Below are 72,089 nucleotides of genomic sequence, written 5' to 3'. Positions count from 1 at the left end.
CCGGTATATCTGCACTGTCTCAGATAACGCTGGTGACTTGTTACAAAACGAGAACATCAAATCAATATTTATTTGTGTCCCCTAAACATGACACTGGAGGAGCTCCGTAATAATGGAAGCGCCAAGTGTCTGAATATTGCATCGACCCCTCACCGCTGTACTCCACCTACCGCTGTACTCCACCTACTGCTGTACTCCACCTGGAAAAGACTCATTCCCAGTCTTGGGAAACTGTCCTTTAGCTCAGACCCCTTCCATGCCACATATTTATTCCACAGATGTCTTTATTGTTTATTTGTGTTACACTTATACATTTCAATAAACGTTATTCCAGCTACAACCTGAGACTTCTACTGCTCGGCCCCAAATGATTGCCAAAATGTGGGCTATTCAGTGCATGGAGGGTGAAAATAATGATAAGAGGGATCAGATTTTGAAGAAAATGTTAAAGGCAAAACAGGAATATTTAGATAAGAGAGGTGAGGCGATAGGCCAGTCTAAAGAAATGCGGTTTTAGGGCACGCTTATAACTAGGGGTATTGTGAATTAAGCAAATTGTCCTGGGTACTGCGTTACAGAGAACTGGCGCAGCTCGAGAGAAGTCTTGGAGATGGGATTGGGAGGATCAAATTGTTGAGGATGACAGTCTTAAGTCAGTAGCGGAACGGAGGACACAGATTGGTGATAGGCAGAGATGAGGGAGGAGATGTAGGGCGGTGCAGAACTGTGGAGAGGATGGGTAGGTGATAAACAGAGATGTTTGACGAGATGTAGGGTGGTGCAGAACTGTGGAGAGGATGGGTAAGTGATAGGCAGAGATGAGGGAGGAGATGAAGGGTGGTGCAGAACTGTGGAGAGGATGGGTAGGTGATAGGCAGAGATGAGGGAGGAGATGAAGGGTGGTGCAGAACCGTGGAGAGGACGGGTAGCTGATAGACAAAGATGAGGGAGGAGATGTAGGGTGGTCCAGAACTGTTGGCAGGATGGGTAGGTGATAGACAGAGATGAGGGAAGAGATGTAGGGCGGTATGGAACTGTGGGGAGGATGGGTAAGTGATAGACAAATGAGGGAAGAGATGTAGGGTGGTGCAGAACTGTGGGAGGACGGGTAGGTAATATTGATGAGGGGAGAGATGGAGGGTGGTGCAGAACTGTGGAGAGGACAGGTAGGTAATAGACAGAGGTGAGGGAAGAGATGTAGAGCAGTGCAGAACTGTGGGCAGGATGGGTATAGTTATAGACATATGAGGGAAGACATCTAGGGTGGTGCAGAATTATGGGGAGGATGGGTAGGTGATAGACAGAAATGAGGAGATGTAGGGTATTGCAGAACTGTGGGTAGGACAGTTAGGATGACAGACAGAGATGAGAAGGAGATGTAGGGTAGTGCAGAACTGTGGAGAGGACAGGTAGGTGATAGACAACAGAGATGAGGGAAGAGATGTAGGGTAGTTCGGAACTGTGGAGAGGATGGGTAGGTGATAGACAGAGATGAGGAGATATAGGGCGGTGCGGAACTCTGGGGAGGATGAGTAAGGTGATAGACAGATGAGGGAAGAGATGTAGGGTGGTGCATAACTGTGGAGAGGATGGGTAAGTGATAGACAGATGAGGGAAGGATCTAGGGTGGTGCAGAACTGTGGGGAGGATGGGCAGGTGATAGACAGATGAGGGAAGAGATGTAGGGTGGTGCAGAACTGTGGAGAGGATGGGTAAGTGACAGACAGATGAGGGAAGAGATGTAGGGTGGTGCAGAACTGTGGAGAGGATGGGTAAGTGATAGACAGAGATGAGGGAGGACATGTAGGAATTGTGGAGCGCTTTGTGGATGAGAGTGATAAGCTTATATTGTACTCTGTAGCGGCTGGGTAACCAGTGCAATGACTGGCACAGGGTGGAGGCATCGGTGTAGTTGTTGGAGAAGAAAATCAACCTGGCTGCTGGATGGATTGGAGAGAGGAAGAGTTTAGAAAGAGGGAGACTGATTAGGAGAGAGTTGTAATAATCCAGGCGAGAACAAATAAGAGTGACAGTAAGAGATTTTGCAGAGTCAACAATAAGAAAAGGTCAAATTCTAGAGATGCTTTTGAAATGCAGATGACATGAGCGAGCGAATGAAGGCGGAATCCGAGTCAAATATAACCACAAGACAGCGGGCGTGCTGCTGGGGAGTAATGGTGGAACCACACACACAAATGGTAATATTGGGTTTGGGAAGGTTAGGAGAGGGAGGAAACAGGAGAAGTTCAGTTTTTGACAGGTTCAGTTATAGACACAGGGAAGACATGATGTATCTACGCAGTTTGCTTTCCAGGATCTTCAGCTGCATTCACTTGTTTGGGAGTTTTTGCCGCTCATCAGTGCAAAGGCTTTGATTGGGAATCTGAGCTTAAGAAGGAGACCTGTGGCTCAAGAACCTGCAATCTCCTGTGTAGAAAGGGAGATGCTACCTTGGCTTTGTATCCTAAGTCATGTGGCAAAGTTGATTAACAGGTCAACATTGACTTGGAGGATCGTTACTTGTAACAGCAGCATGAGAGACTTTATTCTCCTCCTCTCTTTAGAGGATATTTGCATATTTTATTTCCCATCAAGCATTGCATGCACTTATAAGTCTCACTATATCAGCCTGGTGGTCTCATTTAGCAAAAACCATACCCCCTAGACCTTCCATTGGGGTCACATATGTCGGGCACCAATCTAATGTACAGCTGACACCCACTGGTGCACTACCATATAAATTCTTAAAGAAATGGCACCTCTCTTGAGTATAGGCTGCGTATAATACTGCACCCCACATACTGGATATGTCTTCCATGTTGCAATACCTCAGGCAGCCTGTAGTCTGGAGTGGCGCTGTTTCTGTAGAAAGCGTCCATCTTTTCCTAATCACATACAAGCCCTGTAATTTCATCTGGTCTCCATCCTCTGGATAATGCAGCTCTGTAGGTCGCACAGAGCACAGTAGTCACAATCGCCGGCTTTCCTCTTAAAGGTCACATTTTCAGCCGTCCCAATATTTTATCCTATTGAAATTTCAGTTGACTTTGTTCCAAACTTCGCAGATTAATCTTTGCCCCATCCCCGGAGGCCGCGCTCGCCACGAAATGCAGATCCCTCTGTCTCTGGGCATTTAGCAGACACTAAAAATGGCAAAAAAAATACTATTAGGGATGCAAAAAGAATATACAAATGCCACGTAATAGGATATAAACCGCTGCTGTCAACCAGATTTATGGGGATTTTCTAAGCACAAATGGGGATGATGAATGAGATTTACATTGATTTCCCGCAAATCCCTAAAATGGTGCATTTAAAGGGAAAGTCCACTAAAATAGTATTGATTATTAGTTCACGAAACTGTAAATTGCCCTCCGGAGCATAAAACAGGATGTAACTCAGGATCAGTAATGTAATGTACGTACACAGTGACTGCACCAGCAGAATAGTGAGTGCAGCTCTGGAGTATAATACAGGAGGTAACTCAGGATCAGTAATGTAATGTATATACACAGTGACTGCACCAGCAGAATAGTGAGTGCAGCTCTGAATATAATACAGGAGGTAACTTAGGATCAGTAATGTAATGTATGTACACAGTGACTGCACCAGCAGAATAGTGAGTGCAGCTCTGGAGTATAATACAGGAGGTAACTCAGGATCAGTAATGTAATGTATGTACACAGTGACTGCACCAGCAGAATAGTGAGTGCAGCTCTGAAGTATAAAACAGGAGGTAACTCAGGATCAGTAATGTAATGTATGTACATAGTGACTGCACCAGCAGAATAGTGAGTGCAGCTCTGGAGTATAATACAGGAGGTAACTCAGGATCAGTAATGTAATGTATGTACACAGTGACTGCACCAGCAGAATAGTGAGTGCAGCTCTGGAGTATAATACAGGAGGTAACTCAGGATCAGTAATGTATATACACAGTGACTGCACCAGCAGAATAGTGAGTGCAGCTCTGGAGTATAATACAGGAGGTAACTCAGGATCAGTAATGTAATGTATGTACACAGTGACTGCACCAGCAGAATAGTGAGTAGAGCTCTGGAGTATAATACAGGAGGTAACTCAGGATCAGTAATGTAATGTATGTACACAGTGACTGCACCAGCAGAATAGTGAGTGCAGCTCTGGAGTATAATACAGGAGGTAACTCAGGATCAGTAATGTAATGTATGTACACAGTGACTGCACCAGCAGAATAGTGAGTAGAGCTCTGGAGTATAATACAGGAGGTAACTCAGGATCAGTAATGTAATGTATGTACACAGTGACTGCACCAGCAGAATAGTGAGTGCAGCTCTGGAGTATAATACAGGAGGTAACTCAGGATCAGTAATGTAATGTATATACACAGTGACTGCACCAGCAGAATAGTGAGTGCAGCTCTGAATATAATACAGGAGGTAACTCAGGATCAGTAATGTAATGTATATACACAGTGACTGCACCAGCAGAATAGTGAGTGCAGCTCTGGAGTATAATACAGGAGGTAACTCAGGATCAGTAATGTAATGTATATACACAGTGACTGCACCAGCAGAATAGTGAGTGCAGCTCTGAATATAATACAGGAGGTAACTCAGGATCAGTAATGTAATGTATGTACACAGTGACTGCACCAGCAGAATAGTGAGTGCAGCTCTGGAGTATAATACAGGAGGTAGCTCAGGATCAGTAATGTAATGTATGTACACAGTGACTGCACCAGCAGAATAGTGAGTGCAGCTCTGAATATAATACAGGAGGTAACTCAGGATCAGTAATGTAATGTATGTACACAGTGACTGCACCAGCAGAATAGTGAGTAGAGCTCTGGAGTATAATACAGGAGGTAACTCAGGATCAGTAATGTAATGTATGTACACAGTGACTGCACCAGCAGAATAGTGAGTGCAGCTCTGGAGTATAATACAGGAGGTAACTCACGATCAGTAATGTAATGTACACAGTGACTGCACCAGCAGAATAGTGAGTGCAGCTCTGGAGTATAATACAGGAGGTAACTCAGGATCAGTAATGTAATATATGTACACAGTGACTGCACCAGCAGAATAGTGAGTGCAGCTCTGGAGTATAATACAGGAGGTAACTCAGGATCAGTAATGTAATGTATGTACACAGTGACTGCAGCAGCAGAATAGTGAGTGCAGCGCTGGAGTATAATACAGGAGGTAACTCAGGATCAGTAATGTAATGTATGTACACAGTGACTGCACCAGCAGAATAGTGAGTGCAGCTCTGGAGTATAATACAGGAGGTAACTCACGATCAGTAATGTAATGTACACAGTGACTGCACCAGCAGAATAGTGAGTGCAGCTCTGGAGTATAATACAGGAGGTAACTCAGGATCAGTAATGTAATGTATGTACACAGTGACTGCACCAGCAGAATAGTGAGTGCAGCTCTGAAGTATAAAACAGGAGGTAACTCAGGATCAGTAATGTAATGTATGTACATAGTGACTGCACCAGCAGAATAGTGAGTGCAGCTCTGGAGTATAATACAGGAGGTAACTCAGGATCAGTAATGTATGTACACAGTGACTGCACCAGCAGAATAGTGAGCGCAGCTCTGAAGTATAATACAGGAGGTAACTCAGGATCAGTAATGTAATGTATGTACACAGTGACTGCACCAACAGAATAGTGAGTGCAGCTCTGGAGTATAATACAGGAGGTAACTCAGGATCAGTAATGTAATGTATATACACAGTGACTGCACCAGCAGAATAGTGAGTGCAGCTCTGGAGTATAATACAGGAGGTAACTCAGGATCAGTAATGTAATGTATATACACAGTGACTGCACCAGCAGAATAGTGAGTGCAGCTGTGAATATAATACAGGAGGTAATTCAGGATCAGTAATGTAATGTATATACACAGTGACTGCACCAGCAGAATAGTGAGTGCAGCTGTGAATATAATACAGGAGGTAACTCAGGATCAGTAATGTAATGTATGTACACAGTGACTGCACCAGCAGAATAGTGAGTAGAGCTCTGGAGTATAATACAGGAGGTAACTCAGGATCAGTAATGTAATGTATGTACACAGTGACTGCACCAGCAGAATAGTGAGTGCAGCTCTGGAGTATAATACAGGAGGTAACTCAGGATCAGTAATGTAATGTATGTACACAGTGACTGCTCCAGCAGAATAGTGAGTGCAGCTCTGGAGTATAATACAGCAGGTAACTCAGGATCAGTAATGTAATGTATGTACACAGTGACTGCACCAGCAGAATAGTGAGTGCAGCTCTGGAGTATAATACAGGAGGTAACTCACGATCAGTAATGTAATGTACACAGTGACTGCACCAGCAGAATAGTGAATGCTGCTCTGGAGTATAATACAGGATGGAAACTGCAATAATTGGCACTTGGAATAAATACAAATTATTTCAATCTCTCACTGGGAGAAATGTTAACAAATGTGATGATATTCTTCCTAAATAGATGCGCTTTTATTGTTTGTCGCTCTTTTCAACATAAAATACAGTATGTAGCAGATCTAAATTGGTGCGTTGTTGTGACAGCTGTATACAAAATGCAATAGTTTCACTTGCAGTCCTATGTAAGAGCACAGACTGTTCCATGTCACCATGAGCTGCATGTGATGTGTGTTACATTTCTCTAATCTCTCGCCCCCTACTGTCTAATCTGTGTCTGTAGTAATATTAATGTACACCCAATATACTATACATCACAGCGCCGCACTCCAGTAAAGTCAATGCAATAAAGCGCTTGCGGTCCTAATAAACTCCTGTCTTCTCCTGTTTACCTGCTTCTAATTGAGCTATCAAAATAAAGCTGCTCCCTCTGTATAGCGGAGATTTCCATATAACACCATGGAAACAGCGAGGCGTTGGCAGGATTCCACCGCAGAGGTGGCTGAGAGCCTCCGAAGTGTAATTGTAAGAGATTTACCCGGTGAAAAGCACAGGATGAATGCGGGATTGTGCCACAATGGTTTAGGAAACAAATCTCAGCATCATAGTATCCAGGGCGGGCGTGTGGAGCGGACACATAACGGCTGCAAATCGGATGATGATGGCGAAGTGATTCCAAATATGCTGCTAAGTAGCGACATTACTGTATACATTGTATACATTGCATCCCCACTGATAAAATCAGCAAGCAGCCCGCTGAGAGGGGACACAACGCCACAGCTCGGAATACAGAGAGAAACAACACAATAAAATGTATTACACCATATAAATACATTAATCCGCAAATTCACATGACCAGAGATGATCGAATCATTTGTATACAAATTTGCAAATACAGTGGAACCTTGGATTAAGAGTAACTTGGTTTGAGAGCGTTTTGCAAAGCTCTTTACAAATATGTAACTTGGTTTAAGAGCAATGCTTTGCATAAGAGCAAATAATCACCGCACACGCTTCCGGTTCTGTCCTTTCACCATGCTCGACCCACTCTGGAGGTAACTTCCTATATATATGAACTGTATACTGTATACAGTATACCATTGTATAGTACAGTATATACTATATAGCATGTCTTTGTGGATACAGTATTGTACTTTCTCTCTTCTAAACAGTGCAGCACATTGCTTGTACTGTAATCTGCCTGTGCAGTATTAATACCCCACATTTGGCTTAGTTCTGCCCTTATTTTGGGGTGAATATATTTGGGGGTCTGTTTTTACATACTAGAATAAAGGTTGTCATAGTCATACATCCTTTTTTCTCTGCATAGTATCTCCTGCACACTAACAATTCTATTGTAAGCTAACGTGCATTTTGTTTTTTGTTTTTTTACTGTACAGTATCTTGTATTAGTGTGCTGTAATAATTTTATATGAATACAGTGCATTATTTTGCATTACTGTAATAAGTTTGTATAAATACAGTAAATATTTTTGGGTTGTGGAATGAATTGTCTGTTTTTCAATTATTTCCAATGGGAAAATTTGCTTTGATATAAGAGTAACTTAGTTTAAGAGCAGACTCCCGCAACCAATTATGCTCATAATCCAAGGTTCCATTGCATATAAAATTGATTTGAACATTAAAATTGCAAGAACACCAATTGCCCTGAAAACATGTATTATATTTAACACTTTGAGGTCTGATTGGACTGTATCCAACCCCTTCTAATAGATCTGGTGCAGTCATTTTAAAGTGACCTCACTTTAAATAACTTTAAAAATATTAATAATAACTAGAGTTGAGTGGATCGTTCATAATCCGGGTCCGGCGGATCCGGATCGGGTTACCGCCGATGTCCGGATCCGATCCGGAATCCGCGGCCATGTAAATCAATGGGGAGCGGGATCCGGGACGAGAGAGAGAGAGAGACAGAGAGAGAGAGAAGGGTCCCTATACGTTTTTTTGCCCATGGGCCCTTTTCTGTCTGTGTCCTCCAGTAGACAAGCCATACAGTGGCATGCAAAAAAAAAAATTAAAAAAAAATAAAATGTTTGGGCACCCCTGGATATTTGTGTGCTCAGATAACTTGAAGACAGTTTCAGACCTTAATTATCCTGTTAGGGTTACGGCTTGTTCATCATCATCAGGTGATGCAAATAAAACCCGGCCTCCTATAACCTTGTGCCAAAAAACAGCAGCCATGGGTTTTTCTAAGCAGCTGCCTAGCACTCTGAAAATGAAAATGTTGGAGGCCCACAAAGCAGGAAAAGGCTATAAGAAGATCAGCAAAGTGTTTTCAAGCTGTCTCTTCCTCAGTATGAAATGTAATTAAGAAATGGAAGTTAACCCCTTTGCAATCTTTGACATTCCCAGTACATCATGGTCGGATAGGTGTTCCTGTGGCGCCCCTGACCTGGTCAGGCACCACTGAGTACTGCATCCATGCTGGGGACAGTACAATACAGGTAATCCAGAAGGCTGACCGGGGTGTGGAACACAGGCGCATAGTGATCAGGTCTCACACATGTACCCATGAGAGGACCCCTGGGGGTCCCAGGAGGGGGCAAAGCCTATACCTCCACTGGAATAGTGGCAGGGGGTCAAAAGCCTCCATCTCCTCTCAAGGGGTGTGGTGGAGAGTCTGGTTGCTAGGTGGCGTAGGCAAGAACAGGAGAGGAGGAGCAGTGAGTCAGTTAGAGCAGAACTCCAGAGGGCTCAGTGAGGAGCAGACCTGTGGGGCTGTTGCTGTCTAACAGCGTCCGCGCAGTGGCTACTGACGGGGGAGAACGATCAACTAGGAGTGCTACCTGAAAGCCAGCTTCAGCTAGAGAGAAAGCACGGAGTGGGAAGTAAGGAGACTGCTAGAGAGCACCAGGCCCAACCGGGCGGCAGATCCCGAAGCGAAGATAGATCCAGCTTTCTTCTGCTAAACCTGCCGGTGTGGGGCTCTCAAAGCCCACACCACAACACCACAAAAGCCGCAGCCACGTAACCGCAGTGAGGGCCCATAGGTCACAGGAGGCAAGCAGCTGGAGTGGCCTGGTCCGGGGAACAAGCAAACGGCAAACAAAAGGGGGAGAGAGGCTGCAGCATCTTCCCTGGGTGACCCCCATAGGGACTCAAAGTCGGGGTCACCCCAAACCACCAAGGGCTAAGGAAGGCGAGTCAGTAGTCACCCTCATAAAGTCAGCCTGAAGGATACCTGGTTCCCATCTGGTTCATCCCAGCTACGCCCGGGCTACTCACCCTGCCATCAAATGTGAGTAAAGCCCTTGAAAGACAGTTCTGCCTGTGTGAGTCATTCTGCGACTTGTGGTACTACAAACCTACACCGGGCCCTGGGGCTTGCCTCACTCTCAGGAGGCTATTCCAACTAACTGCACACACCATCAGCCCCAGGCGACCCTCAACCTGCAGTGGCGGTCCCTACTGACCGCAATACTGAGAGTGGCGTCACGATCAAAACCGAAGATTCCCTACCTGTGACCAGCACCAGCTACGTGGAGTCCCTGAAGGTATGCACCGATACAACACCTGTGGGGCTGCACATCTGGCGTCACGAACAGGATAAGGACTAGACCTGTCCAGACAGGTGACCATGTGCCTGGGCGGTCCGCTTGAAAAATTGGAAGCGCCGCCATATTGCCACCATGAAAAGCGCGCTGAAAAACAACAGCAGCCCGCGCTGGAAGAAGTTACCGCCCACGAAGAGGTGTGGCTACCCAGAGATCCCCTGCAGAGTTCTGAGCTTGCCAGCGAAGAGAGCGGAAGCGTCCGGAGACGGCGGAGCAGGAGAGAAGCCAGCAGCTTGCTAGAGAAAATGGCGTCTGAGTGCAGAGACCCAGAGCCAGGCTCCGCTGCCTGGTGGTGTCGGGAGCTTGCCGAGTTCTGCGATCAACTAGAAGCCAGGGTCGGAAGGCTGATCAGAGAGGGACGCGAGGAGTTCCTATGGATGACCGCGGCGGTTCGGGCCTACGAGGAGAGAGCCGCGCACCGAGTGCCAGATCGGGCGGTGACAACTCAGACCCCGATGCTGCCAACGATGGGTGAGTCGAGTGATGCCCCGGCTAGCGCAAGTGCCCCGACCCCTACTGCCACGCCCGCGGTCCCTGAAGAGGCGCCCGGTGCGGCGACGCTGAACCAGGCCGCAGCCACGCCAGGTGCGGCCCGCCAAGCCCCGGCCGCCGCAACGATGCCCTGCTCGGCCCGCCAAGCCCAGGCCGCCGCAGCGATGCCCTGCTCGGCCCGCCAAGCCCCGGCCGCCGCAGCGATGCCCTGCTCGGCCCACCAAGACCCGGTCCCTGCAGCGACGCCCAGCCCAGCCTGCACGGATCCCATCGCAGCTGCGACGCCGATCCAGGCCGCCGCCATACAGGGCGCGGCCCGCCAAGACCAGGCCGCCGCCATGCCAGGCGCGGCCCGCCAAGACCAGGCCGCCGCCATGCCAGGCGCGGCCCGCCAAGACAAGGCTGACGTACCATTTACCCCGGCCCGCAAGGCCAGAGCAGACAAGGCTCCCCAGGTTCAGGAAGTCCCTGCTAGGCAATCCCTGGTAGGTGAGGACTCCGCATACTGGCAGCTAAAAGCCGACCTGGAAGCTAAGTTCCCACGGGAGATGGTGGAGCGGTACATGCTCCCTCCGCACACCCCAAAGAGTATCCCGACAGCTCCCGCAGCAACCACGGCAAAGAGTTCCCCACCTGGGCCGGCAGAAAGAAGTCCATCCCCAGCACTGCTACCCAAGGAGTGCCAGGAAGAACTAAGGGGGGGAGGAGGCCAGGAGGTTGAGGGGCTGACTCCAGAGCCATACCCAGAGCCAGAGATGCTGCCTTATTCCCGCTGGGATGAGGAAGACCTGACACCATCTGCAGAAGAAGAACTGCCCAAAAGCCTTACCTGGGAGTTTGTGAGCTGCACCCTACAGAATCCAGCCCGTAAGACACACCGCAACAGAATGCAACTATCCTCTGCACCGTCATCTCCAGAGCAGAGAGAAGTCACCGCCAGAGACCTGCAAGAAAAACGAGCCCTGAGAAGGTCCAAAGCCCAGGCCAGAGGACCCCTTTTCAGAGGAGTAGTGGAGGATTTTAATCTGAGAAGTGGATATGGATTCATCGTAGCACCTGGTATCAAAGAAGGGATATTTGTCAACAGAAGAGATGTGAGAGCTCATCTGCCTAGAGGACACCCTGGCAGAAATCTAAAGATGGGAGATTCAGTCCAGTTTACTATGCATCAAGGCGAAAGAGGATTGTATGCCCTGGACGTAACACAAAGTCCTAAAGAAAGAGAAGGAAGACAAAGCAGAGAAAAAGAACCTACGGATGAGACGACCACAGACGACGACAGAGAGCAGGAAAGCAGCAGGTGCCACCGCCATACAGGCTCAAGCCCTGGTAAAGAGGAGTAAAGTAAAGTAAAGAAAGAAGTTACCAGTTGAAGTTTGAAAAGTTTTGTTTTGCAACGTTCACGTTTAAGCATGTGCCCACAAAAACTATTGTGAGAAAACCATAAACCTTAAGGCTATGAACTGGCTATAGCCACAAACTCTCGCAGTGTAAATAGTTACACCAGAGGGCACCACCACCACCAGAGTCAGCCTGTTTAGGGGCTTGGCTCGTCTGCAACCAGGAGGAGCCCGTCCGTATATAGGGCCTTGGCTCACCTGCGACCAGAGAGCATGCCTGTTTATGGGGCCTGGCTCTCCACCACAAAGAGGGTACCTGGTCAGCACCAACTGTGGAGGCCGCCTCTACATCCTGCCAGAAGAGGCTGAAGGCGCGGATCCACCAGGCCAGGTATACCCTGAAACCCCCAGCCCATGAAAGCCGCCTCTACATCCTGCCAGAAGTGGCTGAAGCCGCGGCCAACGTGAAAGGGTTTTGGGTGGGTTAACGGACTTGTGGGTGGAGGGTGGTGATGTATGGTACCTGGTGCTTTTAAAAATGTTTTACATGTTTTAATGTTTTATGCATTTTAAAATGTTGTCTTGCAGCCCGAGGACGTGCTGGTGATAACTAAGGGGGAATGTGGCGCCCCTGACCTGGTCAGGCACCACTGAGTACTGCACCCATGCTGGGGACAGTACAATACAGGTAATCCAGAAGGCTGACCGGGGTGTGGAACACAGGCGCATAGTGATCAGGTCTCACACATGTACCCATGAGAGGACCCCTGGGGGTCCCAGGAGGGGGCAAAGCCTATACCTCCACTGGAATAGTGGCAGGGGGTCAAAAGCCTCCATCTCCTCTCAAGGGGTGTGGTGGAGAGTCTGGTTGCTAGGTGGCGTAGGCAAGAACAGGAGAGGAGGAGCAGTGAGTCAGTTAGAGCAGAACTCCAGAGGGCTCAGTGAGGAGCAGACCTGTGGGGCTGTTGCTGTCTAACAGCGCCCGCGCAGTGGCTACTGACGGGGGAGAACGGTCAACTAGGAGTGCTACCTGAAAGCCAGCTTCAGCTAGAGAGAAAGCACGGAGTGGGAAGTAAGGAGACTGCTAGAGAGCACCAGGCCCAACCGGGCGGCAGATCCCGAAGCGAAGATAGATCCAGCTTTCTTCTGCTAAACCTGCCGGTGTGGGGCTCTCAAAGCCCACACCACAACACCACAAAAGCCGCAGCCACGTAACCGCAGTGAGGGCCCATAGGTCACAGGAGGCAAGCAGCTGGAGTGGCCTGGTCCGGGGAACAAGCAAACGGCAAACAAAAGGGGGAGAGAGGCTGCAGCATCTTCCCTGGGTGACCCCCATAGGGACTCAAAGTCGGGGTCACCCCAAACCACCAAGGGCTAAGGAAGGCGAGTCAGTAGTCACCCTCATAAAGTCAGCCTGAAGGATACCTGGTTCCCATCTGGTTCATCCCAGCTACGCCCGGGCTACTCACCCTGCCATCAAATGTGAGTAAAGCCCTTGAAAGACAGTTCTGCCTGTGTGAGTCATTCTGCGACTTGTGGTACTACAAACCTACACCGGGCCCTGGGGCTTGCCTCACTCTCAGGAGGCTATTCCAACTAACTGCACACACCATCAGCCCCAGGCGACCCTCAACCTGCAGTGGCGGTCCCTACTGACCGCAATACTGAGAGTGGCGTCACGATCAAAACCGAAGATTCCCTACCTGTGACCAGCACCAGCTACGTGGAGTCCCTGAAGGTATGCACCGATACAACACCTGTGGGGCTGCACATCTGGCGTCACGAACAGGATAAGGACTAGACCTGTCCAGACAGGTGACCATGTGCCTGGGCGGTCCGCTTGAAAAATTGGAAGCGCCGCCATATTGCCACCATGAAAAGCGCGCTGAAAAACAACAGCAGCCCGCGCTGGAAGAAGTTACCGCCCACGAAGAGGTGTGGCTACCCAGAGATCCCCTGCAGAGTTCTGAGCTTGCCAGCGAAGAGAGCGGAAGCGTCCGGAGACGGCGGAGCAGGAGAGAAGCCAGCAGCTTGCTAGAGAAAATGGCGTCTGAGTGCAGAGACCCAGAGCCAGGCTCCGCTGCCTGGTGGTGTCGGGAGCTTGCCGAGTTCTGCGATCAACTAGAAGCCAGGGTCGGAAGGCTGATCAGAGAGGGACGCGAGGAGTTCCTATGGATGACCGCGGCGGTTCGGGCCTACGAGGAGAGAGCCGCGCACCGAGTGCCAGATCGGGCGGTGACAACTCAGACCCCGATGCTGCCAACGATGGGTGAGTCGAGTGATGCCCCGGCTAGCGCAAGTGCCCCGACCCCTACTGCCACGCCCGCGGTCCCTGAAGAGGCGCCCGGTGCGGCGACGCTGAACCAGGCCGCAGCCACGCCAGGTGCGGCCCGCCAAGCCCCGGCCGCCGCAACGATGCCCTGCTCGGCCCGCCAAGCCCAGGCCGCCGCAGCGATGCCCTGCTCGGCCCGCCAAGCCCCGGCCGCCGCAGCGATGCCCTGCTCGGCCCACCAAGACCCGGTCCCTGCAGCGACGCCCAGCCCAGCCTGCACGGATCCCATCGCAGCTGCGACGCCGATCCAGGCCGCCGCCATACAGGGCGCGGCCCGCCAAGACCAGGCCGCCGCCATGCCAGGCGCGGCCCGCCAAGACCAGGCCGCCGCCATGCCAGGCGCGGCCCGCCAAGACAAGGCTGACGTACCATTTACCCCGGCCCGCAAGGCCAGAGCAGACAAGGCTCCCCAGGTTCAGGAAGTCCCTGCTAGGCAATCCCTGGTAGGTGAGGACTCCGCATACTGGCAGCTAAAAGCCGACCTGGAAGCTAAGTTCCCACGGGAGATGGTGGAGCGGTACATGCTCCCTCCGCACACCCCAAAGAGTATCCCGACAGCTCCCGCAGCAACCACGGCAAAGAGTTCCCCACCTGGGCCGGCAGAAAGAAGTCCATCCCCAGCACTGCTACCCAAGGAGTGCCAGGAAGAACTAAGGGGGGGAGGAGGCCAGGAGGTTGAGGGGCTGACTCCAGAGCCATACCCAGAGCCAGAGATGCTGCCTTATTCCCGCTGGGATGAGGAAGACCTGACACCATCTGCAGAAGAAGAACTGCCCAAAAGCCTTACCTGGGAGTTTGTGAGCTGCACCCTACAGAATCCAGCCCGTAAGACACACCGCAACAGAATGCAACTATCCTCTGCACCGTCATCTCCAGAGCAGAGAGAAGTCACCGCCAGAGACCTGCAAGAAAAACGAGCCCTGAGAAGGTCCAAAGCCCAGGCCAGAGGACCCCTTTTCAGAGGAGTAGTGGAGGATTTTAATCTGAGAAGTGGATATGGATTCATCGTAGCACCTGGTATCAAAGAAGGGATATTTGTCAACAGAAGAGATGTGAGAGCTCATCTGCCTAGAGGACACCCTGGCAGAAATCTAAAGATGGGAGATTCAGTCCAGTTTACTATGCATCAAGGCGAAAGAGGATTGTATGCCCTGGACGTAACACAAAGTCCTAAAGAAAGAGAAGGAAGACAAAGCAGAGAAAAAGAACCTACGGATGAGACGACCACAGACGACGACAGAGAGCAGGAAAGCAGCAGGTGCCACCGCCATACAGGCTCAAGCCCTGGTAAAGAGGAGTAAAGTAAAGTAAAGAAAGAAGTTACCAGTTGAAGTTTGAAAAGTTTTGTTTTGCAACGTTCACGTTTAAGCATGTGCCCACAAAAACTATTGTGAGAAAACCATAAACCTTAAGGCTATGAACTGGCTATAGCCACAAACTCTCGCAGTGTAAATAGTTACACCAGAGGGCACCACCACCACCAGAGTCAGCCTGTTTAGGGGCTTGGCTCGTCTGCAACCAGGAGGAGCCCGTCCGTATATAGGGCCTTGGCTCACCTGCGACCAGAGAGCATGCCTGTTTATGGGGCCTGGCTCTCCACCACAAAGAGGGTACCTGGTCAGCACCAACTGTGGAGGCCGCCTCTACATCCTGCCAGAAGAGGCTGAAGGCGCGGATCCACCAGGCCAGGTATACCCTGAAACCCCCAGCCCATGAAAGCCGCCTCTACATCCTGCCAGAAGTGGCTGAAGCCGCGGCCAACGTGAAAGGGTTTTGGGTGGGTTAACGGACTTGTGGGTGGAGGGTGGTGATGTATGGTACCTGGTGCTTTTAAAAATGTTTTACATGTTTTAATGTTTTATGCATTTTAAAATGTTGTCTTGCAGCCCGAGGACGTGCTGGTGATAACTAAGGGGGAATGTGGCGCCCCTGACCTGGTCAGGCACCACTGAGTACTGCACCCATGCTGGGGACAGTACAATACAGGTAATCCAGAAGGCTGACCGGGGTGTGGAACACAGGCGCATAGTGATCAGGTCTCACACATGTACCCATGAGAGGACCCCTGGGGGTCCCAGGAGGGGGCAAAGCCTATACCTCCACTGGAATAGTGGCAGGGGGTCAAAAGCCTCCATCTCCTCTCAAGGGGTGTGGTGGAGAGTCTGGTTGCTAGGTGGCGTAGGCAAGAACAGGAGAGGAGGAGCAGTGAGTCAGTTAGAGCAGAACTCCAGAGGGCTCAGTGAGGAGCAGACCTGTGGGGCTGTTGCTGTCTAACAGCGCCCGCGCAGTGGCTACTGACGGGGGAGAACGGTCAACTAGGAGTGCTACCTGAAAGCCAGCTTCAGCTAGAGAGAAAGCACGGAGTGGGAAGTAAGGAGACTGCTAGAGAGCACCAGGCCCAACCGGGCGGCAGATCCCGAAGCGAAGATAGATCCAGCTTTCTTCTGCTAAACCTGCCGGTGTGGGGCTCTCAAAGCCCACACCACAACACCACAAAAGCCGCAGCCACGTAACCGCAGTGAGGGCCCATAGGTCACAGGAGGCAAGCAGCTGGAGTGGCCTGGTCCGGGGAACAAGCAAACGGCAAACAAAAGGGGGAGAGAGGCTGCAGCATCTTCCCTGGGTGACCCCCATAGGGACTCAAAGTCGGGGTCACCCCAAACCACCAAGGGCTAAGGAAGGCGAGTCAGTAGTCACCCTCATAAAGTCAGCCTGAAGGATACCTGGTTCCCATCTGGTTCATCCCAGCTACGCCCGGGCTACTCACCCTGCCATCAAATGTGAGTAAAGCCCTTGAAAGACAGTTCTGCCTGTGTGAGTCATTCTGCGACTTGTGGTACTACAAACCTACACCGGGCCCTGGGGCTTGCCTCACTCTCAGGAGGCTATTCCAACTAACTGCACACACCATCAGCCCCAGGCGACCCTCAACCTGCAGTGGCGGTCCCTACTGACCGCAATACTGAGAGTGGCGTCACGATCAAAACCGAAGATTCCCTACCTGTGACCAGCACCAGCTACGTGGAGTCCCTGAAGGTATGCACCGATACAACACCTGTGGGGCTGCACATTCCCAACTCATGACATACTGAGTACATCCTGGTGATTGAGGAGGCACAGGAGCTGTGCCCACGTGATCCCCGCCAGGAACTTGGCTTACCTAACAGATGTAGCTCCTCCATCACTGATCGATCATACTGGGTTTGTCACTGCTGCTATCACCTCTAATCTCTGAATTATTCAGACTACTGCACTCATCTTCACTGCTGCAGTCGTACAACACATTACTGTCTGGAGTATTCATCCAATGTTTTAGGACTTGCTCTACCTATCTGTATGTCTGAGCTGTGATATCCTCTCACTATCTAACTAACCCTAGTATAGCTGCTGCATTCCCTGCCTCTGCTTTTTTACAGCCTATGATCGTCGCTCCTGATTGGCTGTGCTATGCTATGTGACATAATAGCTGCAGGGCGTTATGGGTGAGCCTGCACAGTCACGCTTGAGGTCATGTTTGCTTGCTATAGATGATATAATCTTCTGCAATATGTAAAATATTGGCTGGCATATTATAAGGCATTCGTTCAAACCAAATTGCAAATTGATCGAATTAACTGAGTCTTGCAAACTTCATAAAATTCTACTCAAAGATTAAATGACTGTATTAATCTCCACCTGTGTCATATTTTCATTACAGGCTGCATATCTGGTGAATGTAGTGGGCGAAGGAGCTGTCAGCATGTGCCTTTAACAGCAGTGACCAGAGCAAGCTCCGATTGCTGCTGTTTAACCTTTTATATGCCCCAGTCAGCTATGATAGAGGCATTTAAATGGTTGTAATAATGTCATGGTTGTGTGACAGGAGACAGACAGTCCTCTGGTGTCCGGCTACAGAAAGTCACAGTGTGTGGCTGCATAAACTGCTCCGTGACCTTCTATCATTCCAGCTTGGTTTTCATCCCTTCCCCTTTCATCAGTACTTTCCTTGTCTATATATACCTTCACTTCCTATTACTCAGTGCTGGTGATATTTGATATATCTTCTTCAAGTCTTCAGTGCAAGCAGGCGGCTTGCATACATCTGGAGAATCTTGGTGGTTGCTGCAGTTTCTCTCCCTGATACAACTAGAGATAAGTTGTCTGTGGTTTTCCCTTGTTTGTTATCCCTGTGTGTCCTTTTAGCACCGAGTGGGGTTGACTAGCGCTCATCCCATCCACTCCCTGCCTAGGGCCCAGATCAGGGTCAGCCTAGGGTCAGGTATCTGGCTTGGCACATAGGTGCTGAACCTATCTAGGGTGATGAGGGAAGCCAGAACCCAGCGGTAGGCTTGGTCAGGGATCATCATCTCCCTTTTTCCCTAGACACAGGGTTTCCCTTCACTTTTTCAGTTTACTTGGTACTTCCCCGTACCTAGCGTGACAAATAATCACTTGTATGAGATTGCATTTCTGATGATTGGGCACAAGATTCTTCTGAAGGTTCCCATTGCCTCCACCTTGGTGCTCCTGTTATTCCATCCTTAGGCTAGGCTTCATAGGAGACTGTGATTTTTACTATATTTCACAATTCTAAAGTATCAGTACAGGATAGACTATTGTGTTCTATAGTGAAAGCCATCAAACGAATCGCAGGTTCAAGTTCCATTTTTTTGAAACATTATTTTTTTTTTTTACTTTCTACTAGCTGTAGTACCTGGCGTTGCCCGGGATAGTAACTGTCTCTCTGTCTCTCTCCCAGTCTCTGTCTGTGTGTCGCTGTCTGTCTGTCTCTTTTGTTGTCTGTCTGTGTCTATGTCTCTGTCTGTCTGTTTCTATCTCTGTCTGTATTTGTATCTATCTGTCTCCATCTCTGTGTCTGTCTGTCTCTCTCTGTCTCTGTGTCTGTCTCTATGTGTGTGTCTGTCTCTTTCCCAGGGCTGTCTCTTTCCCAGGGCTGTCTCTTTCCCAGGGCTGTCTCTTTCCCAGGGATGTCTCTTTCCCAGGGCTGTCTCTTTCCCAGGGATGTCTCTTTTTCAGGGCTGTCTCTTTCCCAGGGCTGTCTCTTTCCCAGGGATGTCTCTTTTCCAGGGCTGTCTCTTTTCCAGGGATGTCTCTTTCCCAGGGCTGTCTCTTTCCCAGGGATGTCTCTTTCCCAGGGATGTCTCTTTTCCAGGGCTGTCTCTTTCCCAGGGCTGTCTCTTTCCCAGGGATGTCTCTTTTTCAGGGCTGTCTCTTTCCCAGGGCTGTCTCTTTCCCAGGGATGTCTCTTTTCCAGGGCTGTCTCTTTTCCAGGGCTGTCTCTTTCCCAGGGCTGTCTCTTTCCCAGGGATGTCTCTTTTCCAGGGATGTCTCTTTTCCAAGGCTGTCTCTTTCCCAGGGCTGTCTCTTTCCCAGGGATGTCTCTTTCCCAGGGATGTCTCTTTTCCAGGGCTGTCTCTTTCCCAGGGCTGTCTCTTTCCCAGGGATGTCTCTTTCCCAGGGATGTCTCTTTTCCAGGGCTGTCTCTTTTCCAGGGCTGTCTCTTTCCCAGGGATGTCTCTTTTCCAAGGCTGTCTCTTTCCCAGGGATGTCTCTTTCCCAGGGATGTCTCTTTTCCAGGGATGTCTCTTTTCCAAGGCTGTCTCTTTCCCAGGGCTGTCTCTTTCCCAGGGATGTCTCTTTCCCAGGGATGTCTCTTTTCCAGGGCTGTCTCTTTCCCAGGGCTGTCTCTTTCCCAGGGATGTCTCTTTCCCAGGGATGTCTCTTTTCCAGGGATGTCTCTTTTCCAAGGCTGTCTCTTTCCCAGGGCTGTCTCTTTCCCAGGGATGTTTCTTTCCCAGGGCTGTCTCTTTTCCAGGGCTGTCTCTTTCCCAGGGCTGTCTCTTTTCCAGGGCTGTCTCTTTTCCAGGGCTGTCTCTTTCCCAGGGATGTCTCTTTCCCAGGGCTGTCTCTTTTCCAGGGCTGTCTCTTTCCCAGGGCTGTCTCTTTCCCAGGGATGTCTCTTTCCCAGGGCTGTCTCTTTCCCAGGGATGTCTCTTTCCCAGGGATGTCTCTTTTCCAAGGCTGTCTCTTCTCCAGGGATGTCTCTTTTCCAGGGCTGTCTCTTTCCCAGGGATGTCTCTTTCCCAGGGATGTCTCTTTTCCAGGGCTGTCTCTTTTCCAGGGCTGTCTCTTTCCCAGGGATGTCTCTTTCCCAGGGCTGTCTCTTTCCCAGGGATGTCTCTTTCCCAGGGATGTCTCTTTTCCAGGGCTGTCTCTTTCCCAGGGCTGTCTCTTTCCCAGGGATGTCTCTTTCCCAGGGATGTCTCTTTTCCAGGGCTGTCTCTTTCCCAGGGCTGTCTCTTTTCCAGGGCTGTCTCTTTCCCAGGGATGTCTCTTTTCCAAGGCTGTCTCTTCTCCAGGGCTGTCTCTTTGCCCGGCTGTCTTTGTCTCTGTCTGTGTCTCTGTCTCTCTCTATTTATCTCTCTACTGACATCTTATTATCTCACGCATAAGCTTCAACTAACAGTTTATTTTGTTCCTATAGCAACCACTGACAGTTGCTATTAATAACCTATAGCTCCCACCTCCATTCAGTTTAATGGCGGCAGGATTTTAAAGACTAACTGTAAAGAACGGGGTTACATTTTTTTGTCAAAACATAGTCTATGACGTTCCCTGAGTCACATGGGGTGTCTGTGCAAAATTTCGTGATTGTAAATGCGATGGTGCGGATTCCTTTAGCGGACACACACACACACACACACACACTCAGCTTTATAAGATGTATCTGTTAAGCAATGAAAAATATTTTTTTAAAATAAATTATAAATGTAAGTGTATTCTGAATCAAAGTCAAGAAGTTTAAAAATGACAAAATGAACCCATTCGGTCTGGACGTATCTGTCCATGTCTGAGCTCTCAAAATGTGAATCTAATCGTCAACGCCTTGGCAGAAAAACAAAAAAACAAGACGTCAGAATAGTTTTCTTCAGACCCCAGACATTTCCTCACAAATAGAAGGTGATCAGAAGTCCATATGTTATAGTGGAATCAACAAAAACTACAACTGGACAAAACAAGTCTTCCCGCAAGTCCCTTACACAAGTCCTCTATTTGTGATTTTCATGGGTAGAACACATCGACGTAATGATCTTGATCACAGCGATCGCGACCAGGCCCAGGAGTACAGGGGCCCGCTGACCCCAGCGCCTGTTTCAACTGGATGTGCATCCGAGGACGCTCATCCAGCTACATTGCAGCACAGAGACTCATTGGGTCCCTGCACTGTAATGTGTTGGCCGCTGATTAATGCTATTAATATTCACTGCTCTCCAAGCCCATAATCCAGGGTGTGGGGATCAGACGCTACGCTGTAAGTGGGCGTACAGTGACGTCATGCGCTATGCTGCTTACACGCAGGTCAATTGCGGCATTGCCATCATTGGAGGAGGATGTCGGAGGAGCGGGGGAAAAGTAAGTATAATTGTTTTGGGTTTTTTCTATGTGCAGCACTTGGGGGTATCATATGTACCAGGATGTGGCCAGGATGGGGATATAAACCAGGCTGGGGACATATATACTAGCATGGTGCCATTATGGGGACATATATACCAGGATGGAGCTATTATGGATATATGTATGTGTGCCGCCCCCATGCCAGCAGCCGACGCTGCTCGGATCCGGGGCCTATGGTACGGCTCGAGGGGTTCCCCGGACCCGGGGGTCGTGCAGACACTCCGAATAAAAGGGGGGGATGTATTTGTACGGGATTGATTGTAGAATGTTCGTGACACCACCCACGGTGTGTGGTGAAGTGGGACACCACCGCTGCTATTGTGGGATACCCAGGGAAGATGTAATGGCAGCCGGATGTTAACCCCTCTGTGGGTAGGGATGGTTGCCCCGGGGCCCAGTGTCTCTGTGCAGTGTATTGCGATGGCAGAGGCTTGTGTGCCCGGACGTACCAGGGGATGTTTGGTTACTCACAAGTAAATGAATCACACGAGTCTTTTGGTAAACCAAGGTGGTGGTGGCCGGTCGCCACGGCCAGTTGTACTCTGGTCCCCCACCCGGGCTGGTGGTCGCTGTCCTTTCCTCTGCACTAGTTGTGGTTGTGTGTTTAGACTCCCGGCTTTTTGTGTGCCTGCGGAGCCGTGCTCGTCTGACGCTGACCCGTGGGATCTACACCTAGCTCCAGCCCACACTCCTCTCAACTTGAACTACAAACTTAATCTGCTTGTTTTTCCGTCCCGGGCTCTCCAGACCCCTAGGTGGGCATTTCCTAACCGCCTGGTCCCGCCCACTGGTGTGCCTGTCTTGCCCTAAGGGGGGGTGACTAGGGTTTCAGATCGGCTGTATGTTACCTAGGTGAGGGAAGGTGTTATGCGGGGGCCTATGTGTGACTAACCTGGTTTTGCCAGGACGTCACATATGCCACAATGGGGTCATTATGGGAACATCTATACCAGGATGGGTCCATGATGGGGACATCTGTACCAGGATGGGGAAATATGTACCAGGATGGGGCCACTATGGGGACATATATACCAGGATAGGGCTAAGATGTGGATATATACCAGGATGGGACATGGTGGGGACATATATACCAGGATAAAGCCATGATAGGGTCAAGCACCATTATGTGGTCATGATGTGAACACATACCTGGATGGGGCCATGATGGAGACATATATACCAGGATGAGGCCATATATACCAGGATGGTCCATGATGAGGGCATAAACACCACGATGGGGCCATGATGGCGACATATATACCAGGATGGGGCCATATATTCCAGGACATAGCCATGATGAGGTCATACACCAGGATGGGGGACATATTTAACAGGAAGTGGCCTAGGATAGGGAACATTAGTACAGATTGGGGGTACTACACAATTAAGAGGAGGTCAACTCGTTTGTCTTTATAGGATTCAGAACGCTATGACACCCCATACATCTGACCAATATTTAGAGGGGGACCCATGCTCAAACTATGCACTGGGGCCATCGGACTCTAGTTACACCACTGATAGATCATACAGTTAGGTCCAGAAATCTTTGGACAGTGACACAATTTTCGCGAGTTGGGCTCTGCATGCCACCACATTGGATTTGAAATGAAACCTCTACAACAGAATTCAAGTGCAGATTGTAACGTTTAATTTGAAGGTTTGAACAAAAATATCTCATAGAAATTGTAGGAATTGTCACATTTCTTTACAAACACTCCACATTTTAGGAGGTCAAAAGTAATTGGACAAATAAACCAAACCCAAACAAAATATTTTTATGCCTTAAGTCTGGAACCCATGGACATCACCAAACGCTGGGTTTCCTCCTTCTTAATGCTTTGCCAGGCCTTTACAGCCGCAGCCTTCAGGTCTTGCTTGTTTGTGGGTCTTTCCGTCTTAAGTCTGGATTTGAGCAAGTGAAATGCATGCTCAATTGGGTTAAGATCTGGTGATTGACTTGGCCATTGCAGAATGTTCCACTTTTTTGCACTCATGAACTCCTGGGTAGCTTTGGCTGTATGCTTGGGGTCATTGTCCATCTGTACTATAAAGCGCCGTCCGATCAACTTTGCGGCATTTGGCTGAATGTGGGCTGAAAGTATATCCCGGTACACTTCAGAATTCATCCGGCTACTCTTGTCTGCTGTTATGTCATCAATAAACACAAGTGACCCAGTGCCATTGAAAGCCATGCATGCCCATGCCATCACGTTGCCTCCAACATGTTTTACAGAGGATGTGGTGTGCCTTGGATCATGTGCCGTTCCCTTTCTTCTCCAAACTTTTTTCTCCCATCATTCTGGTACAGGTTGATCTTTGTCTCATCTGTCCATAGAATACTTTTCCAGAACTGAGCTGGCTTCATGAGGTGTTTTTCAGCAAATGTAACTCTGGCCTGTCTATTTTTGGAATTGATGAATGGTTTGCATCTAGATGTGAACCCTTTGTATTTACTTTCATGGAGTCTTCTCTTTACTGGTGACTTAGAGACAGATACACCTACTTCACTGAGAGTGTTCTGGACTTCAGTTGATGTTGTGAACGGGTTCTTCTTCACCAAAGAAAGTATGCGGCGATCATCCACCACTATTGTCATCCGTGGACGCCCAGGCCTTTTTGAGTTCCCAAGCTCACCAGTCAATTCCTTTTTCCTCAGAATGTACCCAACTGTTGATTTTGCTACTCCAAGCATGTCTGCTATCTCTCTGATGGATGTTTTCTTTTTTTTCAGCCTCAGGATGTTCTGTTTCACCTCAATTGAGAGTTCCTTAGACCGCATGTTGTCTGGTCACAACAACAGCTTCCAAATGCAAAACCACACACCTGTAATCAACCCCAGACCTTTTAACTACTTCATTGATTACAGGTTAACGAGGGAGACGCCTTCAGAGTTAATTGCAGCCCTTAGGCTATGTGCGCACTAGAGCTTTTTACCCGCGGATTTACCCGCGGATTTGCCGCGGAAATTTCTTGAGAAATGTCTGCAATCTTTGTGCAGACATTTCCCAGCAATTTCTATGGAAAAAAAAAAAAGCTGTGCGCACTTGTGCGGATTTTTCTCGAGAAATTTCCGCATGCGGAATTTCTCGAGAAACTTTCTTGAGAAAATGAACATGTCCATTATTTCCGCAGGTACCCTGCGGATTTCTGCAGTACAGCCTGCAAAAATCCGCAGGGAACCACCCGCGGGAAAATCGCGGCTATTCCGCGGCAAATCCGCGGCAAATCCGCGGCAAATCCGCATGCGGTTTTGATGCGGATTTTTTCCGGAGGTCCGGAAATCTTTCACTCCCAGAAGTTTCTCGACAAATTTTCTTGAGAAACTTCACATCTCTAGTGCGCACATAGCCTTAGAGTCCCTTGTCCAATTACTTTTGGCCCCTTGAAAAAGAGGAGGCTATGCATTACAGAGCTATGATTCCTAAACCCTTTCTCCGATTTGGATGTGAAAACTCTCATATTGCAGCTGGGAGTGTGCACTTTCAGCCCATATTATATATAGAATTGTATTTCTGAACATGTTTTTGTAAACAGCTAAAATAACAAAACTTGTGTCACTGTCCAAATATTTCTGGCCCTGACTGTATATAATCATTATAGTCTATGAGGCTGTCACGAAGATGTGTCCAGTTTTGATCAGATTCATGGAAAAAATGACCTATACAAATGTATGGGACCATGAGAGTCACCGACAGCTCATGGATTGCAGCAGCCTACAGTCTGCGTGCTGTCCGTAAGTAACACAGCACAGGATTTGAGGTTTTATTTTTTCATATTTTCATCAGTGAAATTCATGTAAAAATGAGACTTTGTAAGAAAAAAAATATATATTTTTTTTTACAAACTTTATTTTTTTACGCCTCTAAATGTCTAAAAAAAAGAAACCTTATAAGTTTATCACCGTAATTGTACTGAAAAAACAACTTATACGATGACTTTTTCGAAATAGTCAGTACTGTAAAAGCAAAACCCAATGACAAAATTGCATTTTTCGTCACCATTTTATCCCCTTTTCTCCAGTTTTTCAGAACAGTAAATTAATCAAGTCATTCAAAACTATAATTTGTCCTGCAAAAAACAAACCCTTGTGTGCCTATAAGGTGGTATCATGTCCCCATTTCTCTTCAATTCATAAGGAGCTATTTTCAGAAAGTCTGGACTTGCTGAAAAAGAAAAAGGAATCAAAATTGTTGGACGAATCATCAACAATCTTAACCCCTTCACGACCGGCCGATTTTTCGCTTTCCGTTTTTTTTTTTCGCCATTCTTTTTCTGAGAGACGTAGCTTTTTTTGTTTTTCAGTCAATATGGTCATGTGAGGGCTCATTTTTTGCAGAACGAGCTGTACTTTTAAATGAAACCATAGGTTTTACCATAATAGTGTACTGGAAAATGTCAAAAAAATTCCAAATGCTGAAAAATTGCAAAAAAAGTGCGATAGCACTATTGTTTTTTGGGATATTTTATTCACTGTGTTCACTGTATGGTAAAACTGATGTGTGGGTGTGATGCCTCAGGTCAGTGCGAGTTCGTAGACAGCAAACATGTTAGGTTTACTTTTATATAAGGGGTTAAAAAAAATTCGGAAGTTTGTCTGAAAAAAGTGGCGCACGTTTTACGCCATATTCCGTGACCTGTAGCGTTCTCATTTTTCGGGATCTATGGCTGTGACAGCTTATTTTTTGCGATGACATTTTTAATGGTACCATTTTTGCGCAGATGCTACATTTTGATCGCCTGTTATTGCATTTTGCGCAAATGTTGTGGCGACAAAAAAAGTCATTTTGGCGTTTGGAATTTTTTTGCTGCTACGCCGTTTACTGATCAGATTAATTGATTTTATATCTTGATAGATCGGGCGTTTCTGAACGTGGCGATACCAAATGTGTGTATATTTATTTATTTTTTAACCCTTTAATTGTCATTGGGGCGAAAAGGGGCTGATTTGAACTTTTAGGTTTTTTTTAAAAAATGTTAAAACTTTTTTTTTTTATTTTACTAGTCCCCCTTGGGGGCTATTGCGATCAGCAGTCCGATCGCTCTGCACTATCTGCTGATCACAGCTACACAGCTGTAAACAGCAGATACGTGCACTTCCTGCTTCCCTGGCCTCCGTACAAAGCGAAAGTGAAAGTGGTTCATGTCTAGCACAGGAGTCATCACATGACCCTGTGCTACCATGACAACCACTGGAAGTCACGTGATCATGTCATGTGACTTCCGGTATTGGGCGGTAAGTAAAACTTTACCGCGACCGCGTTTATAATGGCGCTGTCACATATTGACAGCGCCATTTCAGGGGTTAAACGGCCCGAGCAGATAACGATTCTGCTCGTGCCTAGCAGGCACACATCTCAGCTGTGAAAATCAGCTGAGATGTGCGCCAATCGCGGCATGCTGCTGCCAGCAGACTGCGGGCAGTAACGTTATGACCGCTAGGACGTAATTTTACTGCCCGCGGTCGTTAAGGGGTTAAAGACGATACAACATTGATAGCAATAAGTGTAGATTTAATGAAGGACCTATTACGAAGGTCAAGATGGAAAGCTCAAACATGGGTCTCCTCAATACAAAGATGCTGTTTCCTGCCAGGTACAAACTGGAAATTGTAAAGGACTTCAACCTACTCGGATCAATGATCACGCAAGATGCAGCAACAACATGGGAAGTCAATGGGACAATAGCTATGGGCAAATCAACAATGAAGTCACTGGACAAGGTCCTCAAATCAAGAAAAATTTCGCTGGTAATGAAGACATGGCTCGTACATAGTCTGGTCTCAGCTTGTACATAGTCTGGTCTTTTCTGTAGTTACATATGAATGCGACACCTGGACGATAAAGAAATAACAGAGAAGAAAAATCAACACCTTCAAAATGTAGTGCTGGAGAAGGATCTTATTAATACCATGGATGGCAAGAAGAACACAAATCAATTCTGGAACAAATCAAGCAGAGATGTCACTGGAAGCAAAGATCACCAAGCTACAGCTCATCTACACATCATACCAAGACAGCAATCACTGGAGAAGGACATCATGGACAGAAGAATAGAAGGAACAAGGTGAAGAGGAAGACTAGTAACCAGATGGTTTGATACAATCAAGATAATGGTGGAGAAGACCCTGGTGGACCTATCTAGGCAAAGAAGGCCATGGTGGACCTATCTAGGCAGAGAAGGCCCTGGTGGACCTATCAAGGCAGAAAAGACCTTGGTGAACCTATCTAGGTGGAGAAGACCCTGGTGTAACTATCTAGACTGCACAAGATCAGTTATCTTAGAATATTCATTCATCAAGACGCCATGGCTCAAGATCAAGATGAACACTGTTAGAAATATACTGTATATATTTATATATATATATATATATATATATATATATATATATATATATATATATATATATATATATACATATACCAATGAGGAGGAGAGGAAGGAATAACAAGAGCAAGAATCAGAAAATAGTCAAGCCCTGAAAGGGTTAGATTAAAAAAAGGCTGAATCTTCATCTTGTTTTGTATTACACAAATATAGCAATTGACTTGTATAGCCCAGTCATTGATTTGCTACGTATTGGGGTGGGAACTTTACACAGATTGCAGGAAACCCATCTATCACTCTCATGACCACTGCAGGCAATCACTGACCACAGGGGTGAAGCAGTCACATTCTGTAGAGATGATATAATAGAGGAGAGTGAAGAGCTGCAGCGATCACAAGAATAATGGATGGCGCCAGCTTGAAGCTAGCAAGAGATTTAAGTTGCAAGTAATTCTTTGTAATTTTTTATTACGTTCCATATTCTTTGCTCATTTATGAAGACCCCCCCCCCAAAAGAATAAATAAATTATGCCTTATCATAACAATATGGAATTCTCCAGTAATCCTTTCTTCACTTGAAAATATAAAGCACAACTTTTCCTTCCTTCCTTCCTTTCTTCCTTCCCTTTTTCCTTCCTTCCTTCCCTTTGTCCTTCCTTCCTTCCCTTTTTCCTTCCTTCCTTCCTTCCCTTTTTCCTTTCTTCCTTCCTTCCCTTTTTCCTTTCTTTTGTCCTTCCTTCCTTCCTTCCTTCCTTCCTTTCTCCCTCCCTCACTTCCTGGCTACATCCCATCATTACTCTCCCTCTCTTTCACATATCAACCCATATTCTCTCCTTGTGTCCCTCCCTCCTTCCTTTTCTCCTTTCCTTCCTTCCTTCCTTCCTTCCTTCCTTCCTTCCTTCCTTCCTTCCTTCCCCTTTAGAAAATTCTTATTAAATGAAAGATCATTGGATCCCACCTGCCCTTTAAATGTTTAATCTTTTGACCCAGGAGAGTCATGCTAAATAGCAATGATTTGGTTTCCTTCAGAGAAAGGTGGCCTTGTTGTGACTGGTGCACACACAAGAAGTGACCAATTTGTGCACTAAGTACCTGCATTTAAGAAATATAGTCTCTATGGTAGTCATGCAGTTTACATTTCACATATTCAGTGGTTGTATATATTGTGTCTTAATGCACACAGTCGCTTCTGCACTATTTGGTTTGTATCCATATTTCTATCTAGTTGGCTTTCAAATATCTAATTATCTGTTCTATCATCTATCACCTATCTATCTATCCCTCTATCTATCCCTCTATCTATCTATCTATCTATCCCTCTATCTATCCCTCTATCTATCTATCTATCTATCTATCTATCTATCCCTCTATCTATCCCTCTATCTATCTAACCATCTATCTATTTATCCATCCTTCTATCTATCTATCTATCTACCTATCTATCTATCCCTCTATCTATCTAACCATCTATCTATTTATCCATCCTTCTATCTATCTATCTATCTACCTATCTATCTATCCCTCTATCTATCTATCTATCTATCTATCTATCTATCCCTCTATCTATCCATCTATCTATCTATCTATCTATCTATCTAACCATTTATCTATTTATCCATCCATCTATCTATCTACCTATCTATCCATCCATCCATCCTTCCTTTCATCTATTCATCCATTCTTTCATGCACCCATTTATCCATTCATCCATCCATTAATCCATTCATCCATCCATCAATTAGAGGTTTTTCTTGATCAGGTTTTCTTCCATCCATCCATCCATCCATCCATCCATCTATCGATTCGTCTATCCATCCATCCTTCCATCATCCATCCATCTATCTTCAATCCATTAATTTATCCATTCATCTATCCTTCCATCCATAAATTCATCCATCTATCCATTCATCCTTCCTTTCATCTATTCATCCATCCTTTCATCCACCCATTTATCCATTCAGCCATCCATTTATCCATTTGTCCATCCATCCTTCTATCCATCCATCAGAGGTTTTTCTTGATCAGGTTTTCTTCCATCCATCCATCCTTCCATTTATCCATCTATCCATCCTTCCACCCATTTATCCATCCATCCATCTATCATCTATCGATCCTTCCACCCATTTATCCATCCATCCATCTATCCATCCATCCATCCATCCATCCATCCTTCCTTCCTTCCTTCCATCCTTCTATCAAGTCTTCATGTGATATCTGTATATCATTTTACAATACTGTTGCAGCAACAACCCCCGATCTAATGTTCAAAACATATAATAATTGCAGAAAGAAGAACCCTCTAATCTCCCAATTGTGAAGCGATTAGAGTTCTTGGTATTGTCCGTAATTTGTTCTATCCATTTCCTGAGGATCCTCTGCTCATTTCAGCGTAAAAGCCGCATTAGGGATGAACAACAAAGCTTCTAATGACCATTACTTTGTTGTTGTGGAAAGCCGGAGCGTTATGAAATCTAATGGACACTTATAGATAATGCGAGCAGATAAGGCTAGAGTCTATTATTTGTAGAAGGCCGTGGACGTCAAGCACCATCCCCCCCCCCTCCTCCAGCTTTTTAAAGTGAAAAAGTTTACTTTGTGATTATACTTTATTTATTCATCAAGGCACAAGTTGCGTCCACTTACTGCGCATCTGCTGATTGATATTGCGACTAGTCAGAGGCTCAGACTAATGCATTAAAAAAGGGGTTCACAATTGAGTTTATGCTGGCTCCCAACAATCAAGAATATTTTTAATCTGACATAGATGCACTTCTCTTAAATAATTTGGCTCAAATACAGTTTTTCAACTAGTAGATAAACATAAAAGCACTTAGATAGGGAGGGGGAAGAGGGAGATGAAGCTGCAGTCCATATGGCTACTTCAGTGTGTGACCTATGCTGTGAGAAAGAAGAGGGAGCAGCATAGGAGTAGGAGGTAAGTTATTTAGAGGGAGAAGGAAGCTGGAGCTGCAGTCTACTGCCTCAGACTGTGTGTGAGACCCATGCTGTGAGAGAGAAAAGGAAGCTGCAGAGGACTGGGAGGTAATACCTTACAGAGGGGGAGGAGGGAAATAATAATAATATTTATTAATTTATATAGCGCTATTAATTCCACAGCGCTTTACATACATTGGCAACACTATGGAGGTGCCCCAGCCTGTGTGTGAGACCCATGCTGTGAGAGGAGAAGAGGAGATGGGGAGGAGTGGGATAAAACAAACTGGGAAAGGGAGGAGGGAGATGGAGCTGCAGTCTTATAGCTTCAGCCTGTGTGTGAGATCTATGATGTGAAAGATAAAAAGGAGCTGCAGAATATAGGAGTAAGATATGGAGGGAGAGGAGGGAGATGGAGCTGCAGAATAGTAGGAGTAAGATATGGAGGGAGAGGAGGGAGATGGAGCTGCAGTCTCACTGCTTCAGCCTGTGTGTGAGACCCATGCTGGGAGAGAGAAAAGGAAGCTGCAGAGGACTGGGAGGTAATCAGTTACAGAAAGGGAGGAGGGAAATGGAGCTGCCTCAGCCAGTTTGTGAAACTCATGCTGTGAGAGGAGAAGAGGAGCTGGGGAGGAGTGCGATGAAACAAACTGGGAAAGGGAGGAGAGAGATGGAGCTGCAATCTTATAGCTTCAGCCTGTGTGTAGGACCTATGATGTGAAAGATAAAAAGGAGATGCAGAATAGTTGGAGTAAGATATGGAGGGAGAGGAGGGAGATGGAGCTCCAGAATAGTAGGAGTAAGATATGGAGGGAGAGGAAGGGAGATGGTGCTGCAGAATAGTAGAAGTAAGATATGGAGGGAGAGGAGGGAGATGGAGCTGCAGAATAGAAGGAGTAAGATATGGAGGGAGAGGAGGGAGATGGAGCTGCAGAATAGAAGGAGTAAGATATGGAGGGAGAGGAGGGAGATGGAGCTGCAGTCTTATAGCTTCAGTCTGTGGGAGGGACCCATTCTGTTAAAGCAGAGGAGGAGATGCAGGGGAGTGGGAGGGAATAGTTTTGTGACCACCTATTTTCCAGCCCTATGCAGTAACTATTATTTTACCTATTTAGCCTCTGGGTAATGTAAAACCCCATCTATAGTCATAGTCACAAAGTTTTGAGGCTGACACAAATTTTGGCTTTCATAAAATTTGCGTCTTGTGTTTTCTTGCTCTTTTGTTTGGATGTTTCTATAGTTACTGGAGTAGAATTACTACAATTACAAACATTCCATAAGTTGTTACATTTTATAAACATATAAATGAAGTTTCTGTAAATGCTGATTATTTCCAGCGCTGGCCCTGGTTTCTCCAGATTCCTGCCTTTCTCCACAGAAGCCAGATATCGGCTTATGGGCAGATCCCGACTGATCACCGCTTCTTGTCTCATCTGGGCTCAGAGTTTAATATCACAAGTTTGTCGCTTTTTGAGGATTGACCACAGGTTCTCACAGATGCTGAGATCTGGAGAGCTTCCAGAATGTGGACCCAAAATGTCAATATTTTGTTCACCAAAAATGATCACTTTTGCCTTGTTGTGACCTAATCTCCACCATTCTTTATTAATGGCTGTGTTCTTACATATAATTGTGAGTGACTCCCTCCATGGATCAGAAGCCCCCACATATTGTGAGTGACCCCCTCCATGGATGAGGAGCCCCACATATTGTGAGTGACCCCCTCCATGGAGGAGAAGCCCCCACATATTGTGAGTGACCCCCTCCATAGATGAGAAGCCCCCACATTTTGTGAGTTAGCCCCTCCATGGATGTAAAGCCCCACATATTGTGAGTGATCCCCTCCATGGATAAGAAGCCCCCACATATTGTGAATGATCCCCTCCATGGATGTAAAGCCCCACATATTGTGAATGATCCCCTCCATGGATGAGAAGCCTCCACATACTGTGAGTGACCCCCCTCCATGAATGAGAAGCCCTCATATATGGTGAGTGAGCCCCTCCATGGATGAGAAGCCCCCACACATTGTGAGTGACCCCCTCCATGGATGAGAAGCCCCCACATATTGTGAGTGACCCCCTCCATGGATGAGAAGCCCCCACATATTGTGAGTGACCCCCTCCATGGATGAGAAGCCCCCACACATTGTGAGTGCCCCCCTCCATGGATGAGAAGCCCCCACATATTGTGAGTGACCCCCTCCATGGATGAGAAGCCCCCACACATTGTGAGTGCCCCCCTCCATGGATGAGAAGCCCCCACATATTGTGAGTGCCTCCCTCCATAGATGAGAAGCCCCCACATATTGTGAGTGACCCCCTCCATGGATGAGAAGCCCCCACACATGATTTGTCTCTGGATGCATTACTGTTGGCACACCCCGGCCTCATGGCAGCGTCACCTTCTTTTCTCCAGACGATCATTGTTCCAGATGCCCCAAATAGTCAGGAGGAGGCTCCATCAAGGAAAATAAGTTTGCATCAAGTACTGCACTGGATTGGGAGAAAGTTACAATAAAAACAAAATTTGTGTCAGTCTCAAAACCTTTTGGCCACGACTGTATAATTTGCCCAGAGCCCCACAGCTGCAGTGGAAAAGGGAACCGGCGATCCTGCGCACATCTCCTGCTACTCACCGCCTTACGCGGAGACTCCTGGCACTGACAGAGTTAACGCTGAACAGAATATTCGGTGCTTGATGGTTGCACTATCCCATTTGGCTGACAATGATAAAGTGAATTGTTTTACACCAGTGAAACCCACATATGCTGCATCCGGCCCCCACAATCCCTCAGGCTATTTGTATTTTTAGTCAAGCTGGTGTTATATATTAAGAACAGCAGTGGCGATCTATGGGAGGCGGCTATCCTCGCAGCTTCGCGGTAGCATTGGGCGTCTGTCTGACTGATGTCCTCATTAGCATGATGCTATGCAGAGAGGAAGCAGAAGAGATAATGCAGAAATATCTGTCTTATAAAACGCTATAGAGCCATCTGCACTGTATATATATATATATATATATATATATATATATATATATATATATATATATATATATATATATATCCTGTACTGGCGCTCTGTACTAGTCCTATGTCATCTGTCTCCGCTGAGCAAATGAAACACTCACGGAATTCAATATATCACTATGGAATGAAATAATATACATATAAAGGGGTTGTCATTGTATGCCTCTACCCAAAGCCTAATAAAAGGGGCTGTCTCATATTATTAAGTGGATACAATTACAAACAACTTGTAAGAACAACCAATTTTGCAATTCTTTCTCTTAAGAAAAAACATCACTGTTCTTAAGAAAAGGAGGATTTGTAATTCTTTAGTGAGCGCCCTGTCGTCTCAGAGGTGGCTGGTTTCCTCGGTAAGACGCACATTGCTTATAAGCCCATTGTCATGGGGTGTCAGCGTTGCACTCATTGGGTGTCATGGCAGCATCAGACTGTGTTCACACTGCATTATCCATTTATAGAACCCATCCTCTTTTCTCTTCTTTTCTCCTTTTACCTTCAGCTTTTTTTTTTTACAGATGGTGTTATGTTTGCTTCTAGAATTTGTTGAAATTTCATTGAATCCATTCTTCCCTCTACCCATGCAATGTTCTCCATGTCATTGGCTGCAACACAACCCTAAAGCATGATTAATCCACCCCCATGCTTAATGGTTGGTGAGATTTTCTTTTCCTCTCTTGCCTTTTTTCTCCACACATGCCTTTGTTCATTCTGACCAGAGAGTTCTATTTTAACTTCATCGGTCCATAGGATTTGTTTCGAAAATGCACCAGATTTGCTTAGATGTTCTTTTGCATACTACTGATGCTGAATTTTTTGGTGAGGACGCAGGAGAGGTTTTCTTCTGGTGAGGCCATATTTGTGCAGGTGTCTCTGAATAGTAGAACAATGTACCACAACTTCTGAGCCTGCTAAATCTTCCTGAAGGTCTTTTGCAGTCGCACAGGGGATTCTGATTTGCCTCTCTAGCAATCCTACAAACAGCTCTCACAGTAATTTTGCTCTACAACAGCTGAAGTTGAAAAGATCATGGCTCCTACAAATGAAAAATGATCCTAAACATAAGTCAAAATCCACAATAGGAGACTTCAAAAGACGCAAGCTGATGGTTTTACAATGGTCCTCCCAGTCCCCTGATCTGAACATCGTTGAAAATCTGTGGCTAGAACTAAAAAGAGCAGCGCATTCAAGACGATCCAGGAATCTCACAGAACTGGAAGACGTCTCCAGGGAAGAGCAGTGCATGCAAGACGAGCCAGGAATCTCACAGAACTGGAAACATTTCCAGGGAAGAGCAGTGCAAGCAAGGCGAGCCAGAAATCTCACAGAACTGAAATACATCTCCAGGGGAAAACAGTGCATGCAAGACGAGTCAGGAATCATACAGAACTTGAAGATGTCTCCAAAGAAGAGCAGTGCATGGAAGACGAACCAGGAATCTCACAGAACTGGAAGACGTCTCCAGGGAAGAGCAGTGCATGCAAGACGAGCCAGGAATCTCACAGAACTGGAAGACGTCTCCAGGGAAGAGCAGTGCATGCAAGACGAGCCAGGAATCTACAGAACTGGAAGACGTCTCCAAGGAAGAGTAGTGCAAGACAGACGAGATAGGAATCTCACAGAACTGGAAGACGTCTCCAGGGAAGAGCAGTGCATGCAAGACGAGCCAGGAATCTCACAGAACTTGAAGATGTCTCCAAGGAAGAGCAGAGCATGCAAGATGTGCCAGGAACTTCACAGAACTGGAAGACTTTTCTAAGGAAGAATGGGTGAAAATCCCTCGCACAAGAATTGAAAGACTCTTGGCTGTTACAAAAAGCATTTACAAGCCGTGATTCCTGCCAAAGAGGGTGCTACTAGGTACTAACCATACAGGGTGTTCAAACTTTTGCATTGGGCTATTGTCCTGTTTTGTTAATTTTACATTATAAAGGTGAAAAAAAACTATTTTCTTTTGTCTATAATACAAAGGAAATGTGTCATCTTTAACTTCATGCCTTTTAGAGATCATTACAATAACAGTAGGGTGCCAAAGCGTTTGCATCAGCCCAATTTCCTTTTTTGTTCATTTAAATATTTAAAGATTATTTTTATTTATTTTTTTTTTTTTTACAAAAATGCAAAGGAAATGTATCATCTTTAACTTTCTGCCTTTTAGAGATCATTTAATCTTAAATTTGCTTAACTGTTCACAATGACAGTAATTTTGACTATGGGTTTCCAGAATTCTGCATGCCACTGTATGAAAGAATTGTGTTTTGTTATTTCTTACTTTTTCATCTATACAATGGATACTGTTAAAATAAAAATCCAAAACTACAATAGCATTTTTTTCCTTATTCCATCAAACTCATCAAAAAGTGCTATAAAAATGGAACCGGTGAAATAGTCAGCTCACCCTGCTATTAACACTTACATGGCTTTGCCCTTTGCCTCCTGGCTCTACCATACAAGTCAATCTGTCTTCAACTCGTCACTTACTGACCTTCTTACTGACCTCGGGAATTGATTCAGTGGCCATGTGATCAGTTTCCATCCTTGCTGAGCCCAGCCTGGTCAGTCACTGTCAAATGCTGATGGTCTATTTACTTTTGCCTTTGCTTTTCTTCTTATTGTTTGCGGTTATCGGGTGTTCTCACTTGCTCATTGTCTCTGTCCTATCACATCCCGGGTGGGGCTATTTATACTCTCATATTCCAGACATTCTTTACTGGCTATATTTCTATATGTATATCTGCTAAGGAGTTTCAGCTCTTCAAACAACAGATTTAGGCAGAGATCAATGTTGTGTATTCTCTTTTGCTTTTCCTGCACCTACTTTTTGCTTTCTGTTGACGTTGTTAGAAGTTTTTCCTTGTTAGAATGAATTTTTACTCCTTTGTACATTTGTGCATGTTTTATGTTTCCTGAATGTTGGTCCTTGTCTATCTCTGCACGCTTGCTTTATCTTTGCTTGTAGTGCTTTGCAAACACCCTTCTGGTTCCTCAGGTGGTACGTGAAACAAACCAACGGCCTTTCGGGCTGCCACATCTGGGTTGGGACTTTTTAATTGTGTGGCTATCAATTTTCCAGTCTGTGTAGGAATTATTAGAGTGTTTTGCAGGTAGTCTGTACAGGAACCAGTAAGGTGCAGGTGCGGCCGCAGTGAGATAGGCTTTGCTTTCCCTTTTTCTGTGTTGGACTATGTACGTGCATAACAACGTCTACAAAGACTGCATCAGCCTATAACACTCGGAGTGTGTCATCACTGATACAGTACATTGACTTCAAATACACTGCAGATTATGTGACATCCAAACACAAAATGATTGTGATGTCACTGCTACTTTGTGACATCATCATTCCATCACAAAATGATTGTGATGTCACTGCTACTTTGTGACATCATCATCCAGTCACAAAATGATTGTGATGTCACTGCTACTTTGTGACATCATCATCCAGTCACAAAATGATTGTGATGTCACTGCTACTTTGTGACATCATCATCCAGTCACAAAATGATTGTGATGTCACAGCTACTTTGTGACACCATCATCCAATTATAAAATGATTGTGATGTCACTTCTACTTTGTGACACCATCATCCAATTATAAAATGATTGTGATGTCACTGCTACTTTGTGACATCATCATCCCATTACAAAATGATTGTGATGTCATTGCTACTTTGTGACATTATCATCCCATTACAAAATGATTGTGATGTCACTTCTACTTTGTGACACCATCATCCAATCACAAAATGATTGTGATGTCACAGCTACTTTGTGACATCATCATCCCATTACTAAATGATTGTGAGGTCACAGCTACTTTGTGACATCATCATCCAGTCACAAAATTATTGTGATGTCACTGCTACTTTGTGACATCATTATCAATCACAAAATGATTGTGATGTCATTGCTACTTTGTGACATCATTATCAATCACAAAATGATTGTGATGTCATTGCTACTTTGTGACATCATTATCAATCACAAAATGATTGTGATGTCATTCCTACTTTGTGACATCATCATCCAGTCACAAAATGATTGTGATGTCACTGCTACTTTGTGACATCATCATCCAGTCACAAAATGATTGTGATGTCACTTCTACTTTGTGACACCATCATCCAATTATAAAATGATTGTGATGTCACTGCTACTTTGTGACATCATCATCCCATTACAAAATGATTGTGATGTCACTGCTACTTTGTGACATCATCATCCAGTCACAAAATGATTGTGATGTCACTTCTACTTTGTGACACCATCATCCAATTATAAAATGATTGTGATGTCACTGCTACTTTGTGACACCATCATCCAATCACAAAATGATTGTGATGTCACAGCTACTTTGTGACATCATCATCCCATTACTAAATGATTGTGAGGTCACAGCTACTTTGTGACATCATCATCCAGTCACAAAATTATTGTGATGTCACTGCTACTTTGTGACACCATCATCCAATTATAAAATGATTGTGATGTCACTGCTACTTTGTGACATCATCATCCAATCACAAAATGATTGTGATGTCACAGCTACTTTGTGACATCATCATCCCATTACAAAATGGTTGTGATGTCATTGCTACTTTATGACATCATCATCCCATTATAAAATGATTGTGATGACACTGCTACTTTGTGACATCATCATCCCATTATAAAATGATTGTGATGTCATTGCTACTTTGTGACATCATCATCCTATACAAAATTTTCTATGACCTCAATGGGCTCATTATCATTCAGTCACAGGCTGACCTACATACACTAATGACTAGCTCTTATACAGAATGTAAAAAAAAATACTCAAATCTATTAAGTTGGAATTAGTTAAAAATCACCCAATTAGCGTCCAATTAGCGGTCAAAATAAAATGCGTAATCTTCTTCCAGTTTCCTTCAAATCCGCGTTACTGTATTTCTCCCTAATTTGGAGCTTTGAACAGCGCGATATCTGTGTACATTAGTTATGATTAAATATGTTAATTAGAAATTAGTATAAACAAGTTAATTGGACGTGTTTGTTAGCGCTAAGCTCGGTAACGGCCCGGCCCGTGTGATCACTCTCATTAACGGGCATCGAAAACAAACTTTTCTCTCTAAAGTAGGATCTCATCAACACCTTCCTCATAAAAGCCTCTAATCAGCCGGCGCGGCACAGCCGGCCGGACTGTGTGAAGTTGTCAATGAAAACGATTAGTCCTAATGAGCATTATTATGCCCGGCACCATGTTCATAAATTGACTGTATGTTTATATTTTTCATTTGCATAGAACAGGAATATAGATGGAAATTTGCATGTAATAAATGCAGCCGCTTCTTTCAAAACAGCAAAAAATGATTCTCCGCTCTTCGCTATTTGTTCTGCATTAAAGGATATTAGTAAGAAGCTCCGCTGTACACGGCACCGCCGTCAATTATTATTATTTTTTATTTTTGCTCAATTATATTGCATTTTAATGCACAGCATGATACGTTACATCCATGATTTCATTCAGACGCCGGATGTAAATATCATATTTCCGCTCCCCCGTTTTGTAAACTTGTATCACATTAAGTGCAAAAACAAGATCATTACCTGGGTAGATTTCCTCATGTGGAGTAAGGACAAAGAGATGAAGACGATGGTGGCATCTAAAATGGCTTTTACTTGATTGTTACGTTCCTTAATGGAGAGTGATTTCGGTAATGATAATGTTTCACCAAGTAATTTTTAACATATTTTAATGTTTTTCATAATTTATTTATTCTATTTTTCCATACTGTTTCTACATTGAAAAACACTCCTGAAATCTTGCAGTTTTTACTGAAAGCTGAGCCTGTGAGTAGGCTGATACTTCCAGCTCTGTAGAGAGCAATCATCTTTAACCCCTTCAGCCCCCGGGCACTTTCCGTTTTTGCGTTTTTGTTTTTTGCTCCCCTTCTTCCGAGAGGCGTAACTTTTTTATTTTTCCATCAATCTTGCCATATGAGGGCTTGTTTTTTGCGGGACGAGTTGTACTTTTAAATGAAACCATAAGTTTTACCATATAGTGTACTGGAAAACGGCAAAAAAATTCCAAGTGCGGAAAAATTGCAAAAAAAGTGGGATTGTACAATAGTTTTTGGGATATTTTATTCACCGTGTTCACTATATGGTAAAACTGATGTGTGGGTATGATGCCTCAGGTCGGTGCGAGTTTATAGACACCAAACATGTATAGGTTTACTTGTATCTAAGGGGTTAAAAAAAATTCACAAGCTTGTCCGAAAAATGTGGCGCACGTTTTGCGCCATTTTCCAAAACCCGTAGCGTTCTCATTTTTCAAGATCTGAGGCTCAGTGATGGCTTATTTTTTGCGTCTTGACCTGACGTTCTTAACGGTACCATTTTTGCGCAGATGCTACGTTTTGATCGCCTGTTATTGCATTTTGCGCAAAATTTGTGGCGACCAAAAAACGTAATTTTGGCGTTTGGAATTTTTTTGCCGCTACGCCGTTTACTGATCAGATTCATTGATTTTATATTTTGATAGATCGGGCATTTCTGAACGCGGCGATACCAAATATGTGTGTATTTTTTATTTTTTTAACCCTTTAATTTTCAATGGGGTGAAAGGGGGGTGATTTGAACTTTTAGGTTTTTTTATTTTTTTTTAATTTTTTAAAACTTTTTTTTTTACTTTTTTTTTTTATTTTACTAGTCCCCCTAGGGGGCTATTGCGATCAGCAATCCGATCGCTTTGCACAATCTGCAGATCTCAGCTACAGAGCTGAGAACTGCAGATTTGCTGCTTCACTTTCAATGCCGGCTGTATTCCGGCATTGAGAGGAAGTGACTCATGTTAGCCACAGGCGTCATCACATGACCCTGTGCTACCATGGCAACCGCCGAAAGTCACGTGATCATGTCACGTGACTTCCGGCGGGGGCGGGGTAAGTCACTGTCATGGCGGCGCCCATATACATATCGCTGCCAAGACTTTGGCAGCGAAATGTAAGGGGTTAATGGCCGCGGGTGGAAGCGATTCCACCCGCGGCTAGCAGGCACACATATCAGCTGTTGATAACAGCTGATATGTGCGCGTCTCGCCGCCGCCCGCCGGCGGCAGGGGGCGGGGCTTACCGGGACACGATCCATGACGTATCTAGTACGTCATGGGTCGTTAAGGGGTTAAAGGGAACCAAACATCAGGATTTTCATGTATAAGGTGCAGCCAGTGCAGTACTGGCACTATCAGGCACAGGCTGTACATACCATCAGGGGGCAGCTCGGGTGTTTAGTAGAGTTGAGCGCGGTTCGCGGTTCGAGGTTCTCCAGTTCTAGGCTCGAGTGATTTTGGGGCCTGTTCTAGATCGAACTAGAACTCGAGCTTTTTGCAAAAGCTCGATAGTTCTAGAAACGTTCGAGAACTGTTCTAGCAGCAAAAAAACAGCTAATTCCTAGCTGGCTTTCCGCTGTAATAGTGTAAGTCACTCTGTGACTCACACTATTATGAAATTTCAGTGTATAGTGTGCGTGAACAGCGCCTTCAGATCACTGCTGTTTGTATAATTGTATAATTTTTTTTTTTTTTTTCCTTGTCTTCCTTCTCTAAGCGCGCGCGTCTTGTGGGGAGGGCCATTATGTCAGCCAATCCCAGACACACACACAGCTAAGTGGACTTTTAGCCAGAGAAGCAACGGCATATGTGATAGGATGTCCATGTCACATGTCCCTGCATTATAAAAACGAGTATCTGCCCGTCCGGACGCCATTATCTCTTCTGCGTCCTTGGTGTCAGACATCACTGGCGCAGCTCCGTCCTGAGTCCTATCGCTGATACAGCTGTATGCGCTCCATACACAGCGCTGGACAGCATAGGGATAGCACTTTCCATCAGTCCTTTTAAGGGCTCGTACCGGCAAGGTCAGAGCCATAGGTGACAGTCAGGTCTGTGAAAACAGAGACAGCGTCTGTGTAGCTAAGGTCAGGGATTTCCTCGCTGCATTTCCCCATTAGGAGGGAATAGAAAGGCAGGCTTCCATTCCTCTACCCAGAGCCCCACAACCCTGGCACTGTACCCTCCTGTCCTCTGCACACTCCAACTCATTATAACTAAGCCATTATACTAGCAAACACTCAGTGTACCTAGTGGCATCCTAAACGTGGCTATTGGACTTTGCTATAGTCCCACTAGTGCAAAGATATTTGCAGCACCTCTGCCTGCATTGCACACTCCAACTCATTATAACTAAGCCATTATACTAGCAAACACTCAGTGTACCTAGTGGCATCCTAAACGTGGCTGTTGGACTTCTGTATAGTCCCAGTAGTGCACAGATATTTGCAGCACGTCTGCCTGCATTGCACACTCAAACTCATTGTTACTAAGCCATTATACTAGCAATTTATGCTGCCAGTTTAAGGGCCGTAGTTGCATTGTCAGGGATATTTATTCTTTATTATTCTGCTGTTAATAAAGCTAGACCACCGCTGCAATCTACACCACCTCTCAATTTTTACTACCACATTTTCAGTGCACAATCTTGTCGCAATCAACATGAGTGGCAAAATGACAGATGCTGGTGGAAAGGGGAAGAGGCGTGGTGGAAAAGGCAAAAAAGGTTTTGTCCGTGGGGAAGGTGGCAAAGCTCCATTATCATCTGCTGAAGATAGACCATCTACCAGCAAAAGTAAGATGTCTACTACTTACCGTGGACAATCCGATGTGCTCCCTTTTTTACGGACACGAACAACAGGAACAAAGGTAGATGATGGCCAAAAAAGGAAAATGCTTGAATGGATCTCAAGTGGTCCAACAAGTGCCCTCTCAGCCACTTCAAGTACCGCATCCAAAAAACACCAGTCCTCTGAGTTGTCATCCCAATCAAACTTGCTTTCTCCCAGCTCTGAAGTCTCCATCCGCCCTGCACAGTATGGTGGAACTGAGATGGCTGAGTCTGCAGAGCTGTTCAGTCACACTATAGCCTGGGAATCAGAGGTCTGCTCCCAAGCTACAGTGAGTACAGAACAGGAAATGGTCTGCAGTGATGCCCAGAACCTTTGTGACTCTGATTCAGGCCGTGAGGACCAAGTTTCTGAGCATAATGTTGACCCTTTGTCACAAACTGTAACACCTGTGGTTATAGACAATGAGGAACATACTGATGAAGATGAGACACAGATACCCGATTGGGATGACAACTTAAATATTCGGTCAGGGCAAGAAGAGGCTCGGTCTGAGGGGGAGGGAGTGCAAACACAACAATTGATGATGAAGTTCTAGATCCCACCTACTGTCAACCCACAGTCAGGCACTCGAGGAGGTCAACAGAGGTGGTGGAGGAGGATGCAACTGATGACGAAGTTACCTTGCGCCTTCCTGGACAGAGTCGGAGTACTGTTAGCACGTCTACAACTGCATCCTCAGCCACCACTCTGCCTCTGAGCACTAGTCGGGGTGGATCAACAGGTCGCATGCCCTCTAAGCCTTGCCTAGCCTGGTCCTTTTTTGACATAGAAAAAGATCGCCCAAATTATGTGATCTGTAAAATTTGTCATGGTTCTCTTAGTAGAGGTCAAAACCTCAGCAGTTTGACAACTTCTTCCATGAATCGTCACATGAATAAATATTATATGTCCCGGTGGGAAGCTCACCGTGCTGCAATGCGGCCTAGCGGAGCGAACCATCCACCGCCTGCCCTTTCCAGTGCATCCGCGCGCTCTTCATCTTCTAGGACTGTGGGGACAGCTGTCACACCTGTTTTTCCACGCACAACTTCCACCACTGTAACCGCAACAGGCAGTTTGCTTGGTAGGTCGTCAGTTGGTTTGGAAGGGGAAACAAGTGAGTGTGTACAGCTCTCTCAGACATCGATAGCACCAACGTTGGATGAAGGCAACATCATGTCTCCGCCTGCACTTTCCTCACAAACCTGCATTTTTCCAGGGACACCCTACTCAACACCGTCTACACACAACAGCCAGATCTCTGTCCCTCAGATGTGGTCAAATAAAAGGCCACTTCCTGCAACCCATGACAAAGCTAAGAGGTTGACTCTATCCCTCTGTAAGCTCTTGGCTACCAAAATGCTGCCTTTCCACCTGGTGGACACACAGGATTTTAGAGACCTTATGTCTGTCGCTGTGTCCCAGTACCAGATGCCTATTACTTCTCTAAGAAAGGTGTGCCCGCGCTACACCAGCATGTCGCACACAACATCACCGCTTCCTTGAGAAACTCTGTGTGTCAACGGGTGCATTTCACCACCGATACTTGGACCACTAAGCATGGACAGGGACGTTACATGTCGCTGACTGGGCACTGGGTAACTATGGTGATAGATGGTGAAGGGTCTGCTGCACAAATCTTGCCGTCCCCACGACTTGTGTGTCAATCCTCTGTCTGTCCAAGTTCCGCCACTGCTTCTGCCTCCTCCACCTCATCTGGGTCCTCCACCTCTGCCCCAAGCCTGCCTGGTCAGGCCACCAGCGTTCTCACTGCGCAGAAGGAATCACGCACCCCTCATTACTATGCTGGCAGCAGAGCGCAACGGCATCAGGCGGTCTTTAGCTTGACATGTCTTGGGAATAAGAGTCACACAGCTGAGGAGTTGTGGTCAGCTCTGCGGTCCGAGTTTAATAAATGGTTGTCTCCACTCAACCTGCAGCCTGGTAAGGCCGTGTGCGACAATGCTGCAAACCTGGGTGCGGCCCTTCGCCTGGGCAAGGTGACACACGTACCTTGTATGGCTCACGTGTTGAACCTTGTCGTCCAGCAATTTTTAACACACTATCCCGGCCTAGATGGCCTTCTGACCAGGGCACGAAAACTGTCTGCTCACTTCCGCCGTTCAAGCGCCGCAGCTGAGCGACTTGCATCGCTCCAGAAGTCTTTCAGCCTGCCGGTTCATCGCCTGAAATGCGATGTGGCGACACGCTGGAATTCAACTCTCCACATGTTACAGCGACTGTGGCAGCACCGCCGAGCCCTGGTGCAATACGTCATGACGTATAGCCTGGGCCAACGAGATGCAGAGGTGGGGCAGATCACCCAGATGGAGTGGTCTCAGATCAAGGACCTATGCACCCTTCTGCACAGTTTCGACATGGCGACGAATATGTTTAGCGCTGACAATGCCATTATCAGCATGACAATTCCAGTCATTTACATGCTGGAGCACACGCTAAACACTATTCGGAGTCAGGGGGTGGGACAACAGGAAGGGGAGGAACTACAGGAGGATTCATATGCGCAAGAGACAACAACATCACCAAGGTCCAGACGTTCATCATCACCAACGCAGCAGGCATGGGACCATGGGGGACAGGGATCAACAAGGGCGCATGGTAGCAGGCGAGATGTTGAGGAAGGTGCAGGAGAACATGAAGAAATGGAGGACGAACTGTCCATGGACATGGAAGACTCAGCGGATGAGGGAGACCTTGGTCACATGTCAGTTGAAAGAGGTTGGGGGGAGATGTCAGAGGAAGAAAGAACGGTTAGCACCTCTATGCCACAAACACAGCGTGGACTTGGTCCGCATGACTGCGCAAGACACATGAGCGCCTTCTTGTTGCACTACCCCCAACATGACCCTCGTATTGTCAAAATTAGAAGTGATGATGACTACTGGCTTGCCACACTGTTAGATCCCCGGTACAAGTCCAAATTTTGTGACATAATTCCAGCCATAGAAAGGGACGCACGTATGCAGGAGTATCAGCAGAAGCTGTTACTCGATCTTAGCTCGGCTTTTCCACCAAACAACCGTGCAGGTGCAGGGAGTGAATCTCCCAGTTGTAACTTGACAAACATGGGACGGTCTCGTCATCTTCAACAGTCTACCCGTACCAGTAGCACCGTATCTGGTGCTGGTAACAGCAATTTTATGGAATCTTTTCATAATTTTTTTAGACCCTCCTTTGCAAGGCCACAAGAGACAACAAGTCTGACACATAGTCAACGGCTGGAGAGGATGATACAGGAGTATCTCCAAATGAACATCGATGCCATGACTGTGCAACTGGAGCCTTGCTCATTTTGGGCTTCAAATCTAGAAAAATGGCCAGAGCTCTCCACTTACGCCTTGGAGATTTTGTCGTGTCCAGCTGCCAGCGTTGTCTCTGAACGTGTCTTCAGTGCTGCTGGGTGTGTGCTGACAGATAAGCGCACGCGTCTGTCCAGTGACAATGTGGACAGACTAACGTTCATCAAAATGAACAAGTCATGGATCCAGAAGGAATTTACTACCCCGGTGTCATCCTGGGGAGAGTAAATGCTTGTGGATTTTGAAAGTGCTTGATGCAAATCTAGCTGTGAAGTGTACAACTAGGGCACAAGTGCTGCCACTGAATGGGTGGGTGTGTGTGTGGCCCAATTTTTGGAAAAAAAGGGAGGCTCCGCTTGGAGTAACCCTTGATTACATTGTTTTTAAAAGAAGCCAAGATGAACAGAGCTGGGATCAGGAAAGACTTTGCTACCTACCCCGGTGTCATCCTGGGGACGGTTAATTATGGCGTATTTTTGAATGTGCTTGATGCAAATCTAGCTGTGAAGTGTACAACTAGGGCACAAGTGCTGCCACTGAATGGGTGGGTGTGTGTGGGGCCCAATTTTTGGAAAAAAGGGAGACTCCGCTTGGAGTCACCTTGTGGTGTTTTACATGATTTTAGAAGGGCGTGCCATGCCTATATCTGTGTGTCCTCCACTTTTTCCTTGTTCTGCTCTTTTGTTTTCGCATGAGTATATGTCCTTGTCACTTTCCCATGTGTTTGTGTTGTGTTGTGAGTTGTTTGTCACCTTTTGGACACCTTTGAGGGTGTTTTCTAGGTGTTTTTATGTGTTTGTGATTGCCTGCCATTGTTTCCTATGCAGTTCGAGTTCGGTTCGTCAAACGTTCGACGAACCGAACTGGAACAGGACCTCCGTTCGGCGAACCGACCTCGAGCCGAACCGGGACCGGTTCGCTCATCTCTAGTGTTTAGTCAGTGAAACCCAACTTTATAAAGTTTGAAAATTCGTGCACTTTTTGATTGACGTGTGCACCTCTCTCCTAATGTCCGGGCGTGTTATGGACGTTTATCCCCACCCCCCCACCCGTCTGTTCCTCCCTCTCACTGGCCATATGTAAATTTCTCTCTTCAGAAACATGGTGCCGAAGTTGGCACCTGCACATAGTGCTTATCTCCAGCGCCATGTTTCTGAAGCCCGCTGTACTTAGTATTTTGCAGGAGAGGCCGGCGCATGCACCCTTGCTTCTTCAGATCCTGTTGTGTGACCATAGACCACATTAAAGTTAAGCTTTTGAGAGAATACAATCCATTTTCCCAAGGATGCCGCTATTATAAGAATGTATTCTAACCATTTATGGCCCGGAGTGAGCGGACCCATTACAAAAAAGTCACCAGCAATGTACAAAACAGAAACTGTAAAAGCCAAACAGTACAAATTATTAAATAAAACCAAAATGCCGCATTTTTCAGATTACAAGACGCACTTTTCCTCTCAAAAATGTGGGAGGAAAATGAGGGGTGCGTCTTATAATTCAAATATTGCTTACTAGGGGTGGGGGAGAGGGGTCACAGGAGCAATGCTGGGCTGTGCTGGGCTGGGCTGTGGTGTGGCTGCGGGCATTATCCTGAAACTGTCTGCGATACGGACTTCAAATAATGGTGCCCGGAGTTGGCGCATGCACAGATGGAGCTCAAGATCTCATCTGCGCACGCGCCGCTTCCAGCCCATTGATCTCCTAGTAGCGGATTTAAGGAAAATGGCGTGTGCGCAGATGAGATTTTGAGTTGAGCACTCCATCTGCGCCACGCTCCGACTCTGGTCGCCATTTCTTTGAACACTGCACCGCGGACAGTTTCTGGAAGTTGCCTGCCTCACTGCGCCTGCAATGAGCATCTGAGACACCCGCGGAACCGCATCACCCTGCTCCACCACCTCAGATTGTAAGACAGACCCCATTTTTTTTCTCAGTGTGTCTTATAAGCCGAAAAATACAGTATGCTATTTTCTCTTATACTTTATATGCCACCAAAAATGTATGTATCTATAACCTGACACCTCAGGCTATGTGCGCACGTTGCGTAAATACATGCAGTTACGCTGCGCTTTGTAGCGCAGCGTAACTGCATGCGTCCTGCGTCCCCTGCACAGTCTATGGAGATTGTGCAGGGGCCGTGCGCACGTGGCGTTTTAGAGTGCAGCGCTTCGGCTGCTGCCCGAAGCGCTGCGTTCTAAGAAGTGACATGTCACTTCTTTCCTGCGCTTTGCCGGCAGCCCCTGCTCCGTCTATGGCAGGAGCTGCAGGCAGAGCGCATGGAATCGGCTTTTTTTTTCACTACGGACATTTCTGCAGCGATTTAAAGCGCACATGTGCTCTTCAGATCGCTGCAGAAATTTCTGCAGTGACTGTTCGCAACGTGCGCACATAGCCTCATTCATGCTGCCCAAGCGTTTGGTGGCGAAAATAGGAGATCGGCTTCCTTACAGATAAATGTATATTTTATAAAAAAAAAAATACTTTGAAAAGTCAGCCTGGAAGAAAGTGACTAAGATGACTAGTCCGAGGACGGTCCCCTAGCAACTTGTCCCCGCCCTGATCACCTTGACTGACAGGTCTCTCCCTATGTCCTCATGTTTAGTGTAAGACTTGTCCATCAAGGGAAACACGAGAATCATTTTTGTTAAAACATAGGAGCCGGCCTCAAATTTATGCTGCCCATTGCATTGTTTGGGCACTATGAATCAGGTGTCTGGTTCCCTTTAAGTAATGTATTGACATGCACGATGCGGATCCATGTGTATGGAACACTACTTGTTTGGACTCCATACACACTTCCAACAAGCAACCTAGTTTCTGTAAGTAGCTCTGTTCTGTCAGGTGTTGGGTGTTTTATTCATCTCTGCTTCTGGCACTTTAGGAGTTAATGTCTCGTGGAAAAGTGAGTGGCTTTTCAATGAACCAGGTTTGCTAATCACCATTTCCAGATGGCTGTACCATTGCCGAAGATAGTCTCTGCTTGCAGTTGCAATATCCGGGCGTCTGTTGCATCCCTCTATTTGGTGACCAGCTATTCGTTGTTTGCTCTGTTTGAGAGTTCCCTGGTGTGAATTACACCTTCCCCTTTTGGTTTATTCCCTCCGGTGTTGTTTTTTCCCTCTCTTCTGTGGTTGTTTGCAGTGTGTTTCAGTTTTTTCCCCTTGTCTGTGTCTTTGGAAGGTTGTTACTTTGTGTCCTGCCCATCCCAGGGTTGGTGGTCCGGGGAGAGGTATTAAAACAGGGTCGGACAGGAGACAGGGCCGGGGTGGTGACCTGGACCTTTCTACCATCAAGCCTACCTTCAGGATCCGGTGAGTGCAGGGCCCACAGTCTTAGGCGGGCTTTACACGTTGCGACATCGCTAGCAATTGCTAGCGATGTCCAGCGCGATAGTACCCGCCCCCGTCACACATGCGATATGTGGTGATTGCTGCCGTAGCGAACATTATTGCTACAGCAGTGTCACACGCACATACCTGCTCGGCGACATCGCTGTGACGCCGAAAGCACCTCCCCCTTGAAGTAGGGATAGTTCGGCAGTCACAGCAACGTCGCTGAGCAGGTATGTGCGTGTGACATCACCGCAATGTCACTAATCGGCCGGCCAATAGAAGCGGAGGGGCGGAGATGAGCGGGACATAACATTCTGCCCACCTTCTCCCTTCCACATTGCCGTCGAGACGCAGGTAAGGTGATGTTTGTCGTTCCAGCGGGTGTAACGCTCACCGAGGAGCGGCGAATGTCCGGAGGGGGACCCACTGGACCGTGCACCGGACTCCCCTGAGAAGACGACCAGCAGCGAACCCCTATACAGGGACTGTGCGGTGCCTCCTCAAAGGGCCTAGATGCACAGCAGCCAGGAACCAGTAGTAGGAGTCTCTGTACGGCCAGGTGTAGCACGGGTGTGACGTCCGCAGCAGGCAGAACACGGTTGTGGCACCGGAGATGTTCACAGCAGGTGGCATGGAGACGTTTACTGTAGGTATGGCTGGTTACGTCCACAGCCGGAAAGGTACAGATGGCACTACAGCGACACAGAAGATTAGCAACAGGTAGATGATGCACAGATACAAACGGTAGTACACAGGGGCCGGGACACTAGCAATGCACTAGTAGGAGCGTTGCTTGGGCGCCTGCTACCAGGGGAGGTGAACCTAAATACCCATATGGTAACAGGTGACTTCTGAGGTCACTTCCAGATAATGGGGTGCTACCGTTTTAAGAAAGGGGGCATGGCCTCACGCGCAGCCTAGAATCTCTTACTGCAGATCTGTGTGTGGACGGGAGACAGGAAGAGGCTGCAGCAGCTCCTGGAGCAGGGCGCCCGACCCGGGAGTGAGCAGGACGCACAGCAGGACCCGAACCAGGAGCAGAGCCTGCAGAGCCATGGGACCGGTAAGAGGAAGGACGTCGCTGCCGGGGGCTGGGCCCTGGAGTGCACGTGGAGGCCATGCTGGGGCTGGGCAGATGTGAGGGAGAGTGCCCCCCTTGGGATCTGGCGGGACCAGGTGCTACAGTACCCCCCCTAAAGCTCCCCCTTCCTCAGGAAGCTCCGGAGGAGACGAGGAGCATCAACGTTCTCCGCAGGTACCCACGTCCGTTCCTCAGGACCGAACCCCTTCCAGTCTACTAGATAGTAGGTTTTACCTCGGACCTCCTTAGCTGCATGGATGGCTTTTACCTCGTATACATCGTCATCACAGACAGGAGGAGGCGAAGTACCAGGATCACTGTGGAAACGGCTCAGGACCACCGGCTTGAGGAGGGACACATGGAAGGAGTTCGGGATGCGAAGTGTAGATGGCAGCTTCAACTTGTAGGACACCTCATTGATCCGTTGGAGCACTTCAAAGGGACCAATAAAGCGGGGACCCTGCTTGTAAGACGGCCTCTTCAGGCGGACGTATTTGGACGAGAGTCAGACTTTATCTCCGGGTTGAAAGAAAGGAACATCCAGACGTTTCTTGTCAGTGTGTTTCTTCATACGGACAGAGGAACGTTCCAGAGCCGACTTGGTCTCAGCCCAGATGGCAGAGGAGCACCTTACAAGGTCATCAGCTGCAGGGTTGCCTGAAGAACATGTCACAGGACACGGCACTTTGGGTCCCTGTCCATAAACCACCTGGAACGGAGATTTAGCAGAGGACTCACTTTCATGATTGTTGTAGGAGAACTCGGCCCATGGAAGCAGTTTGCACCAGTTGCTGTGGTGTTCGTCCACGAAGTGGCGAAGATAGTTAGTCAGGACTTGGTTAATGCGTTCCACTTGCCCATTAGACTGAGGGTGGTAGGCAGAAGAAAAGTCCAATTTAACATCCATCATTTTGCAGACTGCTCTCCAAAACCGAGCGGTGAACTGGACCCCTCTGTCGGACACGATATGGAGAGGCAAACCGTGAAGCCGGAAAATGTATTGGATGAATAGTTCAGCAAGAACCGGAGCGGACGGTAGCCCGGGGATTGGCGTGAAGTGAGCCATCTTGGAGAACCTGTCCACCGCCACCCAGATGACTGTATAGCCAGAAGATTTTGGCAGGTCTGTGATGAAATCCATGCCGATATGTTGCCATGGAGCGGATGGTACAGGTAAAGGAAGCAAAGGGCCTGCTGGAAGAGTCTTCGGGACCTTGTTCCGAGCACAGGAGGAACAGGATGAAACGAAGTCCTGGACGTCTTGTCGTAGCCCTGGCCACCAGTAATACCGGGATATCAATTGCAGAGATTTCCTTTCACCCACGTGACCTGCTATTCTGGAAGAGTGTCCCCACCGGAGTACACGTTCTCTATCGACCTCAGCAACAAACGTTTTACCAGGAGGAAGGTGGTGCATGTCAACTGGTGCCGCCATTAGCTTGGAAGGTTCAATGATGTGCCGAGGTTCATCCTCCTGATCCACTAACAGGAATGATCGAGACAGCGCATCGGCCTTCAGATTCTTCTCGGCTGGACGAAAGTGCAGAACAAAATCAAAGCAGGCGAAGAATAATGACCATCGGGCCTGTCGGGGGTTTAGCCTGTGGGCTGTCTGGAGATATGCCAGATTTTTGTGGTCAGTATAGATGGTAACTGTATGCAATGACCCTTCCAGCAGATATCGCCACTCCTCCAGGGCCAACTTAATTGCCAGCAACGCTCGGTCTCCAATTAAGTAGTTTCGTTCCGCTGGGGAGAAAGCCTTAGAAAAGAAGCCACAGGTTACTGTCTTACCCTCGGACGTTTTCTGTGTAAGGACAGCACCGGCTCCGGATGAGGAGGCATCTACCTCAAGGATAAACGGCTTGTTAGTGTCGGGTCTGTGTAAGGCTTGAGCAGAAGCGAAGGCTCGTTTAAGAGACAGGAAAGATTCTTCAGCTTCCGGGGTCCATTTCTTTGGGTTCTCCCCTTTGAGAGTGAGAGAGGATATGGGACGCACCAGAGACGAGAAGTGTGGAATGAATTGCTGATAATAGTTGACGAATCCCAGGAATCGCTGGATAGCTTTCAACCCTTCCGGACGGGGCCACTTCAGTACGGCTGACAACTTATCCAGATCCATCTTCAGACCTGTATCAGAGACTATGTGGCCAAGGAAGGGTAGCGAGGTCTGCTCAAACAGGCATTTCTCAAGTTTGGCATAAAGGCGATTCTCCCTCAACCTCTGCAGGACAAGACGGACATGTCTTCGATGGGTATGCAGGTCTGGAGAGAAGATAAGGATGTCGTCTAAATACACAACCACACAGATGTAAAGAAGATCACGGAAGATGTAGTTCACGAACTCCTGGAAGACCGCCGGAGAGTTACTGAGCCCAAAGGGCATCACTCGGTATTCATAGTGCCCATCACGAGTGTTGAACGCAGTCTTCCATTCGTCCCCTGACCGAATGCGGACCAGATTGTACGCACCCCGGAGATCTAACTTGGAGAAGATCTTGGCACCTCGAAAGCGATCAAACAGTTCCGGTATAAGCGGTAGCGGGTATCTGTTCTTCACCGTGATCTTATTCAATCTGCGGTAGTCAATGCAAGGCCGTAGACCCCCCTCCTTTTTCCCCACAAAGAAGAAGCCCGCTCTGGCAGGAGGATTTTTGGATGAAGCCTCGTGCTAAATTCTCCTTTATATAGTCAGACATGGCTTGGGTCTCTTCTCGCGACATAGGGTAGATGCGCCCACGAGGAAGGGTTGTCCCGGGGAGCAGGTCAATGAGACAATCGTAGGGTCTGTGTGGCGGCAACGTCTCAGCTTCCAGCAACAGGTAGATGATGCACAGATACAAACGGTAGTACGCAGGGGCCTGGACACTAGCAATGGACTAGTAGGAGCGTTGCTCGGGCGCCTGCTGCCAGGGGAGGTGAACCTAAATACCCATATGGTAACAGGTGACCTCTGAGGTCACTTCCAGATAATGGGGCGCTACCGCTTTAATAAAGGGGGCGTGGCCTCACGCGCAGCCTAGAATCTCTTACTGCAGATCTGTGTGTGGACGGGAGAGAGGAAGAGGCTGCAGCAGCTCCTGGAGCAGGGCGCCCGACTCGGGAGTGAGCAGGACGCACAGCAGGACCCGAACCAGGAGCAGAGCCTGCAGAGCCATGGGACCAGTAAGAGGAAGGACGTCGCTGCCGGGAGCTGGGCCCGGGAGTGCACGTGGGGGCCATGCTGGGGCTGGGCAGATGTGAGGGCGAGCGTTCCCCTCGGGATCTGGCGGGACCAGGCGCTACAGCGGGTTTACACACAGCGATGTGTGGAGCTGCAGGAACGACAAACAACATCGTACCTGTGGTCGACCCGACATTATGAAAATGAACGACGCTGCACAGATCACCGATTTTTGATGCTTTTGCGATCGTTTATCGTCGCACCTAGGATTTACACGTTGCGATGTCGTTACCGGCGCTGGATGTGTGTCACTAACGACGTGACCCCGACGATATTTCGGAAGCAATGTCGCAAGGTGTAAAGCACTCCTTAGGGTCAGCTTAGCACCCCTGGACATGTATAAAGAGCCTTATGAGATAACTTTATCTAAGGATTAGAAACCATTAATTAAAAAAAAAAATTGTTAAAAATTTAACGTGATTTGTCAACGGCAAATAATATTTCCCATTACCGACTTTCTTATTTCTGGGTTAGAAGTAGAGAGAAGTGACAAGGCTGAAGATTAATGTGACGACTCCCTGACATCTGTGAACTGATGGTGGGAGGTTTCGTTCATCCCTTTGTTTACGGTTCCGGTATTTTGGCGTCTTACATCATTGATTTAGCGGTAGTTAAGAATAAAAGCCGACTGCGTGTAAAAATAGAGCAGGTTTTCTCCTAAGCCTCGAGAGCGGCGGAGCCCGGTTACCTTATTAGACAATATTTGTCCATTTTTCACAAGTTGTTTGCAGATCCAGGTGTTATCTCCACCAGCTGCTCATTACCTGGTAAAATCCTCCCGCTGTCTGCAACGGAAAAATGACATCTCGTTAGACGAGAGAGAAACCGTGTAAGAAACAAATGGGGATCTCAGGTTAGAAATACTAGACTTGATGGTGAATGACCATTACTTGTCAGATTTTGAAGCAATGGGATGAAATAGTTTTATGCTCTGTTTTCCACATGCTGAAAGTACTTGTAACGCCCATACCGGCATCCGCGCACTCTCCTGCTCCCCTCCCCCAGTGAGGACGTCAGTTTACTCAACTGTCCAGTCGTCCTGTTGCGGTGGTCCCGTCCTCGTCCCATGCTGCAGTCTCCCGGAGTGTCTGTACACCTGGCAGGCTCCCAGGCTCTGGCCATGGGGTGCGCTTCCAGCCACGCCCCCTTTATTAAAAGGACAACGGCCTCTTAACCCGTAAGTATCTCCCAGGTCAGCTGAGAGGCAGCAAGTACTAAAGACCTCTCTGCCCCATCAGTGGTGCCTGGGCATCGAGTCCATACATTGCTAGTTCTCAGGTCCCTTAGCAGTGCGCTGCTGCTACATTGTGCTTGTTCTGTTGCTGATACCTGTTTGCATTAGAGTGCTGCTGCTGTTATCGCTACCTGCCACTGCTGCTGCGAGCCACTACTCCGGCCGCCTACCATGATATCCGCTGCCAGGAAGTATTGTCCACTACTTCCACCTGCCACTGCTACTGCAAAACACTACTCTGGCTGCCTACAATGATACCTGCTGCCAGGAAGTATTGTCCACTGCTGCCGTTACTTCCACCTGCCACTGCTACTGCAAGCCGCTACTCTGGCTGCCTACCATGATACCCGCTGCCAGGAAGTATCGTCCACTGCTGCCGTTACCACTACCTGCCTCTGCAATCCACTACTCCGGCCGCCTACCATGATATCCGCTGCTAGGAAGTATTGCCCACTACTTCCACCTGCCACTGCTACTGCAAGCCACTACTCCGGCTGCCTACCATGATACCCGCTGCCAGGAAGTATCATCCACTGCTGCCGTTACCGCTACCTGCCGCTACTGCAAGCCACTACTCCGGCTGCCTACCATGATACCCGCTGCCAGGAAGTATCATCCACTGCTGCCATTACCTGTACCTGCCGCTGCTGCAATCCACTACTCCGTCCGCCTACCATGATACCCACTGCCAGGAAGTATCATCCACTGCTGCCATTACCTGTACCTGCCACTGCTGCTGCAAGCCACTACTCCGGCCGCTGACCCTGATAACCACTGCCATGAAGTATCGTCCACTGCTGCTGCGAGCAACTACTCTGGCCACCTACCATGATACCCGCTGCCAGGAAGTATCGTCCACTGCTGCCATTACCTGTACCTGCCGCTGCTGCTGCAAGCCACTACTCTGGCCACTGACCATGATACCCACTGCCATGAAGTATCGTCCACTGCTGCCATTACCTGTACCTGCCACTGCTGCTGCGAGCAACTACTCTGGCCACCTACCATGATAACCACTGCCATGAAGTATCGTCCACTGCTGCCATTACCTGTACCTGCCACTGCTGCTGCGAGCAACTACTCTGGCCACCTACCATGATACCCGCTGCCAGGAAGTATCGTCCACTGCTGCCATTACCTGTACCTGCCGCTGCTACTGCAAGCCACTACTCCGGCCGCTGACCATGATACCCACTGCCAGGAAGTATCGTCCACTGCTGCCATTACCTGTACCTGCCGCTGCTGCAATCCACTACTTCGGCCACCTACCATGATACCCGCTGCCAAGAAGTACCATCCACTGCTGCCATTACCTGTACCTGCCGCTGCTGCGAGCCACTACTCCGGCCGCTGACCATGATACCCACTGCCATGAAGTATCGTCCACTGCTGCCATTACCTGTACCTGCCACTGCTGCTGTGAGGAACTACTCCAGCCGCCTACCATGATACCCGCTGCCAGGAAGTATCGTCCACTGCTGCCATTACCTGTACCTGCCGCTGCTGCGAGCTACTACTCCGGCTGCTGACCATGATACCCGCTGCCAGGAAGTATCGTATTTTGCTGCCATTACCTGTACCTGCTGCTGCAAGCCACTACTCCGGCCACTAACCATGATACCCACTGCCATGAAGTATCGTCCACTGCTGCCATTACCTGTACCTGTCACTGCTGCTGCGAGCAACTACTCTGGCCACCTACCATGATAACCACTGCCATGAAGTATCGTCCACTGCTGCCATTACCTGTACCTGCCACTGCTGCTGCGAGCAACTACTCTGGCCACCTACCATGATACCCGTTGCCAGGAAGTATAGTCCACTGCTGCCATTACCTGTACCTGCCGCTGCTACTGCAAGCCACTACTCCGGCCGCTGACCATGATACCCACTGCCATGAAGTATCGTCCACTGCTGCCATTACCTGTACCTGCAGCTGCTGCGAGGAACTACTCTGGCTACCTACCATGATACCGCTGCCAGGAAGTATCGTCCACTGCTGCCATTACCTGTACCTGCCGCTGCTGCGAGCTACTACTCCGGCCGCTGACCATGATACCCGTTGCCAGGAAGTATCGTATTTTGCTGCCATTACCTGTACCTGCCGCTGCTGCTGCAAGCCACTACTCCGGCCGCTGATCATGATACCCACTGCCATGAAGTATCGTCCACTGCTGCCATTACCTGTACCTGCAGCTGCTGCGAGCCACTACTCCGGCCTCTGACCATGATACCCGCTGCCATGAAGTATCGTCCACTGCTGTCGTTACCTCTACCTGCCACTGCTGCTGCAAGCTACAGTCCAGCCACCAACCATGATATCTGCTGCCAGGAAGTATGGTCCACTGCTGCTGCTACCATCCATCCATCCCTAACGGAATCTCGACACCTACTGCTGCTGTAACCTACTGCCAGAGACTGTCGCTCCCGTACCCCTAGGGCCAGCCAACGCAGCACAAGTCTTCCTGAGTGGCACCTGGACTCATACCTGCAGTGTAACACCCTTACCATAAGGGGCGCTGGAGAATACCTGAACCCTCTGGGTTCTCTGTGTCCTGTGGCCCAGTGGGTTTGCTGAACATCGCGTGGCAAGCATAACAGTACTCAAATTGTCCTGAAAAAAAAAGATCTCCTGTGACTTTATTCAGCCTTTTTAACACAAACACAGCCTTAGTAATGTCCAAGTGACATCAATATATATGGCTCTGTGCAGCCGAATGGTTAACATTTCTCATTGCTGAGCTGTCACACACTATTTGTAAAGTTTTTTCAGTCTTTATGGTTTTCCCTCACTATATCTACAACTGAGCTGTGACATCCTCTCACTATACAGAGTCATCAAACTATGGCTGCTGCATTCCCGGCCTCGGTTTTTACACAGGCTATGATAGTCTTTTCTGATTGGCTACACTATACCATGTGATATGATAACTACTAAGTATTATGAGAGCCTTCTCTAGCTCTGCACTGTGTAAAAAGAAGGTGACTATTCTTACAATTTCTTGCAAATTGTTCGATTTTACCGGGTTCAGAAAATTCCTAAAAATTGTACGTTAATTTGATTTGCATCATATCGAGTCACCGATTTTTACTGGTGAAACTTCTTCTTTCTTTATAATCTATAAAAATATGATTAATTTCTAGACATGAGCAAATCTGATAAAATGTTACTTTTGCAGATTTGCCCAAATTTAATTTGCATTGAATTTATTTATACGATTTCTCCATTCTCAAGGAATAATAAAAAAAAAGGATTTGAGTAAATGTATATTGTCCCATTCCCCAGCTTTCACCTGTCCCTCTGCACAGTTCCCTGCCCGCTTCTCTGACCCATTCTATATGTCTTCAGCTTTCTTCTTGTCAGTGGTCTTTGATGCCTCCGGCACTGACTTAGTCATTGTAATATCATGATGATGTTGCGAACCAACACAGATGTTGACGTTGCGAGGTCAAATCAGCGCCAGAGATTGAAGACCACTGTGATGATGGAAAAGGAGAGGTGAGTATAATGGGTTTTTTTTATTTTTTAACCCCTTTTTAGCACTTTAAAATCCAGAAAAATAGAAGCCAAAAAAATAATTTATTAACTGGAACCAAATCGCAACAAACTCTAAGAAAATTTAATGTACAGTACCTTGATTTGCTTATTTTAATTTTCCCTCCTCCCTTGCATAAGGCTAACTATACTCCCCCATAGACGTTGACTAAAGAGTTGACTAAATATATGGTGGGTAGAGATGGGCGAAAAGAGAGATATTTGGGTCTGGATTATGTTATCTGAATACCGATGTTATGCTCCCCGGGCGAGCAGTGACATTAGTGAACCCACTGGGCCGCAACATACAGAAAACCCAGAGGGGCCTAACTGTGGACCTGCGCCGGGTCCTCTCCAGAGCTCCTGATGGTGGGGGTGTTACGCTGCAGGTATCGGTCCGGGTGCCACTCAGGAAGACTGGTGTTGCGTTGACTGGCCCAAGGGGAACGGGAGCGATAGTCTCTGACAAAGGATTGCGGCAGCAGCAGGTGTAGAGAATCCATCCAGGGTGAATGGATTGATGGATACAGCAACAGCATCCGGTGTAGATACTTGTAAGGATGGGTATTGTATAAGTCGGCCGGTGTGGACACTTACGGAAGCCAGGGACGATACTTTGTGGAAGCAGGTATCGTGGTAGGTGGTGGGGGTAGGAGCTTGCAGCAGCAGGTAGGAATACAGCAGCAGCACTCTGTAATGCAAACAGATATCAGCAAAACGAACTAGCACAATGTATCAGTGGCAGCAACACAGTGCTAGAGGACCTGAGAACTAGCAACTTATTAGACTATTTGCCCAGGCAGCACTGATAGGGCAGAGGTGCCTTAAATATCTACGGCCTCCCAGCTGACCTGAGAGGTCTTCCGGGTTAGGAGGACGCTGGCCCTTAAAGAAATGGGGTGTGGCTGTGGGTGTACCCTACAGGAGGAGGCCTGCAGCCTGTCAAGAGTACAGACACTGCGAGAGACTGCAGCATGGGACGTGGATGGGACCACCGCCACAGGACGCCTGGACAGGTGGGTGAGGGGAGCCGGAGAGTGCGAGGATATCGGCATGGGCATTACAACCGAGTATTATTCCAGTATTTGTCACGGATAATGAATATAATGCAAGTCAATGGGGAACCTGAGCATTTTTCTGGGAAATCTTTAAGAAAAATGCTTAGGTTCCCCATTGACTTGCATTAAATTCATTATTCGTGAATACTAGAATAGAACTTGGTATTCGGGTAACATAATCCAAACCTGAATATTTCACTATTCTCCCATCTCCAATGGTGAGCAAGTTAATGGAAGTGTCCTAGTAGCCGTAATGCATATCTTGTGTGCTGATGAGGCCACAGACACTATCGGTATCGGTGCGGCTTCTTGCTCCTCCGTGCAATTTGTCAATCAGGCGGTAAAGCCGTGACGCCATTCTCCGAAAGCAGCAGCTTTAGCTCCACATTTCTCTTGGCAGAAGAATTATACTCGGCCATTGTGTTTTGAACTTTCCATTCATTTCTATTCCAAAAGTTTCCATAGCAATGTACCTACCCGGGCAGCGTAGTGTAACTGGGCATAATAATAAGTGGGATTAAAAATAAAATAACTAAATAATATAGAAAATCATTTATAACAGCCCTAAACAAAAACACTCTTATCTAACCCGACTGTGAATACTCAACTCACTTCTACTCCTCCATGATAATACTGCAATAACAGTATAAGTAAAATATAGATAGAAGTACATACAAAACATAAAAATAATTAAATAACATTACAAGTAAAAAAAAAAAATATACATATATATATATATATATATATATATATATATATATATATACATACAGTACAGACAAAGTTTGGACACACCTTCTCATTCAAAGAGTTTTCTTTATTTTCATGACTCTGAAATTTGTAGATTCACATTGAAGACATCAAAACTATGAATTAACACATGTGGAATGAAATACTTAACAAAAAAGTGTGAAACAACTGAAAATATGTCTTATATTCTAGGCTCTTCACAGTAGCCACCTTTTGCTTTGATTACTGCTTTGCACACTCTTGGCATTCTCTTGATGAGCTTCAAGAGGTAGTCACCAGAAATGGTTTTCCAACAGTCCTGAAGGAGTTCCCAGAGATGCTTAGCACTTGTTGGCCCTTTTGCCTTCACTCTGCGGTCCAGCTCACCCCAAACCATCTTGATTGGGTTCAGGTCTGGTGACTGTGGAGGCCAGGTCATCTGGCGTAGCACCCCATCACTCTCCTTCTTAGTCAAATAGCCCTTACACAGCCTGGAGGTGTGTTTGGGGTCATTGTCCTGTTGAAAAATAAATGATGGTCCAACTAACCGCAAACCGGATGGAATAGCACGCCGCTGCAAGATGCTGTGGTAGCCATGCTGGTTCAGTATGCCTTCAATTTTGAATAAATCCTCAACAGTGTCACCAGCAAAGCCCCCCCACACCATCACACCTCCTCCTCCATGCTTCACGGTGGGAACCAGGCATGTAGAGTCCATCCGTTCACCTTTTCTGCGTCACACAAAGACACGGTGGTTGGATCCAAAGATCTCAAATTTGGACTCATCAGACCAGAGCACAAATATCCAGTGGTCTAATGTCTATTCCTTGTGTTCTTTAGCCAAATAAGTCTCTTCTGCTTGTTGCCTGTCCTTAGCAGAGGTTTCCTAGCAGCTATTTTACCATGAAGGCCTGCTGCACAAAGTCTGCTCTTAACAGTTGTTCTAGAGATGTGTCTGCTTCTAGAACTCTGTGTGGCATTGACCTGGTCTCTAATCTGAGCTGCTGTTAACCTGCGATTTCTGAGGCTGGTGATTCAGATAAACTTATCCTCTGCAGCAGAGGTGACTCCTGGTCTTCCTTTCCTGGGGCGGTCCTTATGTGAGCCAGTTCTTTTATAGCGTTTGATGGTTTTTGCCACTGCACTTGGGGACACTTTCAAAGTTTTCACAATTTTTCGGACTGACTGACCTTCATTTCTTAAAGTAATGATGGCCACTCGTTTCTCTTTACTTAGCTGCTTTTTTCTTGCCATAATACAAATTCTAACAGTCTATTCAGTAGGACTATCAGCTGTATCCACCAGACGTCTGCACAACACAACTGATGGTCCCAACCCCATTTATAAGGCAAGAAATCCCACTTATTAAACCTGACAGGGCACACCTGTGAAGTGAAGACCATTTCCGGTGACTACCTCTAGAAGCTCATCAAGAGAATGCCAAGAGTGTGCAAAACAGTCATCACAGCAAAAGGTGGCTACTTTGAAGAACCTAGAATATAAGGCATATTTCAGTTGTTTCACACTTTTTTGTTAAGTATTTCATTCCACATGTGTTAATTCATAGTGTTGATGCCTTCAATGTGAATCTACAATTTTCAGGCATGAAAATAAAGAAAAAAAACACATAAAAAAATAAACAACATTGTAATGACATTACAATTAAAATGCATACATAAATAAAAATGATTAAAAAAATCAACTAACATTATAACATTAAAAGTAATATAAAAAAGTAAAAATGATACAAAATAATATAATAACATTGTAATAAAATTAGAAGTAAAATACACATATAAGTAAGCAAAAATTATAAAAAATAATTTAATAACATTATACTAACATTACAAGTAAAATACATGTATAGTGTATTTTTTGCTTTATAAGATGCACTGGATTATAAGACGCACCCCACATTTAGAGAAAAAAAGGGAGTCCGTCTTATACTCCTGTGGTGTCTTACTGGAGGGGGGACAGACAGACAGACAGAGAGAGATGGACAGAGAGAGAAACAGACAGAGAGACAGGGAGCGATATATACGGTATATATATATATATATATATATATATATATATATCATGTATACTGATTATAATTTACTGTACAGAGGATGATACATTTACACAATTTCAGTGCAATATTTCTTCTTTTTTTTCTCTATATTCTGGATGAATTCCTAACCAGCTTTTTCCGTGCCCTGAAACAAACGTCCAGCGCAGAATAAATCTCCAGCGACAGACGATATGAAACCATCTATTTCCCATGGAGACACCTGAGATAATTTATGGTCTTTAAAGACTAAATGATTTTTTTTCCCCGTATAAGAGAAAATTACAGTTCACAAGACATATTTTGCAATGTCATCTGGCAGGTGCCAGACCTCGGCTGGATTTCGTCACGGGTCGTCCTGTGCATTAGAGGATGACTGAGGAGGGTTATTTATCGCTGGTACCGGAGCTGGAGACCATCGTATATTACTGCAGCAGCTGATGGTTCTTTCATTAGTAATATATCGCCAGGATACACAGGACCCGTCCATACATCCGGCCACGCAGGCGATCCTGAGACTGAACTCTGCTGGAGATTATATATATAATTACAGAAATATTTGTAACAAAGAAATAAATAGAAAAATACAAAACTCAACTCCTCCATTTTGCTCGGATCCCAGCAATTATCTAATATATAAAGCTGAATGTGTGTATGTGTGTGTATGTATGTGTGTATGTGTGTGTGTCCGGGATTGGCATCTGCACCGTTGCAGCTACAGCCACAAAATTTTGCACACTCACACTTCTGGACCCTGAGAGCGTCATAGGCTATGTTTTGAGGGGAAATTTTAACCCCACACTTTACAGTTATTCGCCAAAAAACCTGCCTCCATTAAAGCAAATGGAGCTGGGAGCCACAGTGCAGCCAGAACTTCAGAAGAATGCGCAGCCATGCCCTTAAATGGAATTTTGGCGTGTCCCAATGCAGCCAGGGAAAGAGACAGACACAGACAGGGAAAGAGGCAGACACAGACAGGGTAAAAAACAGACATAGACAGGGTAAGAGACAGACACAAAGAGACAGACAAAGAGACAGACTGACAGGGAAAGAGACAGACAGGGAAAGAGAGGGTAAGAGAGAGACAGGTTAAGAGACAGACACAGACAGGTAAAGAGACAGACACAGACAAAGAGACAGAGACAGACAGGGAAACAGACAGACAGGGAAAGAGACAGATAAAGACAGGTAAAGAGACAGACAAAGAGACAGACACAGGGAAAGAGACAGAAGGATAGAGGGAAAGAGACAGACAGGGAAAGAGAGGGAAAGTGACAGAGATAGATAGACAGACAGGGAAAGAGATAGATAGTCAGACAGGGAAAGAGATAGATAGTCAGACAGGGAAAGAGATTGAGACAGACGGAGAAAGAGACAGAGACAGACAGAGACAGACAGGGAAAGAGACAGACAGACAAAGAGATAAAGACAGAGCGATATACACAGAGGGGGAGACAGAAATTATGATTACATTTATATTTATTTGTTTTGTGGTTTTTGTGTGCAGAATACATTTTTGTTAATACATTCTATTTTGTCAACAGCAGTTATTAACCCGGGCGAAGCTGGGTAGTACAGCTAGTTTCTAATATATGGGGAAGCCTTATTGTAAGTGTTAATATATAGTAAGCGTGCTCGCCACTGCTCGCTATTTGATTGAGTATCGCGGGTGCTTGGGCGCCATGCTCGAGTCCCTGCCCCGCCTGTTTTGCTATTGTTAGACAGCCAATGAATATGCCTTCCATACACGGTAATACCATAGCCATGTTGGCAACTGGCATTACTGTCATTGGTGGGCTGCATCATGTCATTGGGTATTATACAAGACCCAGGGGCGCGATACTTGACCCAGAACAGATTTGGTAGAGCTGATGTGGGAGGGAGAGCTTAGATTAGAGCCGCATATAGGCAGGGATTCATTGCTAGTCCAGTATTTGTATACCGCTGCTCAATCAATAAAACAAAAGTCCTTTTTATGGCTTCACATTGTTCTTTCTCTAGTAAAACCGTGTTACGTGTATCCAGTGTAGGTATAGCTGCTGGAGGAGGGATAGCAAACAATAAATACACAAACAAAACAACATGGACTCCTCCCTATATTTGATAGCCAGCAAAGGTAAAGCACACAGCTGGGGGCTGGTAAAACCCATGGTTATTTGGTCCTTCCCAGCCTAAAAATGGCAGTCCACAACCGCCCCAGAATTTGATGCTCCAATTCTGGCACTTTAGTAGGCTCTTCCTGATTGCCTTGCTGTAGGGACAATCAAGGTAATGGTTTGAGGGGGTTGATGTCAGCTGTGTAATGTCAGCTGGCATCGAGTCCAGGGGTTAGTAATGAAGAGGTGTCTATCAGTCACCCCCATTGATAACCCAGTAAGTATAAAGATAATAAAACACTCTCACAAAAATATTTTATTTTAAAAAACTTCTATACTCAAGCCCTGATTCACCAATTTAGAAAACAAAAAAATCCATACAGATCCAAAGTAATCCCCTGAATCCAAATGGAATCTCTTTTTTTTATGTCTTTCAGGTTTCCATTTTTAGACTATGTTGGATCTGCATGACGTCTGCCTTGATACCAGCTATCAATTCACATCTGGATGAGCCGGGGCGAAGAACCAGAATTGGAGCATCTAATGTAAATCGGCATTCCTGGGGAAGCTGTGAGCTGCTATTTTTAAGCTGGGAAGGGCCCATTGACTATGGACTTTCTCAGTCTGATAATATCGGCCCCCAGCTGTCCGCTTTACCTTTGCTGGTTATCAAAAATAGGGAGGACCCTAAGTTGTTTATTTTTGTTTATTTATTTATTTATTTATTTAAACATAAAAAGCTGTTTAATAAGCTACACTGGGTGCAATTCATTATATGTTGGAGGGTTGTGTGTCTATATGTCTGTATCTATTATCTATCTCTATAGCATTCAGTAGTGTCCAAAAACACTAAAAAAAAATGCATCAAAAATGCGACAAAATGCACATTTTTGCCTTTGCATTTTTCCTGCCAAGAGATGGAGAAATAATAACAATCTTTATTTAAATAGTGCCGACATATTGCACAGCGCTTTACAATTCAGAAGTTCATGTACAAACAATCATAAGTAACAGTTATAGAAAATACAATAATTAAAGAAAAAAATAACAATTAAATAAAAATGACAACTCTGCTCGTAGAAGCTTACAATCTACAATGAAGTGGGGGTAACACAAAGTACAGATGCTTATTTACAATGATGATCTAGCCATCTTGAAGAAATGAGGAATAAAGGCTGCATCAATCGGTCAATCTTTAGTGCTTTTTGGTGCAGTGGAGTTTTCTGGAGAATTATGTCCAGAGAAAGAGTGAATGGGCTGTATATAAAAGGACTTTGATTAGAGAATGTGATAGGTCACCCTAAAAAGATGTGTTTTTTGGGAGCGTCTGAAGCAGTGTAAGTTGTGGATCACCCTAGTTTCTTGGGGAAGAGCATTCCAGAGATTTGGTGCAGCTTTGGAGAAGTCTTGTATCCGGGAGTGGTAGGTTCGGATTAGTGCGGATGTTAGTTGATAGTTGCTTGCGGGGTGTAGAGAACTGGTAGGGTGATAGACAGAGATGAGAGTTGAGATCTTGGGGGGGTGCTACGCTGTGGAAAGCTTTGTTAGTGAGAACATTTTCCATCCATTTCAGTTATTTTGCAGCCCCCCCCAGGCCTCATCTTAGGAGCTGTAAAAAAAAAATGCTTCCGTTGCCTATTAACCTCAATTATACTCGTTACTCGAGTGTAACCAGTCTGTTGTGAACATCGTCTGTGTGAGTGCTGTTCTGAAGCTCCCTCTAGTGGCCAGGAATGGTAGTGGAGCTAAATCTGAGCCATTGACAGGTGTCGGTGTTAATTAGGAATTGGGGAATTCCTATTGCAGACAAGTCTGGTTTATATAGGAGAGCACTTTCTGCCCGGCTGACGCCGGTTATAATTGTATGTTCCCTGTCTCTGTGCCTGACCTGGAGATTTTTCCTTCCCTGTATCACTGAGCAAGACTTTTGCAGATAAGTTTCAGTTTTTGCCTTGCATTCTGGATTACACCTTAGGGTGTTGTTTTTCTTTGTTTTGCTCTGTATCTGTTTTCTTGCGGGTGAAGCTTTGTTTCTATTGTGTTGTGAGCATGGGGGTTCCCCTGTACTGGCTTTCCTGCAAGAAAAGGGATTTTATCCCTGTCCGATTTGATTATTTGCTCTTCTATATTTTTGTGTTCTTTATTGGGTTTTTTTTTCTCCCATTATTTACAGGAGTACCTGATATAGTGGGGGTGAGGTCGTATGACCTCCAGGGCCTTTTACTATCAGGAGTTTGGTATTTTTCTATAGGGATTTTGCACTGACCACAATCAGTTCCATTCCTTTGCTTTGTATCAAGTTAGTTGGGCCTCGCCCTTGCTAAATCTATTTTCCTATCTGAGTGTTGTGTTTTTCTATATCACCGTGATCTCTATATGTCGGGGGCTGTCTACTCCTTTGGGGACTGCTCTGAGGCAAGGTAATTTCCTCATTTCTTTCTATGAGGCATAGCTAGTTTCTCAGGCTGGGATTAGGCGTCTAGGTGTTTAGGAACTCTTCACGGCTACTTCTAGTGTGGTCTGATAGTCAGGAGATTGCGTTCAGCTCAGGTTCTAACTACTCCTGTTTCTTGGTGTTTTTTTCACTTATGGGAGTTTTTTGTAATCTTCCACGGTTACCGGATCATAACACCCATCCAAGCGTCTGACCTGCTGGATTTGAGTACAAAGCACTCGAGCATTTTAGTGATCGCTCATCACTATCAACCTACTCTTGATTGTCCACCACAAGGAAAATGCATTACACAATGTTCTGTAACTTTTTCAGACTACCGTTGACTCCAATAGACAATGCAGCTAAGTTTGAGTCATTAATCGTAACTGTGAAGTAATGGATTAGAGCTGCAAAATACAGCATGGGGAAGGAAGAGAAAAGCAGCTTGGAGAGGATTGCAGACCACCACAGACGCCATTATCCAATGCATTTAATCTGTAGTCACAGGTCTGGCCCAATGTAGCGCCAATTATGTAGTATGGGCAAGTGGAAAACATTCTGAGACTCTGATGAGGCAAAGGGTGAACTTCAGACTGATAGACTGCAGCTGCAAGATAGGAGAATAAAGCTGATGTACAGGGGGGCACATATCATTGGTGCACACTGTGCCGCTGCACAGGGGCCCATGAGGTAAGGGGGGCCACATACCACCTGAGTTATTGGGTTGCAAAGGGCTCATAGGTTCCTGCACAGGGGTCCCATTCTGTATCCATGAGCGCCGAAAAATATAACATGGGGAAGATACAGAAGAGCAGCCCGAGCCTTGTATGATACTAGAAGCCGATTTCAGGCTACCACAGACTCCAATTGACAATGCACTGACATTGGAGTCTCTAACCACAGCTGTGGTGTATACATTATGTTCAGTATGTATAATGGTGGAAATCAAAAGAAGACCAGCCCGAGCCTCATATGAGACAGGAGAAGGATTGCAGACCACCACAGACTCTAACAGGCAATGCAACTAAGAGTCACCGAACATGGCTGTGGTATAATTGGGTAAAACTGGAGTATATAGCAAGAGTAAGGAAAAGAACCGAAGTCTGTATATTAAGGGAGTAAAGGACGACCCAACTCAAGTAGCCAGTGGCATAACTAGAGTTCGATGGGCCCTGGTGCAAATTTTGGACCTAGGGCCCCCCTTATGTTGGTCAGATGTATGTATATGTATATATACATTTAGCATTCTAAATTCTATAAAAACATATGAGTTGCCCCCATTAGGTAGTAATGTCCCCCACTCTGTTCTAATGTTCCCCATCCTGGGCTCCTTCCTCGTAAATATGTCACCCATCCTGGCATATATGTCCCTTATCCTGGTAAGTATGTCCCCCATCCTAGTATATATGTTCCCCAATCTAGCCCACATCCTGGTGTATATAACCCCATCCTGGTAAAAATATCTCCATCCTGGTATATATGTCACCATCATGGTATACATGTCCTCATCCTGGGCCCCTACTTTTGTATACTGTCCCCCTTCTGGGGTCTTTCTGGTGTATACCGTCCCACTCCTGGGCCTCTCCTGGTATATACTGTCCCCCTCCTGGTATATACTGTCCCCCTCCTGGTATATACTGTCCCCATCCTGATAAATATGTTTCCATTCTGTGTAATCCAAAAAACAACAACATTATACTCACCCTCCCTGGCTACCACTTGCACAGTGCCCTCCTGTGTAGCCAGTGCGCAGTGGCCGGCAGTTTTCATCGGTGTTGGTGCTATTGCAGCGCATTATGTCATTGCCATGTTCTGCCCTTAGTCACTGAGACACAGATGAAAGCTTCCGGCGTCTGTTTGGCCGGAAGCATGTATCGCAGTGCAGGGACCCTCGATGGGTCTCTGCACTGCAATGCATTTCAGCTGGATGTGCAGCCTCGGACGCACCTCCAGCTGAAGCAGGGGCTCAACCTCGGGTCGGTTTGCGGTTGCGATCCCTGTGCCTGCGATTGTTCCGCCCCTGCAAGTAGCTAATAAAACAGCAAATACATTTCAGACTACCATAAACCCCAATAGACGTTGGCACTAAATTGGAGTCATGGATAATAACTGTGGAGTAAAGGAGAAGAAGTAACTTATATGGTATGGAAAGTGTTAGAAAGGACAGCAGGAGCCTCTGGATTTCAGATGACCACAGACTCCAACAGACAATGTCTCTAGGCTCATGCCTCCTATCAAAGTAATATACTGTATAAGTAGAATAAAAATAAAAATATGCAAAAAACAAATAATCATCGACAACAGGTAAAAATCCCCAGAGATACTGACTTATCTGAGAAGAGTGATAGTGACTTACATTACATGAGGCCACCACCGGACGTCCATATTAAGTGCAGGAAACATTTTTCGAGAAGCTTAATTACCTGCCTTTGGACAAATAACAAGGTGTCATTGTTGTAATCCCAGTAATAAAAGTATTGATCCCCCTGACTGATCTGTCATCATTAATATGATGTAATTGGACTGATGTTTCCGTGTACTGTCATTATAGGAATAGTCAATTATCAGGAAATGAATGGCTGCACTAAACGCGTTCGATCCTCCGTAGAGCTCTTCATTAGTGCACCGGCTGGACGCATTTCATGGATGGAGATTTTTTTATTTTATTATTATTATTTTTTTTCGGCTTTGTTCAGTAATTACAGAAGGGAGTAAATTAGCCGCTTCTCTCTCTGCCCTAATTTCCCGACTTCAAACCATTGTTCCCGATTCCTTTAATTCTCATTTTCCCTCCATTCTCTCACAAAGCCTCCGAGTGTAGCTGGGAATATGGCATCTTGTAATTAATTGCCGAGTAATGGAAGCCGCTAATTGTGCAGGTCTGTGCTCGGCATCCATCCTCCACACGTGATACACTTTACAAGTTATTAGGTTCTGTCGGTATCTTTTTGGCACCAGTCGCTCTGTAGACCGGAATTTTTGATTATTGAGTCCTGAACCTCATTCATGTCCTGTAAATTAGGACCATAAATCCTCGCATTTTGTAGGGTCGCCTCAGCTTTAGTGTTGGCACGACCTTAATCCAAGACCTTAATCCAAGACTGTGTCTCTTAGTGGGTCCTGGAGCATAGATATTGCATGGGGGTCTACAGGAGAGACCCTTTCTCTATTCATGGGTTCTCCAAGGATTCTTTAAGGATTCTCTCTTGGTATCAACAGTCAGATGATGAATTTCAGGTTTTTCAGTCTTCAGTTTAAGAATAAATAGTGACTTTCTGACAGTCATGGAATCATTTTTGATTACTGCAACCATTATGCACTTAAAAACCAGAATGAGGCCACAATGAGGTAAAAATGAGTCTAGGGCGAGGCCAGAAATAAGCCATAATGAGACCAGATTGAGGCCAGGACGAGACCAGAATAAGGCCAGAATGAGGCCAGAACAAGACGAGAATGCAACCGGAACAAGGCCAGAATGAGGCCAGAACAAGGCTAGAATGAGACCAGGATGAGGCTAGAGCAAGGCCAAAAGGAGGCCAGGACGAGGCCAGAACAAGCCTAGAATGAGGCCAGAATGAGGTCAGGACAAGGCTAGATTATGCCAGAATGAGGCCAGAGTGAGGCCAAAATGAGGCCAGAATGAGGCTAGGATGAGGCCAGAACAAGGTAAGAATGAGGTTGGAATGAGGCAAGAATGAGGTTAGAATGAAGTTGGAACGAGGCCAGAATAAGGCCAGAACAAGGCTAGAATTAGGCCAGAATGAGGCCAGGACCAGGCTAGATGTGTCCTTTACTTCTGCATCTTCCCTCCAGGTTTGGTGGCTTACACTGCATCTTCCTTAATTTTGCTTGTCTTCTTTCCAGCATAGGCTGTTATCAAGTCTTCGCTGTTTCACGTGACATCCAGTCTGTTGCACCATCGCCCCAGGTTCGTGTGTTCACCCTGACCTGGGGCTTTGTGAATCCACCTCACCAGGTGAGTCTGAGATATTCCTCACATATGGCACGATGCAAAGTTGTCATCTCTTAGGTTTTGGGTCCAACATAACTTCTATATTGGGCCCAAGACTTAAAAAATTAAGGAACACAGATGCCGAAGGTGGTGTCACTGGAGGAACTATTCTTTTTCTTAGGTGTTTCAATGCCTATCTTTTGAAATGAACGGTTGCTAGATGAGTTTCTGGACTTTGGCCACAACTCAATAGCGACTTCTTGTTCCTTGTCAATTGGGGCAACAAAATGATCAAGTCACCACAAGTCACAAGTGGCTTTTTCCTATTGGGAAACATTTAAGATATTAAAAGGTATCTTCTTTGGACAACACTTTTTCTATTCAATGTTTCCCCAATGGGTACAATTGGCTTTCTGATGAATGAAGGTCATTAAAGCATTTTGCCAAGGTGTCATGTGTGGTTTGGAGATAACAAGGGATTGGGGCTCCTAGATAGAGTTGAGCGCGGTTCGTGGTTCGTGGTTCTCCAGTTCGCGGCTCGAGTGATTTTGGGGCATGTTCTAGATCGAACTAGAACTCGAGCTTTTTGCAAAAGCTCGGTAGTTCTAGAAACGTTCGAGAACGGTTCTAGCAGCCGAAAAACAGCTAAATCATAGCTTGGTTTCTGCTGTAATAGTGTAAGTCACTCTGTGAATCAAACTATTATCACATTTCAGTGTATAGTGTGCGTGAACAGCGCCTTCAGATCACTGCTGTTTCTATAATGGCGATCGCCATTTTTTTTTTTTTTTTTCTTGTCTTCCTTCCCTAAGCGCGCGCGTCTTGTGGGGCGGGCCAGCATGTCAGCCAATCCCAGACACACACACAGCTAAGTGGACTTTGAGCCAGAGAAGCAACGGCATGTGTGATAGGATCTGCATGTCACATGTCCCTGCATTATAAAACCGGACATTTTCTTCACGGACGCCATTATCTGCCTTCTGCGTCTTTGGTGTCAGACATCAGTGTCGCAGCTCCGTCCTCCTGAGTCCTATAGCCGATACAGCTGTATGCGCTGCATACACAGCGTTAGACAGCTTAGGGAGAGCACTTTATAGCAGTCCTTTTAAGGGCTCCAACCGGCAGGGTCAGAGAGCCATAGGTGACAGGTCCTGCAAACAGCAACAGCGTCTGTGTAGCCCAGGTCAGGGATTTCCTACCTGCATTTCACCATTAGGAGGGAATAGAAAGGCAGTCTTCCATTCCTCTACCCAGAGCACCACAATCCTGCCACTGTACCCTCTTGTCCTCTGCACACTCCAACTGATAACTAAGCCATTATACTAGCAAACACTCAGTGTACCTAGTGGCATCCTATACGTGGCTATTGGACTTTGCTATAGTCCCACTAGTGCAAAGACATTTGCAGAGCGCGTCTGCCTGCGTTGCACACTACAACTCATTCTAACCAAGCC

Source organism: Anomaloglossus baeobatrachus, chromosome 5 (genome assembly GCF_048569485.1).
Source record: "Anomaloglossus baeobatrachus isolate aAnoBae1 chromosome 5, aAnoBae1.hap1, whole genome shotgun sequence".
Lineage (NCBI taxonomy): Eukaryota > Metazoa > Chordata > Amphibia > Anura > Aromobatidae > Anomaloglossus > Anomaloglossus baeobatrachus.
This window is presented reverse-complemented; position numbering follows the sequence as displayed.